This window comes from Strix aluco, chromosome 1, assembly GCF_031877795.1.
Source record: "Strix aluco isolate bStrAlu1 chromosome 1, bStrAlu1.hap1, whole genome shotgun sequence".
NCBI classification, from domain to species: domain Eukaryota; kingdom Metazoa; phylum Chordata; class Aves; order Strigiformes; family Strigidae; genus Strix; species Strix aluco.
The window spans coordinates 119,765,898-119,823,058 of NC_133931.1; the positions used below are offsets into that span (position 1 = coordinate 119,765,898).

At 40.5% G+C, this 57,161-nt stretch overlaps 1 protein-coding gene across 3 annotated transcripts; it reads left to right on the forward strand.

The window, feature by feature from the left end:
- Positions 1–2,060: 2,060 nt before the first annotated feature.
- KIF5B (kinesin family member 5B) lies at positions 2,061–42,522 on the forward strand. 3 transcript variants are annotated; one of them, XM_074832756.1, is made up of 26 exons: positions 2,062–2,438; positions 12,310–12,397; positions 14,068–14,141; positions 14,591–14,695; positions 15,102–15,150; positions 15,483–15,538; positions 15,636–15,723; positions 17,193–17,317; positions 18,892–18,996; positions 19,428–19,573; positions 23,659–23,807; positions 25,145–25,338; positions 26,125–26,193; positions 27,301–27,507; positions 29,408–29,551; positions 30,193–30,378; positions 31,242–31,359; positions 31,695–31,756; positions 31,848–31,957; positions 32,138–32,239; positions 34,332–34,392; positions 34,498–34,569; positions 34,749–34,853; positions 35,338–35,554; positions 37,383–37,515; positions 39,944–42,522. In XM_074832756.1, the coding sequence occupies exons 1-26, from the start codon at positions 2,313–2,315 to the stop codon at positions 39,948–39,950; spliced, it is 2,898 nt and encodes a 965-aa protein (XP_074688857.1). In that variant the 5' UTR covers positions 2,062–2,312; the 3' UTR covers positions 39,951–42,522. The 3 variants fall into 3 exon arrangements, 2 of the variants coding, with proteins under 2 accessions (XP_074688857.1, XP_074688848.1); XM_074832747.1 differs by having other exon boundaries at positions 2,063–2,438; positions 30,190–30,378; XR_012624170.1 differs by lacking the exons at positions 34,332–34,392; positions 37,383–37,515; positions 39,944–42,522 and having other exon boundaries at positions 2,061–2,438; positions 30,190–30,378; positions 35,338–35,464.
- The last annotated feature ends 14,639 nt before the right edge of the window (positions 42,523–57,161 follow it).

Below are 57,161 nucleotides of genomic sequence, written 5' to 3' on the forward strand. Positions count from 1 at the left end.
ATAACCTCCTATCATAGGAAATCTGAGGAACCAAATCTAGCAGCTGTATAAGAACATTCCTAGCCATAAGCATGTGAATAATTCCAGAAATAGTTGAGTTAGATGCATTAATATATCTTGCTGATGGCGATACGAATTAATAATTTCTAACATTTTGTTGATAAAAATCAACAAAACCAGGCTTTCTGACACTTAAAAGCTAGTAACAACTATGTTTAAAACATTTTATTGAAAACACAAACAGAACTGTAGACAAGTGTCTATATATATTATGTGCTAGATGTTGTGGAGGAGCACTGCACCTCCTAAAGACTGTGTATCTTGGCTCTGCCAGACAACTATTTCCACATTACTGATAGGTGGGGAGGTGTAATTGTTGCTGCCCTGGATAAGACAGCATAGTCCTGCAGAATTTTTAATCGCAGCGGAAAAATAAACTTGTTACAACATGAACTCAATTTAGAAGACATAGCTTACCTCATAAGATAAACTGGGCACAAAAATATTTTTTGTATTACTGTGTGAAAAGAAGCTGTAGATGAAACTAGATTATAAGGTAATTCTGTAATGTGAAGTAGTTTTGAAGCAGTGTTAACCTTGAACACCTGTCCTAAGTGAAAACACACCACTGAAATCCCTAAACTGAGAAGGGTCTTGAAAATGGAGGATGCTTGATTTCAGATGGTCCCTGTTAAAATTCATAATCTTTTCCCTTTTTTAACGAAAAAAGAGAGTACTTTTAAGGGAAGGACATTGCTATTCTGAGTCATTCTGGCCTACTAAAATACTAATTTAAGAGAAAGGCTCCCTCTTTTTTTTTATTATTAACTTCAAGGCTATTTGAAAAATTTCCAGTACAAATCATGATTTCTGTCAGGAAACAGACTTAACTTAGCCAAGCTGCGAGTTTGTACTTTGTCCCAGTTTGAAAGCTCATACCTGGATGTAAGAGGTAAAGTTGTAAACGCATGAGACTCTTGAGAATCTCTGCTTAGAACAGCTTACCTGACGTTTTTTTATCTAGATGCGGTCTGTAAGTTTTGATTTGACTAGCATTAGAGCTCCCTGTAATAAATAACTAAAACTTGCAATAAACTAAGCCTTAAAGAAAAATACAGTGCGGTCACTTTTTTTAAATTGGGATGAAAAGGTGGGGAGAGACACCGTGACACGGGGGTGACACCACAAGCTGTGCGCTGCGGTGCGCCCTGGTCTCCACTCGCCCAGAGAACACCGTCTGCTCCCCTGCTCTGGAAGACACGCGAGCAGCAAGGTTCGTGGGCCCTTTGAGAAAATACGGACACTTCCCTGACATCTGCAAACACCTTATGGAAGTGGGTTTTTTTTCCCTAACTCTCTGAGCAAGGAATTAAAAAAACCCCAACCAAACAAAAAGAAATACGGGAGGATTCTCTCTCGATCGCTGCTTTAAGCCTTTACTTCACACCCGGCCTCTCAAGCGCACTGACAAAACTCGGCTCTAAGTAGAACTGCCCCGCTCGGGCGCGCGCCTGTCGAGGGCCCTGTCGCGAGGCCCCTCACTGCCACCGCGGCCGTTAGCGGAGCCCGCGCGCGGGGCCGCGGCCGCCGGCCGGAGGCGGGGGGTCCTCGCCCCCCCCAGGGGTAACGCGGTACTCGACACCCCCCGCCATGGCGGCGGGGAGAGGTCTCACCCCTCCGTGCAGCACCTCGGCCGAGGTTAACCCCGGCCGAGCGGCTGCAAACCCCACTGAGGGGGAGCGGGGAGGCTGCGCCCGATGCGGCGGCGGGAAGGTGGGCGGCGCCCCCCTAGCGTCGCGCTTTCCTCCCACCCTCGGGAGCCCCGCCCCCTTGAGCCCCGCCCCCCGGCTCGCGGCAGTCCCACGGGCGTCGAACGCGCGAGTGGCAGCTGCCCCTCCACCCCCGCCACCGCCTCGCGCCTGCGCCGTAAAGCCCCAGCGGGGCCGGGCCGGGCTGGGCGGGCATCGGCGCGCCGGCGCGGCAGGTCCCAGCCGAGGGGGCGTGGCTGGGCGCTGCGGAGGGTGACGTAACCCGCCCCGCCCCGCCGCTGGCACCGCCTCTGCCCGGCGACGGAGGGCCGGGCCTTGCCGGCTGTAGGCGCCGCCATGGCTGCCATATTGGGGAGGAAGTGAGAGCGGGAGGCGGCGGCGGCGGCCAGGAAGGAGCCCTTCCCTTTTCTCTTCTGCTTGGGCGGGCGCAGGCTTCCCGGCAGCGGCGGCAACGGCGGCTTGCGAGACCCCCGGCGTGGGCGGTGCACAGGCGGCAGCGGGCGGCGACGGAGCTGAGCGCCCCGGAGGCGGTGTTGGCCTAAGATGGCGGACCCGGCGGAGTGTAACATCAAAGTGATGTGTCGCTTCAGGCCCCTCAACGAGTCCGAAGTGACCCGTGGTGACAAGTACATCGCCAAGTTTCAGGGCGAAGACACCGTCGTCATCGCGGTGAGGGGCCGCCCCAGACGGGAAAGGCGGGAGAAGCGCCGGGGGGGAGGGGGTGTCGGGGGTCGGCGGGGTCAGACACGGCGGGATGGGCGCGGTGTGAGGGGAGAGGGCAGGGCTGAGGCGCTCGGGAGCGCCCACGGGCGGGGACGCCTCGGGAAGAGGGGGGTGGCCTTTTTGGGGTGCGGGGGGAAGGGGAGGAGAGCCGGCAGAGCTGTGGACGGGGCTGGCTGGTCTGTCTGTGGGCATGGTCGGGCAAAGAGCGGAGAGCTGGTGGGGGCAGACGTCCCCGAGCAGTGGGCATTGGGCTGTGGGACTCGTCGGTGCCAGCAGGTCAGGAACCCTTTGACAAAGGCTCCGGCGAAAGGCTTGCGACTTGGGGCGTAGCGTCAGGTTTGCTTGCCGAGCCCGAGCCACAGGGCACGCTTCAGTGTGTCCGCGGAAAACGCGTGAATGACGAGGTGGATAATAGCAGGCGAGTCCTGCGGTGTGTCCCTCGGCTAGGCTGTCCTTGGTTTTGGCGACCGTGAAGAGTTTGACCGCTAAATACGTGCTCAAAATGCATGCGTTGGACCTACCATGGAAGTTAATTGTCTACAGAGAGTTTTTTGGGAAGAAAATGCAGAACAACAAACAGCGCAGGCTCTGGTTCATTGGTGCTTGTGATGTGTAAATAAGTATTCGGCCAATAACTTTTTTTTAAAAATCATCATAAACAGACTGTTTGGCTTATTACACGTTTGTAAATGCATTTTAACTAAAGTCACTTTGCAGAGTATGAGGCCTGTTATAAAACAACGTGGATGTTACCGGGGAAAAGATAATGCTTTCCTTTTTGTTCGGTGTTATATTTAGCTACGAAGTGGAACTGGAATATAAAATTAAAGTACAGTAGTTTATTGCCTGGTTTGGTTGGTATTGTGCAAACACACTTTATTTGCAATGTTTGTTTTATTTTTGCTAACTTTTAGTTTGTTTTCATATAAATACTTTTTTCTCTAGGGACAGTGATGGTCCTCCATTAAAGTAACTTAGATGTCAGTTATCTGTCTTCAAATTTTCGTTTTTATATTCTGTTTCTCAAGGCCATCAGTAATAGCTTTTTCGCACAGTATCTGTAGTTGAAGGAGGTGATTTAAGAAAATACTTTTTTTAGTATGACTTACTAAATACTAGTGCTCTAGTCTCTTACTAAATATTAGTGCTCTAGTCTGTTAATATTCAACTGAATTTGTCAATAAAATACGGAATTCCATGAGTCGGGAGCTACAAGAACGATAGCATGCTTGTGAAATGAGGTAATTTGGGCATATTTCAGCTGGCAAGCTAGTATCTTGGAGTACATCTCTTCTTCCTGAGGTTGTACAGGTAAATTCCTCAGTGTACGGAACCAAGGCTGGAAAATGGAAAACTTAACTAGAACAAATTATCTCACTTCCATCAGTGAACACCCATTCATTGTGACACTACATATTCTGTTCAAAATCTACAATTAAGTTTAGAAACCTTGATGATTTCTGACTTTAAAGAAATATATTTTCCACATGTTCTTTCAGTAGTTCTATTCTGAAGAGAACAGAAAACTTGCATTGTTTAAGTACTCTTGAAGTATGCTTTAAAAATACCTAAATTGGAAATTGGGCTGAAGCAGTACTGTATCTGAGTAGAACAGTCTGATGGCATGCTCCTGAGGGATCATGTGGGCTTTCTGCTTGGGGTTAATATTTAGTGTTACCACTGTACTTGGTGTTTTCTGCATTGGTAAAAATGACAACAAAAAAATCTGTCAGTGGTCCTAGGTCTGGGACTTGCTGTGTCTGACTTTGGGGAAAAATGCCCCCCCCAATTATTAGATTGGGTAACAGTGACAGCATTTGAGTTCTGTTTCACAAAATCTTAATAAAGGATTTTTGTTCTGTGATTTTTTTTTTTTTTCTTTTATAATGTGGGATGTATGACAAGATCGATGTTCTCAAAGTTATGGCTTAGTTCTCTAAAACCGCTGAGACAATTACTTTAGCTTGTGGCTTGTTTTTTTATTTGTGATGGTATAAACTCAGCTTGTTAAAAGTTGCGAACCTTCCAACTTGAGGCTGTAGCCAGCCACCTTTTGTGTGTGTTGTAGAATTTCCCAAGGAAGGATAGTAACAAAAATAGTCTTTCTCATGAAACAGTTTCTGAAAACATCCTCAATAAACTGTGTGTTTGGTTACTTTCAGTTGTTTGATTTCTGTCTTTATTGCTACATGTCATACTGGCTGCCTGTTGGACAGTAATTGAGCCACTTTTATTTTTTTTATAGCTGCTTTCCTCAGCTGTCAGAAGGACTTGCACCTTCTGTGTTTGCCTGGGTCTGTGCTGAAACAGTGAAGTCTTCTTTAATAATACTGGGGAGTTGCCTGTAATGGTAGATAGGAGGTGAAAACTAGGAGACAGTGGAAGCAGAGCTTATACCAGTCTGCAGATTTGACTCCTCTGCGGAGGAGGGTGGGGAGGGAAATCAGTGACTATAACCAAACCCTCCTCCTTCCTTTACTCCCCTGTCATCTCTGAGCTATCTATCCACCTTTCTCTTCCTAGCTCCTATGTAATTACTGGCATGGTTGTCTTTCTGGACAAGTGAGTTGTTTTGATTTGTGTTAGATAAAATACTTGTTCTAATTGTAGCTAGTGTGTAACAGCAATGCGAGGGGACGTATGGTGTTGGTCTCTTTTAAAGAGCAGACTTAGAAAAAGTCCTTCCACAGGATGAAACCTTTTTTAACTAGTAAAGAGCTTTTAAATTATTAAAGGTAGCTTCTTTCTATTTTAATATTTTGTTAAATATTTTTTTTCTAATGGCTCTTCCTGTTACTTAAATGTGAGGGTTTTGTTAAAACAGATAATAGGGTGATTTGTTAGGAGTATATGGCTTTTATGTTAAACATCATAAATGTACCTATACACAAAATTGATAGCAATTTTCTCATGGATCTCAAGCTTTTGAGTAAGATGAAACAGGGGAAAATAACAAGCTTCTAATATGTATGATTATGTCCTTTATTTTTTCAAATATAAAACTGCTTGCAACTGAGTAGCTTTATAGTTCTGCATAACATATCTATACCTCTTTTTAAAAAACATTTCTATACCTAGTCTTGCTCATCTCAAAACTGTCCAAAAGATAAGATAGACTACTGAATACAGTGGCACTCTTGAGTATTTTGGACTGAAGTCTAAACTGAAAACAGAACATCAAATAGCTGAAGTGGTGAGGGGTTATAGGCATTCAGGCAAATGGGCAGCACCCCTCTGTCGTCCAAATGTTTCTATAATGATCATAGTATGTTCCTTATTTCTGTGGCTTTTAAGAATGAATCATGGCTACCTGCCTGTATTTTCATATTTGTTTAGAGTACTTTTTTTTTTCTTTTGTATGCGAAATGTAACCCCTGTGATCCTGGAAAGAACTTGAGACATCTAGCTTTCTTTTTCATTACCTTTTAAACTAGTATTGGATAGTAAATGAGAGCAAGGCTAGGTTTAAGTTAAGTTTGAATCACGTTAATAAAGATCCCTTGCTACTACTGCAGCTTTTGGCAGCAGATTATTCAAAAGGAAAATGTAATTTGTGTGCATTGCTGAAAGAAAGACTGTGCCAGACTGTATAAATGGAAGAAGCAAGGTGCATTCTTAAAACAACTTTTTTTTATTATTTGCTAATGTAAAGGAAAACACTGTTTAATTAGAAACACACGAATAAAAATGCTCCATGTCTACGGTGCAACTTTAAATGTGAATTGAAAATTGCAATCTGTAGCTGAAACAGTCATATTCTTTCAGTGTTACTCTCTAATTATTTTTTTAACTTCATTCCGTGAAAAGGTGGATAACAGAGGTGGTTTTTTAGATGATACTGGTATGATTTAAAAGAAGGCAAATATTCTAACTTGCAGTAACCTCTAAAGGGAGAGCTATATTCTGGCTGCTGTACCACTTGCTTAGAAGTGGTACAGCATCTCACTTATCTCCTGTTTGTTTTTTTTCTGAAGTTGAATGACCATTTTTGTGCCAGCAGTGCTTGTTTTTCTTTTTAGAAGAGACTTTTTACTAAAGCATAGCCTGGCTGAAACTCTTGTTCCAAAATTCCTCTCTGTTTTCATGCTGGAAATTGAGTTTCTAGTCACAATTTTTTAAAATAAGATTACATGGTTTAGTCCTTTAACAGTAAATAACTTCTGTAAAGGTTGATACTTGAGTTGCAGTATTTGCACAGAATTAAGAAAAACAGAGCAGAAAGAGCTGAGATCAATTAACTGTTCTGTATCAGCTGCAGTTTTGTATGCATAGAGCTAAGACAAGAAGAAAATCCTTTTTGCTTATCCTAAAAATAAACTACTAATTGGGAAGAGTGCCTTTTCACTCATTTGCAATGTTGGACTCCGTTAGGTGTGTCAAAGCAGCAATACCCTACTTTAGTAATAGGAAGAACTGAGTCAGGTATTTGACATCACACTTTCCAGAAATTATTCAGTGCTGGATTTTTCTTTTAGTGTATTTTGTGTTGATGGGAAGAATGTTCTTTAGTAAAGATGCAGAACTTAAAGGGAAGGTAAGCTCCTTACTTCAATTTCTTGCCAAGAATAAGCTAACCATGGGTGGGTATAACATTGTTTTAACAGTTCATTCCAGCAAAAAACAGTGACGAGCATCTGGGTATGTTGTGTAGAAAAACATGCTACTGATTTTTCAAGTAAATTTTCACTACTGACTTTGCTTCAGATACTAATGCATGAAAAATAAGGTTAACTCAGGTAATCTTAAGAATAACCAGTTTTATACTTTATGGAAAGTTACAGTGGTAAAAAATTTTTTAAAAAATTATTTCTGTGGAGATAACATTAAGTATTTCTCAGACTTGTAAGATTTCGGTCTAGTTGTTATCACAGACTTTTGCGTGGTCCTCATTGAAGGTACTGACAAAACTTAACTTCTGAAGAAACTCATGCATGCTCCAAATATTGTATAATTTAGCTGGGTTGAGCATCTGTTTATATAAGGATAGTGGGGAAACTAATCTTCAAATTAACTGCAGAATTGTGTACTTGAACGTGAACCCTTTATTAAGATTCAGTTTAAGTACTGCTAAATCACATTGGCAGATGTCCTTTTTGCAGGCTATGAGAGTGCTTGCAAAGTTCTTGCTGTGGGACCACATCCCTTCAGTACAGGTAACTACAGGAGCTGAAGTTGTCGTGTGACAGAACGTGTCAGAAGGTGTCGTGACAGAACAAGTGCTGGGCAGGGAGCGAATGTAAATGTTGAATTCTCTGTATTTGGAGAGAGCAAGTCAGAAGCTCTGCTTGTTTGCTTGATATTTTATGTGTTGCTTATAGGTTGTATGTGTTAAATTTTTATTAGGATTTGAGCAACACTTGCTGAAAATTTCTGGAGTATGTAAAAGCATCGTATCACAGTAGTGACACTGCTGCTACCACTGTTATGGACACCATGTGGTAATGTTGCTTGGATCTCTTGTGTTCTCAGTTCATCATAATATCTGATTGTTTACTACTTGGGGAAGAAAAGGCATCTGGTATAGAAAAAATATCTGACACTTTAATCTTTCTTGATTAATCTCTTAAAGGTAATGAGGAGGATTTCTAGGGCAGGGTAATCTGTGTAATACTGTTTTAGCGTTGTTTACAGCAGAAAGACTGTAAAGAGAAGTGATAAGACACAGCATTGCAGATGACAAAGATGTGAAACCATACTGAGTGGGAGTAACTTGTATTTTTTTGAAAAACCATAATTATCCTGGAACCTGCTTGGCTGAATCTACTTGGTTAGATATTGATTCAGTGATGGTGGAGCAGAGACATGCCTCTAATGTGGGTTTTCATAGGTGTGATAAATGTACTGTGACCTGGGAGGGGAGGGAAATCTGTAACTGGATTTTTGAGTGCTTTGAAATTGTATTGAGGCTTCATCTAGAAACATATAATACTGAGGACATGTAAACAAATACTCCACTTTTCACTTGCAAGGGATGGGGAAGTGATGAGGTGTAAACAGGACCCTTGTGAGGATTCTTTTGGCCAGAATTATTAAATTTTGTGGGTATGTTGATAGCAGTTGCTAACTTGAGGGGAAATTGGAATTTGTCATGTGCCTAGCAGCTTTCACTGTATAAATAAACAAGATCAATTAAAGGTGTTATGCCCAAGTGAAGTCCTTGCAGCTTGGTTTTCTGTTCCTACTAGTCCATGACATTCATCATACAAGTTATTCTTTATATTAACATTTTGTAAAACAAAAGAGACTGTAGTTGTATGAGATACTGTAATTTGGCTCTGTTCTCTTATGAAGGCATTTAAATGGCAAATAGAGAGTAGATAGCCTAAAAGTATTACGTGTCAATGGACTACTCTCAAATTAGTAAAAATAATTTTCCTTTAACACAGATAAAGAAGAATAGTTCAATTCAGTCAACCTTTGCTTGACTGAAGAATTAAAGAGAATTAAAAAGAAGAATTTAAAAAAACCCAAACCCTTCTAAACGCTGTTTAAAAATTTAGAGAAGGAAAGCTTTTTCAGAACCTGCTGCAAATATCTGTAGATTGCAGGATGATTGCAGACTAGTGCAGGTTGTGCCTACAAAATTCTTTCTAAACAAGGTATCTTCCTGTACCGGAAACTAAGCCTGTTACTTTTTTTTAAAAAAGTTGGATTTTTAACGTAAATAAAAGATCTGCTATTTGGCATCAAAAATATTCATAGAATTTGGCATCAGAAATATTAATAGAATGGTTTGGGTTGGAAGGGCCCCTAAAGACCATCTAGGTCCTGCCATGGGCAGGGACACCTTCCACTATACCAGGTTGCTCAAAGCCCTGTCCAGCCTGGCCTTGAAAACTTCCAGGGAGGGGGCAGCCACAACCTCTCTGGGAACCTGTTCCAGTGTCTCACCACCCTCACAGTAAAGAATTCCTTCCTTACATCTAATCTAAACCTACCCTTTTCCAGTTTAAAACTGTTACCCCTCATCTTATCACTATGCTCCCTGACAAAGAGTCACTCCCCATCTTTCCTGTAGGCCCCCTTTAAGTACTGGAAGGCTGCTATCAGGTCTCTTCAGAGCCTTCTCTTCTCCAGGCTTAACAACTCCAACTCTCTCAGCCTGTTCTCATAGGGGAGGTGCTCCAGCCCCCTCATCTTCATGGTCTCCTCTGGACCTGCTTGAGCAGGTCCGTGTCCTTATTGTGGGGGCCTCAGAGCTGGACACAGAACTCCAGGTAGGGTCTCATGAGAGCGGAGTAGAGGGGAAGAATCACCTCCCTCGACCTGCATGCTTCTCTTGATGCAGCCCAGGATGCAGTTGACTTTCTGGGTTACAAGCGCATGTTGCTGGCTCACAGTCAGTTTCCCATCTGCTAATACTCCCGAATCCTTGTCTGCGGGGCTGCTCTCAATCCACTCTTTGCCCAGCCTGTATTTGTGCTTGGGATTGCCCTGACCCATGTGCAGGACCTTGCACTTGGCATTGTTGAACCCCATGAGGTTTGCACGGGCCCACCTCTCAAGGCTGTCCAGGTCCCTCTGGATGGCATCCCTTCCCTCCACCGTGTCGACCAAACCACACAGCTTGGTGTCATCAGCAAACTTGCTGAGGGTGCACTCAATCCCACTGTCCATGTTGCCGACAAAGATGTCAAACAGCGCCAGTCCCAACACCGACCCCTGAGGAACGCCACTTGTCACTGGTCTCCGTTTGGACATCGAGCCGTTGACTACAACTCTGTGAGTTTGACCATCCAGCCAACTCCTTGATCACTGAGTGGTCCATCCATCAAATCCATGTCTCTCCAGTTTAGAGATAAGAATACCATGCAGGACAGTGTTCCGTAGTATATTCTGTAGTTATATATAAACACAATAAAGTATGTGTTCAAACACATATACTATGCAAAATATCATTTGCATTTTAATGCACTTCTGTTCTCATAGTTGTCATGTTCTATTGGGAACAGCAAAGATCAGATAAGTTGGGATTTGAGAGAAATAGTATTTTTACTATTGTAAAATTACAGTTGTTACATAGACTGTCAGAAGATCGTATCTAGGAACTTTCCCTAATTCTTCTAAAATCAATTTAATTGGATTAATTGTCCTCTATATGTTTTCTGGAGCAATAATTTGGAGAAGAGTTTAAATCTTCCAAGTACAAACACACAAATTGCTAATGCTGCACAGGTTGCTTGCAGTGACATTGGACACTATCGCTTTTGTCACTACATATTTGTAGTGGTAAGTATCCTCCAAAATGGTGTTATTTCAGTGCATATAAATATGCATTCATTGTTTATATGTAAAATATGTATATACATATGCATATATAACAATATGCATTATCTGATTAACGTTTTGTGATGTAGATGACTTGCAGTGTGGCTGATGGATATTTGTGAAGTTGGAGGCTTCTTGAAACTACACCTGCTAGTGAGAAAGAAAACTTACAGCTAGTGTTACCTTTTCTACAGTGACTTACCTTTTTATGTTACGTGTTCTCAGTCTTCATTTTCTTCCCTCAGGGTTACTTGAACTTACTACTTGTTTGACTTCTGGTACAGTTGTACCTGTAGAACATAGGCATTTGAGGTGTATTTGAAGCTAAAATGACTAATCGAGAAGACTTGCAATCTCCCTGCTGTGAAACAAGAATTCTGAAAAACTTCAGCACCTTAGGGATAGTTTCTACCTACTGAGTCTTGTGGTTTCTTGAGTGTGTTTACACAGTGAACGCTGTAATTATTTTTTCCAAGAGGAAGCTCATCCACCAGAATTCAAGCCCTCTCAGCAGATAGATATGTGTTGAATCTAAAAAGCTTTGTTTTGTGTTATGCTAGACGTTACTAAAAGACAAATGGAAGGTCAGGCTGGCTAAGGGAATGTGGTGGGTGGGTGAAAGTCGGAAGCTATACTTGTTTCTTTGTCAGGGAGGCAGTTCCAGAATATCCTTGGGGGAGGATGATAATGAATTAAACTTAGACAAAATGGAGCACTTGACAGTTGCAGTGAGTTTAGCAATGGTAACTGACCCAGGTCACTTGCAAACCTTGCCTACCTGCTTCGCTACTACTAAATCAAGCTCTGAAAATGCTACAAAAATTTAAACTTCGTAAAATGAGCATAATAGTTCATATCCTGATTGATAGTCAGCTGCTTAGAACCGTATTATGACAATGTCTTTAAAACAAAGCAAAAATCCAACATTACTTTCAAAAAGCTATGTCAGAGCTTCCTGTAGTGTCTTCCAAAATGAGTCTTCTGTGAAAGGTTCCATTCCTCCAAAGTGGCCTCTTCTTTCGACTTATGGAGCTTTATTTAAGGATATAATATATGGGGAAATAGTTCTTGTGCTGACTGTAGGTGATCTGAATGTTTCTTTTTGATTGGAGGTTTTTCACAAATGTTGCAAAGACACATACTGCGTGTGATGTGGTGTAAGCTGTTTTTCATAATTTGGGTCTACCAGAATAAACCAACTACCAGAGCAGAAGAGAATAAGGGATTTTCAGGTGTACAGACTAGGCATTGGTTTGCGTTGTAAATCAAGTGAATCGAGGTCTTGTGGCAGAGTAGTTTTGGAGAATTATTTAGAGTATACTTTGAAGCCAAATATATTTAATTCAAGGCCTTACTTGTAGGTAAGAATGTGAAGATTTAGGCAACACTATATAAGCTGATTTCCTTGCTGCAGTCTTCAAATGCTTAAAAAACCCAAAAGATTGGGCTGAGACAGTATAAACTACTTCTGTATGAGCAAACACCTTCTGGTTCTGCTTCCAGTGTCTGGTTTTTTTTTAATAGCTCTTCTGTGTCTTTTTTTTCCCAGTCCAAGCCATATATATTTGACCGTGTATTCCAGTCAAACACATCACAGGAACAAGTATACAATGATTGTGCCAAGAAGATTGTCAAAGGTAAGGTGGAACAGCAACTTGAAGCGCAAGGAAGTGTCTCATATTTGTGTGGATTTCCATGTTGAAAAGTGATACTTCTATTGCTCCCTTTTACTTTCTGAATGTTTGATATGAGCCAACATGGATTATAGCAGTGTAAAATCATCCTGTAGTTCAGCTGATAAATAATGTCAATGCTTAACCTGCTGTTTCGGTCAATTATAACATTTGAAAACATTTACCTGTCATGTTTTGGTTTTCTTGCAATTCTCTACAAAAGATTGTTTAAAACAATTTGTCAGAAATTAATCAAAATAACTCTTATGAATAGGTTTGGGTACCCCCCCCTTCAAATTTATTGGTGAAAACATTATACGTTAGTTTGTTTGGAGGAGTTTAAGAGGAAAGGGAACCTGTGAAATCATGTGTATGTTGTAGGTTGTTTTCTAAGCTTGTTTGCTTAATACACAGTTTAAGGAGTATATTTTTGAATGTGATCTTTAGCTTCACAATTAAAAGTTTAAATGTGAGTTACCACTATGCATATCAGGGTATACAGTTTCTCCAAACCTGAATTGTCAAAATTGGCCTAGTAACTTCAGAAAATCAAGTCTTATCACAAAGAAGGTTATACCACACTAAGTTGTTGTAGTAAGCAATTAGGTAGTTTCCTGAAAATAAAATTGATTAATTTCTTGAGGAGATCAATAATAAGTTCTAAATGAAACAACTTTAATGAAGACTTGTCAGAAACCCCTGAAATGTTAACTATTAGTGACAAGATTGGGTAAAATACAGGATTTTTTTGATCATTAGAAAAGTGAATGGCTGTGGGAAATCCATGCTACTGCAAGTATTTAACCCTTTCATGATTTAAATAGTAATCTGGATTAGATCAGAAGTTTTCTCCTTAAAAGCTAGAGTTAACTAAGAATTGTAATGCTGCCCCCTTCCTCCATCTAAAACTCTGATCTCTGTTTCTCTGTGTGGCATTTCTAGGCTGTGCTACATCAGGTGGCAAATGAGCTCTGGTAGCGGTGCAAATGGATTAGGGTATGGTGGGGTGGCAAAGCCTTTCCCATTTGGAGCATCTCATGCTTGTTTTTGGAAAACAAAAGTTTGCTTGCAGGATATGATTCTACAGTAACTGACTTGTAAACAAACCAACCCACCAGCCCCTCACCCCTCAATCTAAAACTTTGGGTTGATTCAGTCATAATTTGAAAGAGAATCTTATGGCCAAAGAGTAAGATACTTGAAACTTGTGGCATAGCCTGTTTGCTTCACAATTGGACAATTAAACTTTCCTGAAGGCAGAAAATTCTACAGCGTTCTTGTGTATGGATATCTTCTTCTGAGTTATCAACAGCTATCTGTTCAACCTAGCAGTTGTATTGATTTCTTTTTTGTTCCTGACTGAAGTCCTGATTTTTCTGGTTGAAGGAATAGATGCTTCTAATACAGTGAAGTTCTAAAACACAGTTGATGATGACTTAATGCATTAAAAGGGGTAGGGAGGAACACTCTCCTTCCCGCCGCCCCCCCCCCGCCAACTCTAGCACAGAGTTCCCAAACATTGAATGATTTAACTTGCTGAACATTTTAAGAATTTACTGCTGTGTATTCTATTTCATTTGACTTTCCTTTAGAAAAAGGAAATGAACCCTAATGAAAGTACTCTTTCTCTTTAGATGTACTTGAGGGATACAATGGTACAATATTTGCTTATGGGCAAACATCGTCTGGAAAGACACACACGATGGAAGTAAGAAATCTTAAAATTATTTTCTTCCAAGTGTCCCTGTCATCTCCTTTCATCACAATAGTCTGCTTGTTTCCATCTTGCAATTTTAATTTTCTTTCCATGCAATATTTTGATACCTGAAATAGTTTTTTTAGGACTGTAAATGGCAATTACTGTATATTTTTTTTTTTTTTTAGCCCTCAGTAGCAGGATGAGAAACACAAGAATATTGTTAATAGTGCATATTCACTTTTAGTAGTTTGGGAGATTTCTGAGGCTGTTCTTTTCACTGCTTGCAAATGCTGGGTCTAAATGGATGGTCAAGACTTTCCTTTATAGCTGAAATAAGTGCATGATGCCTATCACCATTTTCAAACTAATTTGTCTGTTAACTGTTTTGGCTTTGGATACCGTCTATGATATTGGATTCAGTATAAATGTTTCAATTTACTGTATCTTTTTCTAATAAGGGGAAGCTTCACGACCCAGATGGAATGGGTATTATTCCAAGAATAGTGCAAGATATTTTTAATTATATTTACTCTATGGATGAGAATCTTGAGTTTCATATTAAGGTAAACTTTTCTTCATTTTACTTCTTTTATCTATATCAAAACTGGAAGTAGTCTGTGGTTAAATGGATGTTCTGTATGTGTTTCAAATGCCTGTAACTTGGAAAATCTAAACATGAGTTATTTCTGAAGTAACCGACTTGTTAAAGAAATATGTTAACACTTTAATCTTGTTTCCATTAAACATTGATGGTAGCTATCCTGATAACCTATGGCAGTGCTGATAGTGCTTGAAGCTTTTGATCAGAATAGTTTCTTCTTAAAGGTGTATTTTAGCTCAGCCTTAAGGACTTGAGCTAGATGTGGTATTATGTAGGAGGTCATGATGATCATGTTGGATCGTTCTGATAAAAAAGCAATGCATTTTTGCTTTCTGATGCTGTATCTCTATTCCCCTTCCCATTTCTAGGTGTCATATTTTGAAATATACTTGGATAAAATAAGGGACCTTTTGGATGGTAAGCCTTTTCATTATATTGAAGGTAGAAAATTGTTCTGGAGAGAGATATAAAAAAAACCCCAAACCCACAAAAACCTTATCTTAATACTGAGATAGGTATGCAGTATGCTAATAACCTGTACATTATAAGGGTACATCAAAATGAGAAAGCGTGGAGCTAATCTATATAATATTACTAAAGCTGCAGTAGTGGTTGTTTCATGTATATTAAGTTTTTTATAAAGTGTTGCTGAGAAATAACACCTTTTACGTGGACATATGTTGTACAGAGCTAGTTCAGTTTGCAAAGAAACCGTATATACTTTAGCTTTAGACCTTCTTCTCTTCCAGTTTCAAAGACCAATCTTTCTGTTCATGAGGACAAAAACCGAGTTCCCTATGTAAAGGTGAGAATCAGTCTGGTATGTTTTCATCTTTCACTCCTCTAGTGTGCATGATTTACTTCTGGCTTCTTGGTGTGGTGGTTTTTTGCTTTTTTTAAAGGGTTGCACAGAGCGTTTTGTATGTAGTCCAGAAGAAGTTATGGATACTATAGATGAAGGAAAATCAAACCGACATGTAGCAGTTACAAGTAAGTATTATCTTTTGTCTTCTTTTATTGCTTTACTGATTTGCTTCTGGTATGCCTTAAAAAGTAGGGAAGACAAAAATAGTGAGTTAAATAATCCAGGTTTTTGAAAGGGTCTAGCATAAGCAGTTTCAGCATGTCTTTCAGAAACAAGCATTTTAATTCCTTTCTTGTTAGATGTTGTTACTTAGGCTTGGATTGAAAGGAGAAAGTAAGTGATTAGTGAGGATCTCTCTTCATTGGAGAAAAGGGTGTAGTTCTTCATTAGAAATAGTCAAAAGTCCCAGTTTCTGGAATTTGTTTCAAATAACCTGTAAGTAAGGCACTGTGGCTTATCTACAGTTTGGCCATTCTGTTTCATATTCTAAGAAAAGCTGGTCAGAATATATATTCAGACATGCTGCAGATTTAAGCAGTATCCCAGTGTCCCAGGTTTTTTAGCCTGGGGCATGCAACTGAGTTGCAAGGAGCCATGTCATAGGCCTCTGAATTCTTACAAGAAGCAGGATTAGGAAGTGACAGAGGGTTTTTAAAAAAATAAAGTAAAATAAAATAGGGAAAGATGAGGTGCATGCAAAATAATACTTTAATTCTTATCAACTGAAGTGACTGTCAGAAATCTTTGAGAGCCAGTTTGAGGACAAGTTTCACAATTTTCCTGTTCTTTATTCAGGAAAAGAAAGAATATACAGTTGTTGAGAAAATAAAATATTTTTCTTCTCATTTCTTTGGTTAAGGATCAAAAAATAAAAATATTATGTTCCTTTTAAGGAATGACTTGGTCCTGCACTACTTCTTTGTTGCTCCTGTTCTGAAGTGGGGACCAGACTAAGTAACAGAGAAGTAACAGAAATTTGGATAGAAGGATGTTATTCTGTGTTGAGCTGCTTCTGTGGCATTAAGATGGTCCTTTTAGGCCTGTGAGGGATTTGTGGTTAAAAGGGGAAAGAAATAGGTAGACGTTCTCATTCAGATTGCAGTCAGCTTAAATTTTGTTAATGAATTAAAATAATTCTTTAAATTCAGTAAGTCTTGCTTACTCTGCATGTTTCACAGCAGAGGGGGCAGTAGGTATTTAAACCATAAAGGGGTGAGAGGTTATATAGCCATCTAGGTCAAATTTTCATGAAAGGATAAAATGTAATGCATTGTAAATCTACACGCACACACAAAAAGTTCTGGTAGCAGAACGTAGATGTGCTTTCTGTTCTAATGGAGTAAATAAAATGTGTGAAATCCATAGCTGACAGGCTATTAGATCTGTTAGTGAGCTTGTGTGGTATTAATAGAAGCCCAAGGGAGGCTGGATCTTTGTTATTCACTTAAATGATACTATTAGTTTTATTGTCATTGACAGACTGCTCTATACAGTTTCATTACCTTTAGATCTGTCGCTTTGCTGTGGGAAGATACTGTTTTGTTAAGTTCAGTTGTACAAATATTTTTGACAACTTATATATTTTGGATTATAGATATGAATGAACACAGCTCCCGAAGTCATAGTATTTTTCTTATTAATGTAAAACAAGAGAATACTCAAACAGAACAGAAACTAAGTGGAAAACTTTACCTTGTGGACTTGGCAGGTAGTGAAAAGGTAATTCTGGATTTCTTTTTCTGCTCTGAAAAACGGTTATTCTTTACAATCAAATATTTTACAGTACTGTAATACTGATTGTTCAGTTGTCATCTCTGAAGTGTTTTGACTTTGAAATGTGGTTTCTGAATCCTATTCTGGTTTGGCTGTTAGATACTATCTCTTTAAGATGATCAGCATTTCTGCAGTGAGGGTTTGTAAATATGGAATAGGGTGGGGAAATAGGCTAGAGTTCAGTCTCAGTATCTGTGAGAGCAAAAAGTTTACAGGTGTGTTGGCTAGCCAGGTACTGGAATAAAAAAAGTGTTTTATGGATGTGGAATATCTGAATTTTCTTATGTAGTGGTACTAAGTTTCTTAACTTGAAATACTGATTAACATTGTTTAAAATGACAGCTTGCTTTCCTGTGTCAGTGGCTTAAAGCAGAGAATGAAATATGTACCATTTTGCTTAGTCTGTATCATTTCTTATAGACTGTAATTAAAGAACTGGATTTTTGATCTTTTCATCTTTGCTTCTGGGTTTACCCCCATCTTTGTCTCCAGCCTTTTTCAGTCCTTTCTGCTTGCTGTTGTCTTTTCCTCATGTCACTGTTCTGTGCCCTTATTGTTGTCTCTGATCCTGTGTTTATTCTGAAATTTTTTCTTAGTAATGGTCTTTTCTTTTTTAATGCTTCCAGTTTCATTCTCATTAGAGTGAGACCAAAGTTAAAGAAAAGGGCTGTGTTGCAGGTCTCCTTTTGCTGTAGTTTTGTTCCTTTTGCTGTTTATTTCAAACTTTGCTTTCGTGCTTCTCCCTGTCTTTTTGAAATACATGAGGTTTTCTGATGCCTTGTATTGGGTTGGTTTAAACGTAGGCAAATAAAATTGCTTAGTTGTTGTCATGATCACAGCTTGGTGAGAATATAAAGGGAGGATTATAGAACTATAAGTCAAATTTAGCCCTTGAGGCAGAAGAGCTAAGATTAATAGAATTGTGTCAGGGTAGATTTTTTTCACTTTTCTGCTGATATCTATTTAAGTTCCTAGAGCACTCATGTAGGTCAGATTCAGCCTCTAAAATCTGTTCTCACAAATTCTTGCTAATATCAACTATGCTATGTTTTCCAGAGGGAAATAGGGAGGGTTGGTGGTGGTGTGCGGTTTGGGGTTTTTTGTTTCTTTTTGTTTGTTTGTTTTTCTTAAGGATGACCTCTGGACAAACTATTCATAACACTTATTTCCTTTTGCTTTAAGGAATTCAAGCTTTTTGATAAACGTCAAACAACTTTTGAAGTCTATTTGATAGTAGTTTTTAACTATACACATATCTTCTATGAAAAGGCATGAATTGCAGGGAAAATATTCACTTCAGTTTAAAAAATCAGAAACCTCTTCAAACACTGAGTTCTGAATGAAAATTGGTGAATCGGGGAAGGAGAAGGAGTTTGCTTAATCTAATCCAACTTGCTTATGAGTACCTCATAAAATCAGGGAGACTGACTTAAAAGCTGAAAAGTTACTCAAGTCTTACATTAAATATGAAAGGTGTTTTTTTGAAGATGTGTTTAGTAATTTACTGAAATGTTGTATAGGTTAGTAAAACTGGAGCAGAAGGTGCTGTGCTGGATGAGGCCAAGAACATCAACAAGTCTTTGTCTGCTCTTGGAAATGTCATCTCGGCTTTGGCTGAAAGCAGTGTAAGTGTTCTTTTGTATTTTTATACATCAAGGTTAAAGGCTTGCATCTCTAAGCATGATACTATGCAGAAATTTTTTACTGATCTCAGTGATATGCATGGAGTCTTTTAAACTAATCCGGTTGCATCAATACCTTGCAAATGGTCGTTATTCTTATACCTTGTTGACACTGATAATTAATAAAGCTACATTTAATGTTGAGGCACCTAAACATCATAGTGAAAGTTTTCTTGTACTCTCAAAGTTACTGAACGTAGAAGTACAATTTTATGTCACACCATGTGTGTTCAGTCTTATGATTTATGAATTAAAGTAGAACCTAGTGTCTTTCTAATGAAGTTAAAACTAGCAGAAGCATAGCTCTTATTTCAACAAATGAAATAATGTGTCTAAAAAACCATGACTGATTAATTTAACCATTTTCTTGGTAGACTTATGTTCCATATCGTGATAGCAAAATGACCAGAATCCTTCAAGATTCACTAGGGGGTAATTGCAGAACGACTATTGTTATTTGCTGTTCTCCATCTTCATACAATGAATCTGAAACAAAATCTACTCTTCTGTTTGGCCAAAGGTGAGTAAATTACATCATATTTTGCTCTTTACTATGCTCAGAAATAAGTAAGTTACTCTGTTAAGATTTCTGAACCAAATAATTAGAATGCTTTCTTTCTGTAATTCTTCAGTGCACACATGGATAAGTGCTATGATCTATCTTATATAAAAACTTTTAAACTGATCAGGATCCTGAAGACTCTATTTCTAGGAGGACAGCATATAGTTTGGTTCAGAATCACAGAATCGTCTAGTTTGGAAAGGACTTTGAAGATCATCTAGTCCAACCGTTAACCTAGCACTGACAGTCCCCAACTACACCATATCCCTCAGCGCTATGTCGACCCTACTCTTAAACACCTCCAGGGATGGGGACTCCACCACCTCCCTGGGCAGCCCGTTCCAACGCCTAATAACCCGTTCTGTAAAGAAATGCTTCCTAATACCCAGTCTAAACCTTCCCTGGTGCAATTTGAGGCCATTCCCTCTTGTCCTATCACTCATTACTTGGTTAAAGAGACTCATCCCCAGCTCTCTGCAACCTCCTTTCAGGTAGTTGTAGAGGGCGATGAGGTCTCCCCTCAGCCTCCTCTTCTCCAGACTAAACACCCCCAGTTCCCTCAGCCGCTCCTCGTACGACATGTGCTCCAGACCCTTCACCAGCTTCGTTGCCCTTCTCTGGACACGCTCGAGTAATTCAATGTCCTTTTTGTAGTGAGGGGCCCAAAACTGAACACAGTAATCAAGGTGCGGCCTTACCAGTGCTGAGTACAGGGGTAAGATCACTTCCCTGTCCCTGCTGGCCACGCTATTTCTGATGCAAGCCAGGATGCCATTGGCCTTCTTGGCCACCTGGGCACACTGCTGGCTCATGTTCAGAATATGTTTTAATGTATAGTCTTGGAGGGCGATTGATACTCTTCTGGTTTTGGCTTTTTGTTTTTTTCTAAAGTGGAAGGAGGCTGAAATGAATTCTCCTCTGTTAAGTTGGATCCTTTATTTGCTGGGAGAGCCTATCCTCTGCCACCCTTTCTTTGATAGCATGCTGAATTGCGTCTTCTGGTCAGTTTTCTGTATCTAGCATTCCAGTAACATTTCAGTTGTAGAATGCCAGGTTAGAGGGGACCTCAAGGATCCTCTGGTCTGACCTTTGTTGGCAAAGCACAGTCTAAACAAGATGTCTCAGCACCCTGTCCAGCTGAATCTTCGAAGTGTCCAAAGTTGGGGAATCCACCACTTCCCTGAGGAGATCATTCCAGAGGCTGGTTGTTCTCATTGGGAAAAATTTTCCTCTTGTGTCCAATCGGAGTCTCGCCAGGAGTAACTTGTACCCATGTCTTTTCCATGTGAATCCTTGTAAAAAGGAAGTCTCCATCTTCTTTGTAGCCACCTTAAAGGGTGGAACATGGTGATAAGATCCCCCCCTAAGACTTCTCAAGGCTGAACAAACCCATTTCTCTCAGCCTTTCCTCATATGACAGGCTTTCCAGTCCTTTGATCATCTTTGTGGCCCTTCTCTGGACCCTCTGCAGCCTGCCCACATGTATTTTGCATAGCAGGGACCAAAACTGAACACAGGATTCCAGGTGTGGCCTGACAAGTGCCGAGTAGCGTGGGATAATGACTTCTTTATCTCTCCTGGTGATGCCCTTGTCGATGCAACCCAGCATCCTGTTTTTTTTTTTGCCACTGCAGCATGCTGCTCACTCATACTGAGCTGCTTGTCCACCAGGACCCCCCAGGTCCCTTTCCACAGAGCTGCTCCCCAGCCAGGTAGATCCAAGTCTGTGCTGCACTCCTGGATTATGTTTTCCCAGGTGCAAGACCTTACACACCTCATAAGGTTCTTATTAGCCCACTCTCCCAGCCTATCCAGGTCTTCCTGCAGGGTGACTCTCCCTTCCAAAGTGTCCCCTTCCCCACTCAGTTTGGTATCATCATCAGGGTACACTTGATCCCATCATCCAGGTCACTTACGAAGATATTAAACAGTGTTGGGCCCAATATCAATCCCCAGGGAACTGCGCTTGTGACAGGTTGCCAGTTTGAAAAGGAGCTAATTACCACCACTCTCTGGGTGTGGCCTGTCAGCCAGTTCCCCACCCACCTCACAGACCACTCGTCTAGACCATAACGCATCAGTTTCTCTAGGAGGAGGCTGTGGGAAACCATGCTGAAAGCTTTGGAGAAATCCCGGTAGACAATGTCCGCCACTCACCCCACCTCAACTGAGCAGGTTACTTTGTCATACAAGATGATCAGGTTTGTCAAGCATGATTTGCCCTTGGTGAATCTGTGCTGGCTTTTCCTAATCATGTACTTGTTTTTGACTTGTGATAGCCCCAAGGAGGATTTGTTCCAGAACTTTCCCAGGGATTGAAGTAATACTGATGGGCCTATAATTTTCTGGGTCCTCCTTGAGGCCTTCTTGTAGATGGGGGTGATATTACCCGTCTTCTGGGATGTCCCTTGATCTCCACGGCTTCTCCAAGATTATGGAGAGCTGCCTCATGATGACGTCAGCCAGCTCTCTTAACATCCTCGGGTGGATAACGTCAGAGCCCATCAATTTGTAGGGGTCAAGTTCTTATAATAGTTTAAGCTGAGCTTTTGCTTTTCGAACTCATTTCTGCGCACCCTGGCAATGCCCTTGTAGTTCCCAATGGGTATTCATCTGCTTTGAGTTAATACTTCAAAATTCCTGTGTCATTTGTACTTGAATTTATAAGTACCTATTCCAAATTCAGTATTTTGATAGGTATCTGTTCTTTGCCACTCTGTTGTTAATGCTTCATCATAATACTCTGGTTCCTGACCACTAGATTTAATCACTTCATTTACCGGAGCACATTATGAGAGCTGTCAGCATTTTACTTAGTTCATCTTGTCTTCTGTGTTAGTGTACCTCTTCCACTTCAGTTCAACAAGATAGTTTTCTACTGGTCTTTTCAGATAAGTTTTTTATTAAGGGGAGTAGACTAGATGACTTCAGAACTTCTTAAAAATCTGGCAGAATATGGGTAGTTAGTGGGTGTGGAGTAATGACTGCATTTTGCAACAGTGGAGTTTTTTTGGTCTCCTTTTAAAATCTAGGTCTTTTCCATTCCTCTTAGTATTTCTTGAATGAGCTATCAGGAAGTGTTTTCCAGCTGTAGCTCCGTAGTTCCACTGCTTCATGCTCTTGACTTCTTCAGGAGTTAGTAGTGTACGCTTCTATCTCAGTCACCATAGTTAATCTGGTATATTAATTCAGCCTGCTAGGGATGTTAAATTCATGCTGAAACCCTCAGCTGTAGTCACTGAAGGCTAGATAAATAATCATGTGACGTAGTAGGAAATCATGTGTCTCTTGCTAGTAATCAGTCTCAGTAAGACTTTGCAGAAAGATGCTTATAGGAGTCATAATAAGGGGACAGGGGGATTTCTAAATACCATTAAGCTTTTTTCCTGGTTTGATCTTTGAGGGGAAGTGTTTGGTAGTAGGAGACTATACAGAAAAATTACTGAGGTGAGGTATGGCACGAAAGTAAAACTGTACGTTAACTTCATGACGATACATTATTAATGCTTGTAGTTTCATCTCCAAAGCTAATGTCTTTGGGTAAAATTTGCCTGACTGAATGTAGACAATCACATCTGAACTTTATAGCTGGTACACCTTGTTGGTTAATGGAGATTTAGTAACTGGATTTTTAGGTTGAAATGAGCTGTTTCTTAAATAAATTAGGTGGTTTACACCCTAAAAGTGTTATACTCTCCATTGGAGAAATGTTTGCTAGGTGTGGTGAATGCTACCCTTTGTTCAAAGCTGTGCACTACTGTCCTGACTTGAATTCTTTCAGGTGAAAGTACGCAGATTAATTTTTCCAACTCAACCAGCTTGGGGTTTTTCAGTCTTCCCAAAGGTTATTGTATTGCTTTGTCCATTAAGAGTTGTATTAATCCAGTTGGAAGAATAGTAAGTTGACAGGGAGTAGAAATAAGCTTTTGGAAGAGTTGGGAATGTTTTCACTTTTACCAGTGATATATAGAAAGTTTATTTAATAGCCTTTAACTCCTTTCTCTAAAAATGAAGTTTCAGAGCTCTTTGGTCTTTCTATGTAGAGCAAAGACCATTAAGAACACAGTCTGTGTCAACGTGGAGCTTACTGCAGAACAGTGGAAGAAAAAGTATGAGAAGGAAAAAGAGAAAAACAAGACTCTGCGTAACACCATACAGTGGCTAGAAAATGAACTCAACAGATGGCGGAATGGTGAGAAACAATTACATTTTTGTTCTGCAAACTTAGTCAAGACAACAGACACTGTATTAGTCTTCAGGATAAAAAAAATAGCTAAGAGCACTATGCAAGACACTAATAAGAATATTAAAGTTAGGATATTAAGTTGGCATTGCAACTTTGTATTTTTCACTGGAACGATTAATAATCACATAATGGCGAAAATGTGTGGAAGTATACTGATGTTAGGTTCTTCAGCACTTGGTGTACTAGTAGAGTCAGAGTTGTATGCATTCTAAATTTTATTTGGGGGTGGGAGAAAAAATGATACTAATTTTAAATGCAGAAACTAAGTAAAATTTCCTCTGGTTTGGTTTTCTAATTCAAATCAGTATCACAAGATCTTGTCCTTGTTTAAAACTCAAATGTGTTAATCGGCAAAAAAAACCTCCAAAACCCCAAAATTGCTGACAGTACAGAATGTGTGTCCATTCTTTCTTCCTGAATAATTAACTTCTTATCACTGAAGTGTCTGGCAAAAAAATGTGAGTTACATATGAAGCCTTAAAATCAGGAAAGTAGGAACATAGGTCATACTTACAGATGTATTCTGGAGTTTGTCAGCTATAGAAGATGATTTTGCAATCTTGTAGACAACTGCATCACATCCTGATGTAAACATGAGAAAAACATGGTAGCTTAAGTTCAGTAGGGTGTGATTTTTAACTTTTTTTTTTAAATCTTTTATGGAGATGGTATGAGGCCACACCTGAAACGTTAAGTATAGTTCTTCCAGAATATTGACACAAGGTACTGAAGTGTTGGAAAGAGCCCGTACCTTCCAAGGACTGCATAAAATCTTTTGTCATAAGACACTAAGGAATTTAGTTTAGTTTACCAGAGAGGTGCATTGATTTAGCATGTGGTATTTTTTCTGTGTGAAGTTAGTAAAGTGTTCTCATCAGAAAAGGCTTAATGAACATAAAAGTGTAACTGAAAAAATATTTTACATTAGAAGCAAAGCAATTTAAAAGTAAATATGGTTACCCAGCAAAACAGACTGCCAAGGGAAAATAAAGCATTTTCTGTCTTCAGGGCAAGGTAAGTGTCTTTCTAGAAGATAACAGTTTGATATGAGGTTGGGAGCTCATAGCAGAGTAACTGGGTGAATATAATGTTCTGTGGTAAGCAGGAGATAGTTCAGATGACCTAGTGGTAATTTTTTTTAATCGTGTAATCACGTGAAGTCAATTGCCTATTAACTGTGGAGTGCTGTTAGTAGAGAGTATGTAATCCTTCTCAAGGCTAACTTTGTGGAACATACTTCATGGCTGACTGTACTAAAACTTAAGTATATTCTTTTCTTTAAGGGGAGACTGTACCAGTTGATGAACAGTTTGACAAGGAGAAAGCCAACTTAGAAGCTTTTGCAGTGGACAAGGATATTACTGTTATTAATGATAAACCAGCTACCACAATTGGAGTAACTGGCAATTTCACTGATGCTGAGAGAAGAAAATGTGAGGAAGAAATTGCCAAACTATACAAACAACTGGATGACAAGGTATGCTGTTCTTATTTAATGTAAGACCTCTTGGAAGTATATCTTGAAGTATATTATGTAATATTTAATTTGCCAGTCTTCATTTGTTAGTACAGCTTAAGACAATTTTAATTTCTCTTAATCAGAGCTTCAGAATTGACAAATATTTATCTGGTGTTAACCAAATATCCTTTCTCAGTTTTCTCCTGCCTTTGCTGAAACTACTAAAAAGTGTCCTGAAAACTAAAGTACCAGTACATAGAAAAAAAATATAAAAATGGAAGTTAGGAAGGAAAAGTTAATGAGAATCTTGAATGGTGTTTCTGCTTTCTGGGTGTAGAATGTTTCTAGCTGATTGTTTGAAGTAATACTGTACCAGAAAAAGGAAAATGACAAAGCAGGAAAATGAGTAATTTGAAGACAGCTGTTTTTTCCTTCATGTTATGCATATTTTATCTGAACATAATTTTAAATTTAAGCAGCAGTACTAAATCTGGAGAGAAAAAATCTTTTAATTAAATCTGAATTGTTTCTTGGAAGTTAGAACAACTTGGAGAAGAGTTGCAAAAGCACAGGTATAAGAGTTTTGTCTTTGAAGCATGGTGTGTTATACATCCATGCCAGGTTAAGAACCTAATGGATCAGCCAGTGGAATCAAAAGCATTGGTGTTTTACTTTTATTGCTTTCAGTTGTGTAATTGTCTCAGAATATGGAAAAGTTAGATGCCTAACATCTACTGTCTCTTAGATTATTTTTCCAGAGTGGTATATGTCAGTTTATTGAACACAGTCTTACTTCAACTGCAGGATGAAGAAATTAATCAGCAGAGCCAGTTAGTAGAAAAACTGAAAACACAGATGTTGGATCAGGAAGAGGTGAGGTTTGCTCTTGCATCTTTATTCTATTTTTGTTTCTTTCATTTAAAAAAATTGGAGATGTTCTGAATAGGTCACAGTTTATGACCAGGGAGTAGAATGACGGCTTAACTGCTGTACAGTAGTTCTCTTTATTCCTTATCTAAATGCTCTGCCTGTTCATTCCCCCCACTTACACTGGGCTAATGGCTAAACTTAAACCAGTTTACTTGAAGCTTAAGTATCCATGAAGGTTGAAGGAATTGAAATATTTTATGCAAAGACATTAGCAGTTGTTTTCCCCATGCAAATTTAGTAGTTTGTTAAAACTGAAGATATCTTGATTTACTGTAAGAAATCTGTTTTAAAGTTTACTTTTGTTGAGTGGCTGTACAGAGAGAGAAAGGGGTGGAGGGAAATGTAATGGCCCATAATGAAAAAGGAAGTATCTATGTGTTACTTCAGACCATACTTGCTAGAATATTCAAATGATTTGTATGCATATGTTGCCAGTGATGCAACTTAATGGGGAAAGCGCCTATTAATAATGAAATTGATAATTTCATTTAGCCAAGATATTAGAAAAAATAATTCTATATAGCACAAAGATTTAAAAAAAAAAAATCTTTGTGTACATGACAAGAGGAAATAGGTCAAGGACTCAGGAAGTTGGAGCTACTGTTTAATTTTACTTAAATAAATCTGCCTCTTTAGCAACTGCTCACTTTGTCTAGTTACTCTTCAGCAGCTAACAATGTTAAAATGTTCCTAGCCTGTTGACAACATCAGACTCATGAGTAGTGTTCAGTGGCTTTTTTGAGAACTTGCAATATTCCATGTGCATTTCCGCTTGCTGTCCTTATATGTTTTGATTTGTAATCATTTCCATTTTGAAAATACTTTAAAAGCTAAAGAACTATGGATACAGATGATAAATTTAATTGTTCATTATACTTTCACTGTACCTGTCCTTGACATCCTTGTTGCATGATGCTAGACACTAAAAAGTGTAGATATAAGCTATTGTAGTGGCTAAAAGCATTAATAAGATCCAATTTATACATGGAATTTTCTTGCTGATTATTTGGTTTTGTTTTAATTTTAAATAAATTTCTATCATTGTTGCAGCTTCTAGCATCGACCAGACGGGACCAAGACAACCTGCAAGCAGAGTTGAACCGCCTTCAGGCTGAAAACGATGCTTCTAAAGAGGAAGTGAAAGAGGTGTTACAAGCCCTCGAAGAATTAGCTGTCAATTATGATCAGAAGTCTCAGGAAGTAGAAGATAAGGCAAAGGAATACGAACTGCTTAGTGATGAACTCAATCAAAAATCGGTACGAAATTGGGATAAGAAATTACTGAGAGTCTTCAGTAACTTTTCTTGCCTTATCTGTATTTCTTGCTTGAAGTCATTTAAAGGATTTTCACAGGAAAAATGGGAGTCTAAGTCTAAAACTTCTTTAGTTTTAGCAAAGGGTGATTTTCTAAAACCAGTAAATTTCAGAAAAGTGAACAGTAAATATTGACCTTGATAGCTCTCATCTTTTTAGTACCTATGGCATTTTACTACCTGATTCAGAAAAATCCTAGATGTCAGAACTTAAGACTTTATTACATGCTGGTGATCTGACTTGGTTTTGTCTTTCTGGTGCAGTTGGGGTAATCCTCACTTAAGAATCTGCTCCTTCCAATCTTGAAATTGCAGTGAACATGCTACAGCTTTTCTTGAAAGGAACGTGTATTTGCATGCTGTATTTATGGCACATAAAATAACTTCTCTTAATGCCTTCAAAATAGGCAGTTTGTTTGACATCCTGAAAGGAGTAGTCCTGAACACTGAGGACCTATTCCAAAAGATCACCCTGGTTAAAATACAGATGCAGCATCAGTTCCACAGGATGAATACCATACCCCTCCTTGCATACCTGCATAGTGTCTGAATTGACTAACAGTTTTGGTAGCCAATTATTTGCCAGACTTCAATCAGTTTTAAACAGTTAATATTCTATTCACTATCCTAAAATTCCAAGTACTGGAGAGTGTCAGCATGTTTGCTGGCATTGCAGACAGAATATGTGATGGCTCAAGTCTCATTCATCTGTGTTCTTGAAGGTGAAAATTGAGTGGGTCTGGGTCTTCTAGTGAATGTAGCTGTCAATTTTCAGTTAGATTTGACTAGATAGAATGCTGGCATTAAAATTGATGTTCACAAGAGCATGAAACTTCTCTTTAAACTTCTAAGTACTCTGGGCTGAGTAATCTTTACTCGTAACCTAATCACTTGAAGGTCGGCTGAAAGTCAGATGATCTCTGGTCTTCCTATTATGAGCAGCATTTACAATTTGGTGGAATAGGCTTAGCTGTATGTGTGTATGATCCTGAAGTGCGTGATTTGGGTGTTTTGCTGGATTTTTTTTGTTTGCATTGTCAGTGGTTTTAATTAGTTTATAGATAGTCAAGTGATTCTAGATGTTATAAGTAATGTCCATTGAGTGTCATGAATAACTCAACCTACAAGAAAGCAACAACTGTTCTAAGATGTAGTAAAATTAAGACATTTCAGTGTTCTTGGTCTGTCACAGCTAACCCATGCAGTAACTGTCCTTCGGCATCACTGGCTGAAACTTCCCTGCTGTAAAACTTCTGGCATTTTTTTAGAACTGGAGAACAAAGAGCAGACAACAGTATGCAAGCCGCTGAGCTGCAGCCATTACAACCACAGCAGCTCAAACTAGCTGAAAAGCTGCTCTAGAGTAAGTGTAGTGCTTATGAACTCTCAGAACTGGGTGCCATTTTTTGATTTGCAAGTAGGAAATAGTTAACAGCTTTGCAGGCAAAACTGAAATTATTTTCCTTCACCAAAATATGGTGAAAAGTGGTGGACTTGCTGTCCATGTACCTTTTTCTGTAAATGCAATTTTCTGCAATATTTAACTCTGAATGCTTAACAACGTTGACATGAATTTTGTTGCAGAGTTGTGCAATTATAGTTTGTGAGCTGAAGGCCTCTGTCCCCAGTACTTTACATTTCTTTCAGAAGAAATACTGTCACTCTAGGACTTCTAAATTTTTACTATGTGGTATGTTCACATAGGTTGATAACAGTCTGGTTTTAGACACAAAAATGGGACACTTCAGTAGGCAACCACCTGTTGCTGTATTTAGATAGTATGAAACTAGTTCTAAAAACAGGAGTGTGTTTTGTTTATTAAAGTGTAACTTCTTTTACTATAGGTCACTCTAGCCAGTATAGATGCAGAGCTTCAGAAACTTAAAGAAATGACCAACCATCAGAAGAAACGAGCAACAGAAATGATGGCCTCCTTACTGAAAGATCTTGCAGAGATAGGAATTGCAGTAGGAAATAATGATGTCAAGGTAAGGGTTAGTCCATGCAGTTGTAATGCCATGTATTACACATATACGTTGTGGATACAGTTTTCTTTGTATGGTAAAAATAACCACCATAGGAAGCCTCATGTATATTAATAATTTGGGCATAAGTTTATCCATTGCTTATACTGTGATTTAATCAGGTCCCAAACAGAATTTGATTATGCAAAGAGAAGGAAGAGCTGGTCTGATTTATTTTTTTTCTGAAGTAGTGTTTTCATTCATACTGTTAAACTGCTTTGTGAAGTGATCATAATCAACAGCCTCGTCTTGAAAAACTAATGCTGACCTACAGTGGCAATCAGGATGATACTTACATTGAAAATTGCATGAGGAACTGAAATAAAAGATGAATATAGAAGATCACTGTAGAACAAGAATATAAGCAGTGTTAAAAATCTATAGTGAACTGTATTTCCCTCTTCAAGTGACTCATTATCTTTGTGCAAACATCTAAATAATCGATCAGAAAACTTAAAAAAAAAGGTTACATTTAGGTGTTTAAATGCTCTGATTATCAGTCAAGGCAGGGGTTGTGTGCTGGGCACTAAGTTGCTTCAAGCACATCTTTAATTCTGTTTCATTATCTGAGCTTTCTAAACGTGTTATTCCACACTTTTCAGCAGCCTGAGGGAACTGGCATGATAGATGAAGAATTCACAGTTGCGAGACTATATATTAGTAAAATGAAATCAGAAGTAAAAACAATGGTAAAACGTTGCAAACAGTTAGAAGGCACACAAGCTGAAAGCAATAAGAAAATGGAAGAAAATGAAAAGGAGTTGGCTGCCTGCCAGCTCCGTATCTCACAGGTAAATGTTTCATTACAGCGTACTTCCTAAATGTTTGTTTGAATTCACTAATGTACTGGGGGGGGAAAAATCTGCAATTTCTTTTTGACACCTAACAAAGTACATTGTGAGTGAACAGCCACAAGACTCAGCTGTATCCTCAATATTCTCTTCAGTTTGGAAGCTTCTGAGTAATTGTGTGACAAGATGTCAGAATTTCTGCTATATGTTTGTAGCCTGATAATGCTTTTGTAGCACTTGTGTTAAATACTAAGGTCCTTATGTTGTCCATCACAGGATCCTTTACAATACAAGTGTTACAGAAGCAGTGACTAGTGAGCACTCTGCCTACTAATGCAGCAAGTTGGAAGTGGGAGAGGTAGCAATAGCCCAGTAGAATTACAGTAGGCTTGCATAGCAATTACATTTACTTCTGATTTGAGAAAGGCCATTTTAATGTGATTGTTAGAAAAGATCAGTAATGTGGCTTCTAATGCTTCTGAAAATAGTGATCTACATATGCAATTTAATTTTTCTGTATTTTGTTTTACATACAGATGGTCATCTTTTTTTAAATCAGGAGATGGCTATTTCAGTGCAGTCTTCCAAATACCAAGAGGGCTCCCTTGCCTCTGCTAGCATTTAACATTCAAAGCATCTCTTCTCCCAGCCAAAAATGTATTTCATTCCAATCCAGAATAAAGACACTGTCTTACAGGCTATGTTACAGATGTACTTGAGTAGTCATCATCTTTAGAGTTTAGTGGGCACCATTTTTGTTTTGAGATCAGGTTACTTGTTTAAAAATTAAGTGTAAACTGTTTATGCAGATATAATTCTGTGATACCTAGTTCCAAAGTAAATGAATCTTTTCATTCTACAAGCATGAAGCCAAGATCAAGTCATTGACTGAGTATCTTCAGAATGTGGAACAGAAAAAGAGACAACTGGAAGAGTCTGTGGATTCCCTTAATGAAGAATTAGTTCAACTCCGAGCACAGGGTAGGAATTGCCTCCCTGCACCCCACCTACCACCACCATTTTAAGTATAAAGTGACAAATAGGGAATTGTTCTGTTTAGATTGAAGGCCAGAGCAATAGAATGGCTTTTTGCTATTGAAGAAGTGGAATTAATCAATGGAAAAGCATGTTTGTTGTTTGAAAGAACTGCTGTGGATAGGATTAAGTTAAAGATGTTACTGATTTAATTGATCTTTGTGGTGGGAGGGGACTCCTACCAAATTTTAAGGTGTTGGGAAGGGGAAATTAACTTCATGTTCCCTGTGATTGCGAAGTTACCTGGCTGAAATGAGTTTTCTCTTCTCTATACCTGCTAGAAAAAGTCCATGAGATGGAGAAAGAGCACTTAAATAAGGTTCAAACTGCAAATGAAGTCAAGGTAAGTTAACTTCATTGTTTTTTTTAAAAAACACAAATTGAAGTACGGCGGCAACTTAAAGCGTATAACACATACTGTTTTTTCTAAATAGCAAGCTGTTGAGCAGCAAATTCAGAGCCATCGTGAGACACATCAGAAACAAATCAGTAGCCTAAGAGATGAAGTTGATGCAAAGGAGAAACTTATCACTGAACTTCAAGAGTAAGTAATTGTCATTACTTTTAGTAGTGCCAAATGTCTCTGGACTGTGTGAGTACAGAAGCACAGTACGGTGGGAAGGAAGCCGTAAGGGTTTCCTCCAGCTGTGTCTAACTTGTGTTGCTTTACTGAATGTTGTATCAAACAGGTTCAGTTGATATAATGTTTACTTTCTGTGTTCAGTCAAAACCAGAAGATGATGCTTGAACAGGAACGTCTTAGAGTTGAGCATGAGAAGTTGAAAGCAACTGATCAGGAAAAAAGTAGAAAACTGCATGAACTTACGTAAGTATAATGGTGCATAAAACAAGTGTGTGTGGGAACACTTACAGTTTAAAAACTAGTGACCTAGTATGATGAAGAGGCTCTCACTATATGCCTGTTAAGGAGAGAGGCTCCAAAGCCTTCTTGAAGTTAACTTTTTAAAACCTTTGCACTGGCTTAGTATTTAAAATTGGAAGTAAAAGGATGAAAGATGTGAAGGCCACAACTTTTTATTTGTTAATATGCTATGGGTTGGAGTCATTAACTTTTCAATTTGCAGCTAAGTATTGCATGCTCTAAGACTGGAAGAGGCTTGTAACAGTTCCCTTACTACTTCTTGTGTTCCCTTACTCTTCTTGGTTCTGGTGTGATTTTAACTAGTTAGGTGGTTCTAACTGGTTTATTCTTGAGATTAAACAGCTGCATACTTCATTGAGTAACTAAATACAGTGTATTAGTGAAATAGAGACTGAAAAGTTAATGCAAAAATTAGAACTGAATTCTGCTTGCAGGTAAGTAATAAAGGGTCAAGCTGAAAAACAGTTCTCAACTTCTGGAAATCTGACCATAATCTCCTGGTGCTTTCTAGGGAGAGTTATCAGTAGCGACCCCTTTCTGGCATATATGAATTTATCTTTACAGAAGTTAAAAATATACTTAAAAATTTTTCAAAAGTGCATGCTTTTTGGCCATGTTTAAAACACACAGTGACTTTCAGGTTTTTATCATAGAACTTGAAATAGAGACACCTGATTGGTCTGTACTGCTAACCAATAAGCAACACTTTTTTTAAATTTTTTTTTTCTTTTAGCCTTACTGTGAAATACAGTGTTGGCTTAACTGACTAAAATTCTAACAGTACTTTGGGCTTATGAATCCATCTTATTCTGATATATTTATATGCCACAGTGATTACAAAAGTTACATTAGTTACAATAGGTTTTCTTGTCTTGCAAGACTTGATATATGTACCACATTATTGCTTCTTATTTCAGTTTGCAGGCTAAACTATAAATAGCATTGATCCCTTAAAGGCACTTGCTAAATTAGAAGCTTTCCTCTTCAGAAGACTTTCAAAGAAGTGTTAAAATTTCGTTTGGTATTCTGTGTCCTCCCCCAGCCTTTTTGAATCAAATTAATTTCCATTGTATGTCATAAATGTGCATGGCAAATGCCAGGGCAGAAACAATGCAGATTATTCACTACTTTTTTGATTTAGACTTGTATAAGATGTCTGGAACTACTTTTCCAGTGAAATGGGAACTACTGGAACAGTGGAACTACTTTTCCAGTGTCTGGGAAATGGATAGGATGCTGAGATATTCTTTAGAATATTTTATTACCTTAAATGTTTAATCATTTAGCTGTGAACTAGTAGTGGAACTGGCCAAGTGAGGAGAAATTTCCAGAAGAAAAGAAGCTTTTTGGCTACTTAATAGGAACACTTCATTTTCATGCAGTCCCTGGCCTTCCTATTCCAACCTTGAGTCATAAAAATAAAAGTCCCCATTCCTTCTCTGTCTCCTGTCATCTTAGTAATTGTACTGCCTTAGAATTCTGAGAGAGAACATTAAATGAAAGAACATTAAGTGCAGTAAATGCTTTCATGTTAAATAGGAAGACGGGTTCTATTCCTGTAAACTGAGATTGTTGTTTATGATGCTAGTTTTGGCAACTGTGTTGGGGGTGGTAGAATAGAACAAAGCAAATTAAAAATCCTTAATCTGTCACGTGGTACTTATCATCTCAGCTGGCCGGAGCTAAGAACATTTGTAGGATGAGATCTCCCTAAGTATTCATCCTGAACCTGACTCTGAGAGTCTTTCGTTACCTATTTTAGAAACTTACAATTCACACATCTGAATGTACTTGTTTGTATTCCTTCAATACTACAAGTATTTCCTTCTTTTCCTCCTGCAACTCCCTCATTCCCACCTCACCCCATACAGATTTCTGAGTATGGTGTCATCTGCTGGTTACATCCTTAATTGAGGATTTCAACTGAAAGACATTCTTCTTTTTTACCATATAGTTTTTATCACTCTAGTCTCCTAAAACATTAAAATTTCCAAGTTTGCTTGGATGTTTCAGGATGAATTTATTCTCTTTTTAGGGTTATGCAGGACAGACGGGAACAAGCAAGGCAAGATTTAAAGGGTTTGGAAGAGACTGTGGTAAGATAGTCAGAATCTATTCCAAAGCAAATGTCAGTACTTCTTTTTTTTCCCTTCAGAGTTATTTTTAATTTTTTTTTTTAAATTTCTTTTCCTTAACTGTAGGCAAAAGAACTTCAGACTCTTCACAATCTTCGGAAGTTGTTTGTTCAAGATCTGGCTACTAGAGTGAAAAAGGTAACATGCTGCTGTAGTGAAACTTCGTTTTTTTTCTGAGAATACTACATGAATTTCAGTTTAGAACTAAATTAGGAATTGATCTTTGTGCATTGTAATTCTTCTGGCTTGATCTTAATATGCAAGTTCAGATTTGTACTCAGGCTCCTCACTCCCTCCCCATACTTTTGTTACTGCAGAGTGCCGAGATCGACTCGGATGATACAGGAGGCAGTGCTGCACAAAAACAGAAGATTTCCTTCCTTGAGAATAATCTTGAACAGCTTACAAAGGTTCACAAACAGGTACAGTGAGGCTTAATTTCAAGTTGTAATTAAAAACAAACTACTTAAGGTGCATTATTACAGAAGGGACCAAATGCATTTAGTCATAAAGTAACTTTTATAATTAAATACTTCTACATCTTGAGTGTGACTCTTGTTATAAAACAATAGACTGAAGTTTTCCTGTAAGGTAAAATAATAACTATTTTAAGTACATGTGGTTATGTAACAAAATAGCTGCATTTAAACTGAATCGGTCTAGGGGTTGCTTGCCTGTCTCTGAAGAAGAATGTAGATTTCACGTGCTTATGTTGGGTAGCATGTTCTTCCACAGTAACTGATTTTCAAATCACAGTCTTACTGATGAACTATTAGATTTACTAAGAGCTTAAGCTACTATAATGTAGTGCCCCTACTGCTTTGCCTGTTTAGTGGTGGGAGGGTGTTTGGTTGGCTCTCTGTATGAAGAGAGATACCAAGAAAATAACCAATTCTGGTTTTGTAGCTGGTACGTGATAATGCAGATCTTCGCTGTGAACTTCCTAAACTGGAGAAGCGACTTAGAGCTACAGCTGAAAGAGTTAAAGCTTTGGAGTCTGCACTGAAGGAAGCTAAAGAGAATGCTTCTCGTGATCGCAAACGGTATCAGCAAGAAGTAGATCGTATAAAGGAAGCTGTGAGATCCAAGAATATGGCCAGAAGAGGACATTCTGCACAAATCGGTTAGTGAAGAATCCCTTGCCCCCTAAAGCTTCATCTATCTCCTGATTATTTTTAATCTTTGTGCGTGTGTGCATCTTTCAACCCCAGTTGGAACTGCATGCATGAACATGATGTATTTTCTACCATGAGTTATATTTTGATTAATAGACTGTAAGTATGGGTGGGCAGTGGTGTATGGTTGTTCAGAGGTTTTTTTACTTATTTGAAATGGGTCTCTTCCTGGTAGCTGGGCTTTTGTACGTGCTTACCAACATAGAATTCTAGCCTGAATGTGTGTTCCATTTCCTAGAATAAAACAATACAGTGAATGTGAGTCTTAAATCTGTAACATCATTCCAATTCCATTCCAATTTCTAAGACTATGTAGGTATTCCAAAACAAGAAGAGAGATTAAGCCATCACCTTAAACAACAACAAAAAAATTGCCTTGCTGCCTCTTGATCTTGTGGGGGAGAGGGGCAGGCAAAAACCTGCAGCTAACATCCTAAGATCCCTAATTACCTGTTTGGTTCTCTGTTCCAAAACATACAGTACTCTGTAGCCCTCCCTAGGGGAGAAGAATGGAAAAAACAGAAGTTTGTAGTAGCTAGTAGTGTTTCTTAACTGTGGGAAGACAGTCATATTCCCTTGGTCCTCCACCTGCCATTACCCTGTCAAGTGCTGAGGGTCAAGAAGGTGCGTGACCTGTGGAGGACTTAACTGAGCCTGTTACATTATTGTTGTAGAAGTAGCTGTGTGTTTCAGCCTTTTTGTTGTCCTGTGTCAGGACTTCAGTAATCAGTAGGCTTCTCTTAAATGCAACCGAAATGAGCATTGCAGTTAAACTTCACTCATATTCTGTAGGTCTGCAAAGAGCTGTTGCAGAATAAAGTTAAAATTTTTTTCATGGTCATTTCAAGTGGTGGCTTGAAGACAGGTGCTTTCTTGGAGCTCACTTGAGAGAAAGATAAGACAGGAAGACAAACAGTTCTCTAGTGAGTTTACCACAGGTGTAAAGCCTCTTGTACTTAGATGTCTAGGTGAGCTACTCATGTCTTACTGGAGATCAGCTTCCTCTAAGGCAGAAATTGAGAAGTGTTTCTCTGATGCAGTTGCTACCTGTAGGTACTTTATATCCACTCTTACCTGCTGAAACTTCAAATGCTTCTGTTTAATATTACAGAACTCTACAAAGTCGTACCATTGTGCATGTCCTGTTAAGAGCTAGTGCAAAACTGATTGAAAATATAGTTTATCAAAGTGTATGCCACTTGTGAATTATCTGTCAAAGCTACTAGTTTTGAATTCTGTATTACGGCAAGTTTTATTTTTATATGGTGGTAAGAAGTTCATGAAGCAGTGTTATCTGTGGCATAATCAGTACACAGAACCACCTGCAGAGCAAAGTAACTAGTGGCTTATCAATTAAGTAAGTGTGGGAAATACAGCAGGGTATAATGATTCCTTACAGGACCATAACCCTCATGAAACTTTGTCTAGCGATGTGTCTTATTGGAGTTCTTACTGCCAAGACTCTCACAGGGAAATACATTAGGTGGGGCAGATAATACATGTGAAGATAGATAATTGTTTTCAGAAGTTCTGCTACTTTTAATTATAATAGGGACAATAAAAGCAAAGCCTTTTCTATTTTTAGGGCTTGTTATATTTGACACTGATCTGTTAGATTCTCAGAATGCCATCTCCTAAACTTGTTTTCTTACTCAAAGTGCATTCAATTTTTATTGTTACGTTTGGGATACTGTAAAACAAAGCATTAGTAAATTTGAATAATCAAAGGTAAAATTGTGTTGTATATATTTGTAAGTCATGTTTCTTTTCATGCAGCTAAGCCTATCCGTCCTGGCCAGCATCCAGCAGCTTCTCCAACTCATCCAAGTGCAATTCGTGGTGGAGGTGCATTCACTCAAAACAGCCAGCCAGTTGCACTGCGCGGTGGTGGAGGACGGCAAGACAAAGTGTAAGTTTGTCTTGTAGGATTTTTTTAAATGTGCGATTAAACTACTTTGTATTAGTGTTATTGCAGTTCATTCTCCGGCATAAAATCACTCAAATAATCAGATTAACTTTTTTTTTCCACAGAGTCTTCTAGTTAGAGGAACAGTACACATGTACATCTGACTAACACTGCTGGTGCTTTTGTTATAAAACTGGTGTTTGCTGTAAAAGGGCAGTTCTGGAGTTCTAATCCAGCAGAACAAAATGTGAAAATAGTCAATTGGGAGACAGTCACCAGTCACAGCCAATAGCTACTGTTTGGGAAAGGAGTGGACAGTTTAAATTCTTTTGGTTTGCTAGTATCTTTTTAAATATGGCTTTCTTCAGGAAACATTGTAATGAATCAACATCAGTGATGAAATTAAAAAAGATCCTATTCTTATATGTTGTTTATTTGCTGTTCTTACTATGTTTGCACACTGCTTCATGTGTCAGTAATTTGGAAGTATTTAACAGAAAAATTCATGTCTTCATCTGGTAAACTTAAAAAGTTAGCCTAGATAAAATGCAGTCAGAGTAATTGAAATTAATATGTTCACTTATTTGAAAAGTCTCTAATCTCCTCAGTAATTACATGTAGTCTGGTACTTAATATGCTTAAGTTGCTCCCAGAATCACATCTCTCTTTAATTAATGTCTGTGTTATAGTTGGTCTGTTGATCATCTAACAGTAATGCTTTGCTGCATTCTCTGTAGTCATTTTCACTTTTGAGCATTTGTATAAATGTTTTCTAGGCATTCCCTTAGTTAAGGTTATCTGCATCTTCAGTTTGGAAATACTCATAAAATGGTTATGTGGAGCTTCTCCTGGATGCTTCTCTTCTGAAAGGCTCCAGAGCAGCTTACATTAATCTTGTTTCCATTTGCTGCTTCTTATTAGGTGACTCACTTTTCAAAGTTTTCTCTCCAATTTAGAGAAAATCAGGCTGTAATACTAGTTAGGGTACCTGGTCCTGTTCAGTAGTGTCTTGGTAAAAAGAGGTTGAATTGATATGTACTGACTTTAACCTTGAATAACATTTACCTTCAGTGGTGGAGTGGGCAATTTGTGGATTCTTGATTATGTTGATACAGTGAAATTAATGTTCAGATTGTCTTTGTAGTCAAAGTAGCTATCTAGCTCGGCTGTCCAACGTAGAGACATTTCAAGATATGATTGACCCAATTTATTTTATTTTAGTAGATGCCTACTAGCATGAGTTTGCACATGCTCTGATGTTGCCTAGAATTATAACTGAAGACAGCCTATTTAGTCTCATATTTCTTTAAGAGTACTTATAATAGTTGATATAATCAGTAATAAATAATTGAATTTTGAGCTTGTATTTTGCTTTGGAGAAGAGCTTTCACTGTTGGTACTGGGGAATTTAGGAGACATAACACTTTGACTTTTGGACTATGTGTAGATAAATCATGGAGTGGAAAATTGTGAAGTATTCCTAGAACACCTTTTTTAACAAACAAACCAAGAAACTCTCACAAAACATGATTACAGAACCCCTTAAACAGTTGTAAAGCTTTCATATAATTCTTCTAATGTCAGCATGTTACCTATTGCTGTAGAACCAAGCTGAGTTTAGCACCTAAAGGCAGGCAAGTGGTTGTAATTTATTCCAACTTTCCTATCTTATTTTTGGAAGAACCTGTCCCTTACAAAAGTAAAGGAACAAAAGTTTTTTGGACTTTATTTTACTATTAAGTAGAAACTTATTCTGAGCTTGTGAATACTCAGGTAGCCAATATAATTTTTCTCTGCAGTAATGTCTGTTATACTTTTTTTGAGGATTAATACAGATACTAAGCATCTGAACTTCTGGTTGGAGAAGAACTTCTGGTACAATAGGAACATGATGTACTGTTTTATGTTTGGAGACCACCATTTAACAAATTATTCTGGCAACATTAAAGAAATACAGAGATGGTAAATTGTGATTTCCCCTATGCAAATCAAACTTTTTTAGGACGATTAATGCCAAATGATCTCTTCATTCCCATTTCATCTTCTCAAAATAGCAAAGTCAGAACTTTGCAGCAGCTGGTAGGTGGTATCCAGACAGTTCTCACTGACCTGGGAAAGTAGCAGCAGTCACAGGAAATGGAGCTGGGTTATAAATGGCTTGTGTTTGTAATGTTTACTCTGTTAAGGCAATCAAGATTGGATACCCAGTCAGTTTATTGTGCTGTAAATTTGTTGGTAACGGACATCTTAAATGCTTTGTGTTGCATTTCCTTGTTCTAAAGTAGATGTTTCATTAGTACTTATCTGAGTGGTCTAAGAATTGAGCTCTTAAAGGCTACTGTAAATAGTGCATACGGTCTACTGTACATAACTTGGCTGCTTTGGCTTATGAGGTACAAGCACTTAACTCTGTTATTTTTCTCATTTACAGTTGCTGAAAAGTAAATGCAACGTGAGGAGGATTGGATATCGCGTAGAGGGAGTCATTCCGTGACAATAATCTCTCCCTTTTGAGGACTGTAGGATTATTTTTTGAAAATGTATAAATTATACCTGGCCTGTACAGCTCTTCCCCCTTCTACAAATTCTGCTAACTGATTTCCCAAAAAAAACCCCCTAGAGTGCAATTTTGGCGTCTTGAAAAATGACATGTTACTTAAAGTGTAGCTCTGCTCATTACAGTTTGTCTTTCATGTCTTAAATTTAGTCTGCACTGTGCCAAGCTGAATGTACGTTGAGAAAATCTTAGTTCAAATTTTCTAGCTTAATTTGTGTACATCTTATTGTCTTAGGGAATGTGCAACAGTGTTTAAGTATACTTCCATTTTTATCACTTCACGTAACACTACATGTCCCACTGAATTAGAATGGCACTCTACAGTTTTCTTTTGGAATGCTACATGGAGCATTGGAGCTAAATTTATTTGTACAGTGTAAGAATACTGAAGTGTGCTTACGACAACTGCCGTAAGGCACTGCGATCGCTACACCACACAACTGAAGAGTTCAGTATGAACAAGGCTGTTTAACTGTTATCTGATTACATGCCCGTTTATTGGGTAATTTAGAAATAAATATTGTACAGTAATAAGAGTAAACCTAAGTTTACAAAAAAAGACTTTGGCAATGGATTATCCCATCTGTCCTGTTCCTGATTCTACACACAGTACAGTCTGGTGGAGTGAAAACATTCTGCTTCATTCTGATGAGCCTGTCTATCCATTTGTCTGTATCTGTGACGGTTCATTTTTGCTATTTTATAATAGTGAAATGAGCACAATCTAAAATTTAACTTGATATGCCACTACATATACAGTACTGGAATTTTTGGCTAAAATTTTAACTTTCCATTTAAAAAAACTTTTTCAGCAACTGGCCAATGAGTTCAGATACATTAATAAAGGATATGACTTTTTAAGACTGATGTATCTGGAAATCCCAGATGTGTTTAAAAAAAATAATAAAATAAATAAAGTGCTACCCTGAATTGTATTTGTAATCCATTTGTAAGTAGGTATATGAAATGTCCAAAGTAGTAGTTGTTGAATATTTTTCTTCTCTTTGCAATAAAGTCCTGTAAAGTGGCTAACAAAAGGAAACATGGGGTTTTTTTGGTTTTGAGCTCCAATAATACCACTGAGCTGAATCTGGTTTTTAAAATTTTATAGTATAGTTTGCCTAACTTATTCATAGGGTTTAGCCACTATAATTTTTAGAACAGCCACCTTCTGGATAGATATTAGTTACCAGGTCTTTGAGAAGGAAGGAACTTAATATTACTGAAAGAATTCAGTGAACTTTTCAGATCCAGTTGGTACCACTTTGTGTGCTGGCTTGAATTTTTCGCTGGGTATTCATCAGTTATTGTGGAAACAGTAGAGACCCTATGGCTGTTCAGACAGCAAATCACTTTCAACTTTTATATTATAAATAGACAAAATATTTATATTATGATGGAGTGTAGTCAGATTTTAGACCTTGAACCACTTTTTTCTATATCTACAGTAGTCTGAATTTTTAATAGTTTTGATTTTTAAAGGTTGAGTGTATCGGTCGGAAATCTCACTATTTTGGAGTTCTCAGCTTTTAAGACTGTTTTGTTCATTAAGGCTGCCAAACACTCCAAACTTGCAGTTGTTTTAGAGCACGATTAAAGACAGCATACTGAGGAAATAAAAATAAAGGAACAGCAAATTATTTTGAATTAAATTTCTCATAATGGAAACAGCACTGTCTCTTATCTTTCTCAGTGTTAACCACAGGTTTTCAGACCTTCATTTGTTAATATGCAATCATAAAAACAAAAAACCCCACTTTCTTTAAAATACATTCAAATGAAGCAGGATTTTTTTTCTCATGCTGAATGGGGGTTTCATTCATGTAGGTAATTATCATGGGGTTTGGTGCTGAAAATTGCTGTGTTTAAAAAAAAAAAAGTAACTAGCCTGTAGCTCAGTGTACATCACCTTTTTATATTTAAACTTTTTCTTATTTTAAACCTTCTATGAAGTTTACCAAGAACTGCCTCTTAAAATGTAAAAAAAGAAAAAAAAAAAAAAACACAAAAACAACAAAACCAACTTTTTTTGTTTTCTGGTTTGGCTGTCATAGGTCAGCTGAACGGGACAATTACTGTTTTTTGTAAATTAAAATATTCAGTCTATACGGGGAATGTTCAACACTGCTGTTTCAACTTGCAGTCTTTGAATGGTTCTTATTTTTATGTTCCTCTAGATCATATTTTTTAAAAGATGGTTTAGGATAGGAACTTGGTGAAATATTTATTTCTGGTGAACAACTAAATTATTTACATAACTTAAATGCTGACTCACTACTGTGTGTAACTCTAAATTTGACATGAGGACAAGTCTACCTGTGGAATATGATTTAACTTCAGTACACTTAAGATGCATTAAAACAATTGGTTTGGGGAAGACGCCATATAGTTTTAACTTACCTGCATGCTGTAAATGTATTTGTGTTTAAATAAAGAGAAGAAAAATCTTTGAACTTTGTGCATTTACTCAGTCTCTACACCTGTTAAATTGTCTCCATATAATACTTTTTACTTGATAGGTTTCATGACCAGTTATCTCTGTGTAAATCATGATCACTTGATGTTTCTAACCTCTTATTCCAGTCTTTGTTAATACAAGTAAGCTTTCCCACACACAGATATGGATTTTTAAGTCTTAGTCTTCAAAAGGCACGCAAACAAAAAAAAAACCCCAACCCAACAGTTGATGCCTATGGAAATGTGCAGGAATTGATGATTACAGCCACAGTATATCAGAATTTGCACCCCTTCAACTGGGGATTGCTTTGAGTATGTAGTTCATAAATATGCCAACTTAATAGCCCTTTTTAATAGCTTCTCTTGGTTGTGTATGTTTTGGGGCTTTTTTAAACATCAACTTGCACCCTATCTATCTTGGATAAGTGACACACTTGAAAGAATTGTCCCTTGGCATAGGCTGTAGATACAGGCCTAAAAAAGAGGAAATTTCCGAAAGGAGAGGTTTCCTCTTTTGCTCAAAGCAGCTGTTTTGTTTCCAGACCACTGATCTCTGTCTTAGTGTTGAGCTGCTTTTCAAAAAAAAAATCTGAAAAACAAACCAAACTCTGTCCTTAAGTTGTGTCTGCATGTAGTTATTTCTTAGCTGTAATTGGGAGTTGGATATATAAGATAATTGCTACATCCTATTCACCAAGGTATGTATGTTTTTTGTAAATGGCTGTGTTCTAGAATGTCAGGTTAGAGCAGTTGGGGAAGCATAGATGCACTTCCATTCCACACTTGTTCATTAAAATGAAACTTTGAAAAGAAACGGCGTAGAAGCTATTGAAGGGTTTGGGCACATGATGTGCATTTGATTTAGTTCCTGAGCAACTTAAAGTGCAATTTTAAAGACTTTAGAAGATGACAATGCATTTACCTGTTTTGGGATGCATGAAGAATGGGTGCCTGCTTGTAACAGTTCAGCCTGCAGATTACAAATTCTGAAAACAGCCAATTCATCTCTAGCATCTGATGCCTACTGTATTTCAGCTTGAGCTGTAGCTGCTTGTGCTTTACTCCCAGTTAGCCAGTGAAGGAGGGAAGTGAAATGGAGATCTGTTCTGGCAGTCTGACAGAACAAATGGTTGGTTCAGTTCAGACCAAGAGCTCATCTAGCTAAATCTGTTTCCAGAGGTGCCAGACCTATGGGTTGCCCAGAAAATCAGTCGAGTGTGATGATTCCTCTTAATAGTTTTCTCTAGAAGTGTCACTTCAGGGGCTTTCCTGAGTATGATATCAGTTGTCTGTATGGTGATACTCAAAGTTCTTTTATCCACATGCTTGGACACTCTTCTTTGGAATCCATGTAAACTTGTCTTGGTTTTGGTTGGAAAGGAATTCCCATGAGTTACCACTTGCTTCATAAACCTCTATCTTTTTTTAAACTCGGCTTCTGCTGATTTGGTGACCCCTCATTCTTGTTTAAGAAAGATTAATCCCTTTGCAGCATTTCTGTGCCACCTAGGCTTTTGTAGGCGTCTTTTCTTTCTTTGTTTCGCAGGACTTACTTTCCTTTCCCAGTAATCTGTAACAATTAATTCTACTTTTTCTGAGTACTGTTGAACTGATGGTTTTTATGGAGCAATCTAGTTATGTGAGGCTGCAAACATCTTCTGGAAAATGTTCTCAGAAAAAGATTTAGCTAAATTTATAGAGCTTTGAGATATATATATATATATATATAAGCATACAGGAGGTCTAGATGTAAGTCTGCCAGTACAGTTATGTAAAAGAAATGATCTCAGGAAGAAGAAATTGCATCTGTAAAACTGCTTAATAATGAGCTAATCTGTTACTACAAAATATTTCATAGTGTATCCTATTAACAGAAGATGGCTCGGTCACACCAGTGAAGTGCTTGGTTTTGAATAGACCCGTGTCTCTACTAGGGGGTGACCAACTCAAACTCTTAATTGCAGACAAGGACTAAGGGATGCTCAAAAAGGAAAGTAAATCTCCTTTCACTCTGAAGTTTCTTACAAGCAATGGCATGACCTGAAATTACTTCTGAAATTAAGAAAAAAATATTATTACACCTCCGAAAAGGAAAAACTGCAGTTACCTGCACTCATAACCCACAAATTGCTAAGGAATTCATTGACAGAACAAGTTTGTTCTGTTGGTTGGCTTGGGGTAGCTTCCCTCTTGAATGGACCAAGAAGTTGTAACACCAATTTAAGAAGTGTCAAAATGGATCACTATATTTAACATGTGCTATGTGCAAATCTTTCTCGAGTCACTTAAGTATAACCTCACTGAATGACACACAAAACTCATCTTGAAGATGATTACTGAAGACTGATGGGTACATCAGAATTTTTGCCTGTGGATTTTTGAGCTGATGAATCTTCTGAGCTCCCTACGCGACTGTTCATCATTCTATCTTTAACCAATCCTTGCTGGGGGGAATGACAAGTGAAGTGGGACTGGGCAGGGAGAATAATTTGAGCTGCTAACTCCCTTTAGTGTTTCATTATGAAAGTTGACGGTGCAGAGGGTATCCGCCAGCTAGGCTATCCAGTGTAAGGGGGAGAGGAAGAGTTTCCTGAAGATGAAAAATATAACACAAAAGAAGAAGAAAAATACATCCAAATGAGACTATTGTAACAGAGCATATTTAGCCTTTTTACCTTTGAAAAGGAAAGAAAGGGGTGTTGCATAGCATGGTGTGGCATACCTGCACCCTGGATGCCTTGCAGGTGTAGATTTCACCAGCGTACTCCTTGTAGGGTCTGCTGTGCTCTACACAGTGTAGACATACAAGTATTGCGGGATGGAGCTAAATCCATCAACTGGCTTCACCTAAGGGACGTGTTGATACGTATTACCTTCAGCAAGTAAGGAGAGCAGCATAACCCACATTCTCCACATTCCTAAAGCCACAAAACAAGGTGTGGAAATGACTCGGGGGTGCCCCCAGGTGTGTGTTTCAGAGAGCTATTTCCGCAGCGTCTTTTGTGAGCAACAAATACCCGGGAGCCCCTGTCCTGTTATGAAAGTCAAGTCAAATTATCTCCTGCAGTTGGAGACAAAAGCACTTCACAGCTGATAACACCGTATTGGAGATACTTGAGACGCCACTTGCTGTTCCAGTGGATGCTCGATTTGGCTTTTGTCAGCAGCAGCGTTAAAAAGTGTGTTAAAAAGCAAATTAGCTCAGCAAAGTGTAAATGTCGGTGTTAGCCTGTCTGCTTAGAGCCTCCATCAACAGGTCGGGTTTGGATCAGCCCTGGGGAGTGTTGTGCTGCCAGGGCCAGTGTTTTACATGATCACTCAGCATCCTATTAACAAGAAGGTATTTGAAGAATATTTTGTGCTGAGTGGGCGTAAATGATTCATTAAATGCTTTTACTCCAAAAAATACCCTTCAGCAGAAACCATGACATCTTAGTCCGCTGCCCCAGAAAGCTCGTTTCAACCACAGTTTACTGCAAGGCCTTTCTGTTTTTGGTGTCAGCCACGTGCAGCAGCCTGGTGATCGTCTCTGTTTTCTAGGGTCTGGTTTGCAGTGGGGAGTGCAGCAGGGTGACCCCCCCTTCCCACTGCTGATGGAAGAGGGAAGCTCCTTTGGGAGAGGGTATCCTCTCATATGCGCTCTCAGAGCTGTACCTTGTCGGGTTTCCACGTCCTGGTGGGTTATTCGGAGAGGCAGCGCAGAGCTCCCTTTGCTCACAAGCGGTCAGATGGGAGTCCTGATCCTGCCACCACCAGCCTCAGCCCCTGCCGCCTTTCCCGGTGAGACTGGAGCGCTTCCCCCCTGCCCGCCTTGGGGGCCCGGTGTCAGTGACTTGTCACTGTCCTGGGGGAAGGGAGGAGCTGCCTGCTTTTCCTGGAAGAAGTTCGTATTCCTGCTCCTACAAGTCTGTTTTCCTCTCTAACTGCGAGGCCACGTGCCACAGGGACACATAACAGGAGAGGAGCTGAAACAGCAGGGCCTCGAGGGGAAGAAATACAGGTCAGGCTGTGGAGCAATACAAGTTTTGAGTTTGGTGTGTGACACTTTCTAGGTCTGAAGTTCAGCTTACAATAAAAAATGAAGAGCTCTTCCTCTGTCATGGCTGAGGTCCTTCTACTGCCCATGAAAAGGCTACTTTGTTGATGAGCCTACAAGGTCATGATGAAGTGTGACCCACGCTTGTCATGTCACTACCTGGGGCAGTAAAACCAGAATTGCCCAGCTGGGGTTAAAATTTCAGCTATGCAGAGCTAGTTATTAACAACCAGAAACTAACTTACCCTGTGCAAGCCCCTTCCATGGGTACTTTATGAACCCGGGACCTCAGGGATGCGAGAGAGAAAAAGGAGAGGGCTGCCCCTGGGACGACGGGAACTTGCTCACTGGGAACCGCTGGTCCAGGGATCCGGTCGTTGAAGCCGACGGATGATGAAATCCCTGCTCTCTCCCTTGGCTCGGGCCTCTCTTCTGGCGTTAACCTGACCCCCTAACTCGGGAGCCCGGCCCTACACACCCCTTTGGGAGAGCGGGTCCCGACACCGGCCGCCGAGGAGGGCAGGCACCGCTGGGGGGCGCCCTGGGCCCACGGGGCCCGGCGGCGGGACTGGCCGGGCGCGGCGGAGGCGGGGAGGGGGGAGTGGGGGGTGTGTGTGATGTCTCTCCTTTGTACGGGGTTGATTGGTTTTGCTTCCAGGCGTTAACCAGCGCAAATGACTGCTCAGGTCGTTTACGTTTAGCAGCCTGGGGCTCTTGGGCGTTACTGGTTGCCCGCCTGTGTCTCTGTGTCCCTCTCGCCCCCGAGAAAGCTCCGTTTTCCCGCGTTCGGCGGCGGCAGCCCGGCAGCAGCCCGGCCGCAGGGCAGCGGCTCCTCACGGGGCTGGAGCTGCACTGGCCTTCTTCGAGTCGCCGGCTGTTTTGCTTCCTTTAAACCTGCTTATAATTTGTACAAGTCCTTCCCATCCCACAGACCTCTTCCCCATCCCAGATTTCAGAGGGGACACTTCACCAGGTAACAGAAAAACTGGTTTTGGCCTCCTCGGTGCTGAGTGTAGAAGACGACTAACGCCTCTGGGCCTGCTCTCGATATAGCTCAGCAGGCGGTTTGCCTCTTCCGTGTGTTGTTGGCTCTTACAGAGCTTTGCATCCCCCCAAACCCTGACATCCTTTGCTGGGGGGCTGCTGCTCACCACCTGGCCTCCCAGCCTGTCCGGGTGCACCCACCTACCTGTGGGGAGAAACCGTGCGGACTTTCTTCAGGTGTAGCATCACTGCGGGCTCCCCTGAGGTGTGACCTTTAGAAAGGCTCTTAAATAAAACCTGTAGAGTTCATACTTGTGCTAAAATACCCAAGTAGCTCTACTGCCCTCATGCAGAACAAGTGCCATTTGTCACAAGGAAATGCTCTGGGAGCAGATCCTGTGTGTTTCTGTATCATGACATGTAAAATAGTGACTGTAAAACTCTTCTTTCCCACAGAGCTGCATAGAATTGAATCTTGACATTAAAATATTGTGAAAAGCTGCATATTATGTTTCTGAATAAGTACCAGAATATTCTCCTAGGCATTTTGTGGAAAATTTTTTTAAACCATCTTTATTTAAACCATTTTTTTTTCAGGAAGATACTTGGAAATGTCACAAAATTTGGTATCTTTATTTGAACTGCAAAATAGTGATATAAGATGCAGAAAGTCAGACCTCTGCAGTGGGTGAATCATTATCAAATCCACTCGTAGGTGAAGCTTTGAGACATTTTTGTATTTTTCTCTCATTTCCAGCTGACTTGTCTCTATTGATCCACAGACACATGAGTAGCATGAGAGGCAGCAAGAGTCATTCCTGATGAGAAATGGATTTTATCCCCCCACGCTCATTATTGTAGAGGACTGTCAGTTTCCCTTGGCAGCCCGTACAATGGGCTTGCTCTCTAATAAATGCAGATAGCATTAAATTAATGTTTCATTCCCATGGTGACAAACAGTGGCATCCAGTTCCAGCACAGGATAATTCAATGACAATATGGCAGCAAACAAGTACCTTGCCTGTTATGGGCTAATCAGAGATGCAGAGTGTTCAAATTGGACTCAAAGCATCCATGTAGCTTGGAGTGAGTTTATTAACCTGGAGACACACTGGTGAAAATGAGCTGGGAATCAGGAAAAGAGAGAATATGTGTAAAAAAAGAGCCAGCGCACATGAAAATGATCATAAAAGCATGAGTCAATTTTAATAAAAATTTTCCTTCTACTCTTCATCCAGCTCTAACTGGAAGCTGTGCAGGAGCTGTTGGGAGGAGAACTGTATCCACACTGATTTCAGGAGCGTAAGTATGCATGGGGATGAAGAAGAGGATCCTTGTTTCATATGCTTGGTTAATGAAGATGATAGAGATCGGGCTGCCAGCCTGGCGAACGGTGGAATTTGGCCTTGGTATGTTCTTTGGTCAGAGTCTAGCAGCCGAGGATAAGGCAAGGCTGTAGAGAACCAGATCCAGAGGTGTTTGAAAACTTACATGAAAGAGCTCCAAAAGACAAGAGCAGATATTCACAGCAGAGAGAGAGTCTAAGGGCTGTTGAAGCCTGAAGAGTGACCAGAGAGAGGCCTTCAGAGCCCTGCCATGCTGCTGGGAAGGGAGCTGCTGGCCCTCAGGCAAGACCTGGCTCTGAGGCTCCTCTCTCTGCTTCTCCCCTGCTGCTTTTGTCCCCTCCCTCTGGATGCATAGCCAGTGGGCCTTCATTTGGTCCAACAGTGAATGCATCTTTCTTTTGAATTTATAATACATATGTGTAGATACTCTAGAGAGAACAAGATACTGAGCTCTTGAGACAACTTGTAAAGGAGAGATTTTGCAAGGACAGGGATTTCAGCCTACATTATTATGACTTGCCCCAGGGTTTTGTTCTGCACATCAGCAGTTCTGCAGGAGGGGAAGGACCAGCGGCAGCCTCTTGGAACAGAAGGTTCCCCTTTCACTTGCACTCAGCTATACACGCTACGTGTTTCTGAAAGGCTGTTTTGCGGCATGTGTTCTCAGTGAGAGCAATGCTTCAGTTAGTGCTTGGGATAGAATCTTATGGGTGCTAGTTGCTTTTTCCTTTCCATCACATTAGTTATTTCAAAGCATCTCATTTGTGTTCCCTAGAATTATTCTAAAGATTCTCATCACACTTGTTTTTTTTATTAATGAAAGCTCTTGGAGCCACATCTGGCATGTGTTATTGATCATAATCTCATGGCTGGAAGCTCATCTTGGTAGCTATAGCAACAAAATGTTTTTTTCAAATGTCAACATATCTCCACAAAAAGTGGAGTAAGGGGGAGCAGATCATTTAAATTACTGAGCAGCTAATAACTCTTTTTTTCTGTAACCAATTCTGAGTTTTCTAATTTGATACAGTAAATAATGGATAGGAACAAAATCTTTTGACAGCTACATCTGCTGTGAAAACTCATGAAAGAGAATAACATGGATGCACATGGTGTCTCAAGAGTCCTTTTCACTGGTCATGCATTGCTCCCATCCTCTGCTGGGCTGCAGGCATCATGGGAGGGAGGGCAATCCTCCCTCCGCTACCCAGCCAGGCAGGGGTCTCAGACACTGCCCACCACAGCAGGGCTTGCTCCAGCTTTCAGGGGCAAGAGGTGCTGTCAAAATGTGCCTAAGGGTTAAGGTGAAATGATACAGGCTGAAATTATAACTTTCTGTAAGTGTGCTCTGATGCCGAAAGGGAGGTTGGCACCATCAAGTTGTTCTTATCAGAGATTTTCTCAGGTATGTCTCAGGTACAAGTCACCTCTGAACCGGGGGAGCTTCACATAACCCGGCCTGCGTTGCAGGATGGCTCTTTGCTTCCAGCTCCCATGTTTGGCTCTGAGACCATTCCGAGCAGTGTTTCTTCATCCTGCCTATAGCGGCATGCTGCTGGCACTTGAAAATAGTGATGCTGGGACAGTCAAATGAAGCAGTGGGTGGATGCTGTTGCCTCCCTTGCTTTCCCTTAGGGCTTTCCAGCAAGGCAAGCAGAGAACCGCCCTCAGCCTCTAGCCAGAGCAGAAAGTCAGCTGCAGCTGTGGTTGCCTGCCCTTTTCAGGTCTGCAAGAAACTACATATGGGTATAAACAGTATTTCTAAAAAATTTCTAGAGATTCAACCCTTGACATCATCTTTTCAGCAGCTGAAAAAAAAAAGCCCTTTGGAGGTGCTGGAAACACAGCCCTGAGAAAATCCCAGAGGGCAAAGGACAAGCTGCTTCCCTGGGGCCCCTCACTGCTCCCCAGGTAGGGGCTAGAAACTGTTCCCATTAGCTCCCTGATTGATGATCAATGCAAAATGCTTCAGTGGCCTTGACGTGCTCCCCCAGTTGGCTCTTGTGTGGCATTCCCCAAGTCTCAGTCCCAACGTGGGAGGTCTCCCTGGGGCACAGAGCCTTGGGCAGGGCTGAGGTTCTTGGCAGCACCACACAAAGGGCCTATATTATTATTATTATTATTATTATTATTATTATTATTATTATTATTATTATTGAAATCAAGCTCATAGCTGTAGGGCAAATCATCCAGGGGCTCTGCAGCTTCAAATATCACCTATTCAACCCCCACTTCTGTGCAGTCCTCCTCCCCACAGCCCCACCATCAATGTGGCATGAGGCTTTCCATGCAGACACCTTTTCCACCTAAGAAACCCCATAGATCAGCCCCTTTATCCCGCTCAAAAACCAGGGTGGGTTGGGGGTTTTTCTGCAACGTCTTTCCTGGGTTATGTTCAATCTCCATTCATCCCAGCGGATGGCTGTGGCTGGGCGTAAGTGGCCACATACACCCAACCACAGCCCCAGCATTTTTCCCCTGTGCAGATGATGCAGCCACTCATGCATGTTAATCCCAGCGCCAGGTCACTGAACGGGAACAAGGCAAGAATTGTTCCTCTGGAGACCGGGGGAAAGTGGGAACACAAGGCGTGGGGAGGGGAGAGGAGAGATGCGCCGCCCCATCCTAAACAGCAGCAGAGGGTGAATTGTGTCTCCGTTTCGCTCTGTGTAATACCAAGGGCTGGCTGCTGGAAGAGATGCTAAGAACTTGTTGCTGCTGAATAAAAGGGTGAATTGGCCCGGGTTGGCGCTGACTTGGTGAAACACGTTTCCCCTTTGCTGCACTCACAGAGCACCCTGGGAAAGGAGATAACCATCAGGAAAATATGTAGCCACGGTGCTGCCAGGGATTTGACGCAGCAAAATACTTCTGCCATTATTGGTTTCTGCTGGTTGAAGCGCACCTCCCTGCCGAGGCAGGTCCCTCGCTTCTCTAATGCTTAGAAATCTGGGTAGGTGAGGTGCTGGGTACAACGTCAGTGGGAAGGACCAGTCTGGTGTGGATGAGGATGGGCTCCGTGATGCTTTGCTTCAAGTTCAGCTGGTCAAGTGCATCGCTGTGAAGAGTTTACAATTTCATATGGTGAGAGCAGAAATGGAAGAGTAAAATACGTCCATAAGAGTAGACAAAATCAATGTGCCTGGAGAGAATTTCAAAGACAAAATGGCTCATGTGGTTTGGGGAAAGTCAAGGGGGACTTCTTCAGAGAAGCGGGTGTTGTGTTAGGCTGGATAGGAATAAAGGTGTATAGAGCTTTTCTTTCCCCAATTTCATTTCTTCCCCTGCTCCTACATTTCTCGAATGCTATCCCAGGAAAAGCCTTTCACCTTAAGCAAATATTTTATTGTATTAGCATAGCTTAGGGGGTCTAACGGAGTAGAGCTAGAAGAGTTTGCCTGGTGCTGCAACTAGCAATGGGCAGCGTCATTGGCAGGATCATCAACAGAAAATTCAGCATCCACTGGGAAGTTTTAGACTCATATAGACCTCAGATATTTTAGAAAAGATTAATGAGACCACCTTTTATTTTAATTCCTGTTGTATCTTTACAGCAGTGCAGGTTACACACCACCACACACATCTAAGAGGGGCCTCAGACAACACCATAACCCAACATTTAGGTGTACTCACAGCAACCTGCCCTGACCCTGTAAGGATCTAGTTCTGTTTCCTCCTACTTTTCCACACCCACAGTCATCAAAATCCCTATATGTCTGTCACCTCCCAGGCCACTGCAGCCAGGGAGATGGGAGGTGCTGACCCCTCTTACACCCAGATTAGAAAGTCTTGGTGGTAGGGAATGTGCTGCAGGGAACGTTTCAGTATTTGGTATTAAATAATTGTAGGAGCAAGGATGGGGAAAGGGCATTTCTACCTTTGCCGATGAGTGGTGACCTCTAGGCCAGAGACTCATGCTGACTTGACACAATAAATATTTACGGACTCCGTTCAAAAAGGGGATAGCTTCCGCATGTGGAGCTGAGAGGGCAGTGAGAGCCTGCAGCTGCCCATGGGCGGAGGAAGGGGCTGGACCAGGGTTTCCCACATCTTGGCTGACTATTTTAACCACTAAACCAGGGGGTGAAAGTAGCAGCAATGAAAACCAAACCCAGCACCTAAATGAACCAAAACAGAAAGTCATGATTCATGTATGGGTCTACAGAGAGGATTCCCTACTCCCACTTCCTGTGTACAGTCAAAGAGCTGAAAAAATCTCATCCTTCTTTTTTTAAATATGGGATTAGAAAGAATATTTGCAAAGAAGTGTTTAAACCCTTGCAGGGAGCAGGGCTGGGCTCTACCCTCCCTGGCAGCTGTTCCAGCAGCTGCCTGGGGCACGCTGCACTCCCTGCACTGGCTTTTCATCTTGAGGGTAGGTACCTACCTCTTCTGTGTCCCCTGTGTAATTGGGATGTTATGAATGCTAGCTGAAAAGTTAAATATCACAGGGTGCTATTGCAGCCTAAATCATGCCCGTGACTCTAGTCTGTGTTTGTAGCTAGTTGAGTGTGATGATTGTAGAAGGATTGTTTTCTAGGCTTGGAGCCTGAAAATGCCAGACAGATAGAGAAGGAGAGCAGGGCAATGCATTTAGCTGAGGCGTTAGGTCTGTCTTCTCTCTATATTACTGATATGGTCATTTATATTTGACTCTGTCAGCGTTCATTTAGTACACATGCATTAGCAAATACTTACTAAAGTCAGATAGAAGCTGACTGCTGTCTAATACACCAAATACCTCAGGCTACTTGCAGCACTTCACAATGTATGCAGTATTTATTCAGGTATATATATATAAAAATACATATATATGTACACATACATGTGTGCGAATGTATGCATGTATATGTATGTTTGAATTTCTTATTCCTCGAGGCAGTTATGTTCTGCTGATCCTTTGACGCAGGGACAGCCTTGTGGATGCTCTCCAGTTGAAATGACCTAATTCAATTTATGCTGTGAGCGTGGGGTTAGGCAGGGCTGTTCGCCGCCGTGCATGCAGCCCCAACCCACGCAGCCTGAAGTCAGCGGCAGCCCCACCAGTGCCCAGGGAGGCTGTGGCCAGAGTTCCTCCCGCTCCAGGGAGCAGAGCAGCCACGGGTGAGCATCCCTCCAGCTGGTGGGATGGGAGCAGCTACCCTGCCCCAGCAGGGCATTGGCTGCATAAACCAATTTGGTGCACATTGGGCCTGGTGCCAAGTGTCAGAAAAGCTTGTGTTTTATTTAATAGGCCACTTCCAAGACAGAGACTGAGTTGGCAACGGTCCTGCATTGTGGACTCCCTGCTGTGAACTTGCTGCCTTCTCCATGGAGCGCAGTGAGTGTTCGCTAAGGAGCACGCAGCGCCCTGGGAGTGTGGCGTGTCATCCTAACGCTGTGGCTGGTGGTACCCCCGTGGCTGGCAGCAGCAGCGCACCGGCTGCCCATGCCAGGGCAGGCCAAGGGGGCAGCCGGCAATTCAGGCACCTTGCAGTCAGGTGGCATTGGTGACCACTGCTGCCACTTCTGCACTGGGGGGAATGGTGGTAGGAAGCTGCTTGCTGCCACCTCTCTTTCTGCACAAGCACCCCCAGAGCATCTATAAAGTGGAAGATCTTGTCCTGTACTCTGATTTACTTGGAAAAAGATAGGTCACTAAATATTGACTCATTCTGCAATGAGACTAATACTTTCCAAACAGCTGCAGGTCTCTCCTACCCTCTGAAATATTCTTGTGGGGGAGTGACGTGGAATATGTTCCCCTCTAAAATAGTATTTTCATTTGATGTGTGTGCTAATGCGTGTGCAATATTATCACTGAGATTACCCCAGACAGTCACATGTTGGAAACTTTGTACAGTTTGTTTCTATAATGGCACTTCTTACTGCTAAGCATTTTAAACTATTTTTTAAAAGTAAAAAGCAGACAAATAAATATTGGGAAAGTCTTGCTTGAGACAGGGAAATCAGGTCCTGGGGGAAAAGCATTTTTATTGCTCTTATTTTATGAAACACTTCACAGAGGTCAGATTTCTGTGTAAAGATTGCACATGGGGGTACAGGATGATTTTCTGAAAGTCTCATAGTACGTTACTAGCAGAGGCATTAAATGTTGATGGAGGGGACGGAGTGGTAGGGCTGTGTTCAGAGTAAAGCACCTTGCTCTTTGTTTGCCTCTTAAACTTCTCTGAAACAGGTTTACACAACATCTTGCCTCTGCCTGTACGATTTGGCTGTGCTAGCTGAGCTCTGTCCCGGCCCTCCCTACCTTCCCTTGCAAACAAAGGAGGGCAGGCCTTTGCCCACAGGAAAGGGAATATTAAAATTTAAAAAAACAACCCCCAAACCTCAGGAAAGGGCATTGTGCTTTGAAGGGAGCTAGCCTGCTCACCCGCTCCCCAGTGACTCATGTCCTTGGTGTCTGTGAGCAGCAGGCATGGCATGAGCCTGAATCAGGATGTTGATGGGTGCCGCAGGCAGCCATGGGCATGTTTAGACTAAACGGGAAGTTCAGGTCTGGGATAGCGAGGCTGTGGCATACATCACCGTTCCTGCCACAAAACAGGCACGTACCAGACTCGACACAGGTGCTTAGGGACACTGCATTTGCTTTGCAGGCACTTTTTGAGTGCTCCTGGCTGTTTGCCACAGTGTCCAGAGTGTCACCTTAGTTGCCCGCTGGTTCGGTAATGCCAGCGGTGCAGCAGGCGGTGTGCGGGAGGAGGTGTTCAGCAGGGAGGGGCCCGTGGCACTGGGGTGCTACAAGGAGCAGTGACTCAGTGGAGCGTGCTGCCGGCTGCCACGCTCCTTCCTGGAAGGAGTCTCTGCCGCTGTTCCTCTTTAAAAATTATGAAATTAGCTTCTGTGGAGGAGTATTGTTCATAGTCATATTTAATTAGATAAACCTCCAAGCTGGGTGTGATGCCAAGAAAGGCGCAAGGTTAACAAGTCAGGGTGTCAAAATCTGCTTTTCCTACTTGACAAAAGTGTGTATGAATTTCACTCTCACACCGTGACATGGGGATGTACCTCCAGCTGGCCCTCAGCCTTTTGCTGGCACTACTTGCCTAAGATTCACTGCAATTTTACAGTTCTTCAATGACTGGCTTGGATAGATCAAATCTTTGATGTATGTATTCCTACCAACCCTGTGTGTGTGAACAGGAGGAAGTGTAGAAGCGCTCATCAGGACAACAGTAATTAGTTGCAACTTCCGAACTGAAATGCACAATTAATGCTGTGTCACATACCGAGTATCAGTCATACAATGAGAAGGTTGTAATGGCAATTAGGAATTCCAGAGTTTTAGGGCAATCGCTGTGCCAGAAATCCTGCTCAGCGTGTACAAATTGTCCTGGGCAGTATTAATCCATTGTGCAGCATCAGGCAGACGAACTGTTTGCATCTCAGGGTAACTCTTTTGCAACCAGATCTCCAAAGAGATGACAGTTCTTCTGTCCTGGAGCACATCTCTGCGTGATAAAGCAACCCTGAGCCCAGCTGAGAGCCAGCTCCCTCCCTGCAAAAAAAAGTCAGCCCCTTCCTTCCCTCATGAGCTTCTCTCCTTCCACAGAGAGTGGGGAGTGGACGTGCAGCAGGCAGCCCAGGACTCCAACCTGCCGACCCATCGAAGAGCAGGGGCACAGTGTCATCAGCGCCTGAGCAGCACTTCCCTCCACCAGTCACCACCAGGTTATGTGAGTGTTGCACACACAAGACTGACAGTGAGGGTCTCTCCCTGACAGCACCTCTGAAGAGATCTCCTCACCTGTCCTACAAACATGAAGCATGGAGAGCCCTGCAGATCCTGTGCTCTGCTGTGCCGGAGGGGCTTGAAGCCTGAGAGCTTCATAAAATCATGTTTTCTTGCTCTCAGAGGCAAACATGTCAGTTTTACAAATGCCAGCAGCCCTTACCTGCCCACCTACCAGTTTGGTGAACAGATCTCAGACTTACCCATGGCATTGGAGGTGTGTGAATGAAACTGATCTGTGCCTGCCTCAGTGCCCACGGCTCAGCAATGCTGTCCACTGAAACCACCAGGTTACGCAGCTTGTCCATGGGTATCCTACCATCATTGTTACACATCCAAATATCTGTCCTGAATCTGAGACACCTTTGCAATGGCTGAGCTCATGAGTCACCTAGTTGCAAAAGACATCCCAAAGGACAGCTATGCCTGGCTGATGCCACTGTGTTAGTCCTCTGATCCCATCAAAGGCTTCCAGCACCACAGAGGCGCTGCCAGAAATGTTGGTTTGGGTACCCAACCTGGGATTTCCCAGTG

Excerpts from the sequence above, each read along its gene's own strand:
- KIF5B (XM_074832747.1), top strand. The coding sequence starts at position 2,313 with ATGGCGGACCCGGCGGAGTGTAACATCAAAGTGATGTGTCGCTTCAGG. Across the intron at positions 17,318-18,891 it reads ACTTGGCAGGTAGTGAAAAG|GTTAGTAAAACTGGAGCAGA; the intron begins GTAATTCTGGAT and ends AATGTTGTATAG. Across the intron at positions 29,552-30,189 it reads TAGGAAATAATGATGTCAAG|CAGCCTGAGGGAACTGGCAT; the intron begins GTAAGGGTTAGT and ends CACACTTTTCAG.